The sequence below is a fragment of the Equus quagga genome, chromosome 12 (assembly GCF_021613505.1).
Source record: "Equus quagga isolate Etosha38 chromosome 12, UCLA_HA_Equagga_1.0, whole genome shotgun sequence".
Taxonomy (NCBI): domain Eukaryota; kingdom Metazoa; phylum Chordata; class Mammalia; order Perissodactyla; family Equidae; genus Equus; species Equus quagga.
In genome coordinates this window covers 60,940,477-61,009,917 of record NC_060278.1, presented here as the reverse complement: position 1 = coordinate 61,009,917, position 69,441 = coordinate 60,940,477, and the positions used below count along the sequence as shown (strand labels likewise).

Below are 69,441 nucleotides of genomic sequence, written 5' to 3'. Positions count from 1 at the left end.
TGCATAAACAAACCTTGTGACTTTTACTAATTTACTACCTCAAGCCTAAACTCTCCTCAAATTCCTCACTAATTACATACCCCAAACCTAAGTGTCTTTGTCCTGTCAACTCCACATAAACTTGTTGTTTCTTTATATAAAAGATATAAAAGCAGCCTGCTTTACCCATCTTGGGGAGCGTCACTTTTCTATGATCTCCCGTGCACAGGCATTAAATTGATTTTTCTCCTGTTAATATGGTCTTGTGTCAATATTACTGTTATTCATCTGGTCATAAGAACTCAAGAGAGGCAAAGGAGGGGGTCTCCCCTCCTGACATCAGTTTTACAGGTGTGCATGCATGCACACACCCCCATTCTCCATCTCCCCCTTCTATCCGTCCCTCCCCGTCTTGTTCCCGCCCATCCCCCTGGACTGACTGTGTTTTTCCTCACTCCTCTCCTTCTCCCCAGGTCTGTTCCTGGCTGTCCCTTCAGTGATCTGAGCTCCCTTCTTGGCATCTGTGGGAATGAGATCCTGAACAGCCCAGCAGGATGCTGCTAAGTGGCACGGCAGAGTTGGCCTCTGAAGCCACAGAAACTTCACTCTGAATTCCACCCCGTCTGCCTGCCCAAGTCATGGAAGCTTTCCACGCCTCGGTTCCTTCACCTGTAAAATGGTTTGTGGAGATGCGGGATTAGTACCTATCTGGATTTCAGCTCAAGATAAGCCCACAGGATGACAGCTGATGTCCCCAGAGCTCATCTCTTCTCTCCCACTGCCTTGTCTGTCCAGGTCTTCAGTCTGAGACCAAGAACAGGTCACTCATTCAGTCCTGATGTCCCCCAGTCCTGGCATCAACTAGCTGGACCCAGGTACCAGCCTCCCTTGCCCGCCCCCCTGCATGCCCGCGGGCCTCCTCTGCCAGGGCAGCAGCCTGCCACAGCCGGCCCGAGCAGGACGGGGTTGGGAACATCTCCAGCCCCTGGCAGGGCCCAGTGTCAGTTTCAGGCCCTTCTGGGGTAGAAGGAGGTGTGGGGTGGGGCTGCCAAAGTCAACACAGCCCGTCCCCACAGGCGGGGCCTGGTTTGGCACCTGTGGACCTCGTTCCCAGCCCACATGCCCGGGTCCTGGCCTCTCCTGGGGTCGGCTGGGATTTCTCTCCCCCCAGTTCTCAGAGTACAAAGCTTCTCTGTCTCCATCATGCAGTCTGCTCATCGCTCTCCAGGACCACGGACCTGCCAGCCGCTCCCTTCCCCAAACCCCAGACAAGCCCCTGGAGTATTTGTTCTCTGCACAAACACCTGAGACAGAAACTACCCAACCCCACGATTCACGGCCACATTAGCGTGACTTTACCATTCCAGCTAAAAGCCCTGACTGTTCACTATAGGAACTTCCAAAAAGACCTGTGAACTCTGCAACAGTTTGCTCCCTAAAATTTTCACCTAAAATGCTCAGCTTGCTCTTTCCACGAATCCTTGACTTGCACAGTGATCCTCACCCCATTACGTCAAGGCCCCTCACTGTGAAAGTCCCATCTGGAACCAAATTTCCAGCTCCCCATCCATTCCGACCTTGCCCACCCTGACCCAGGGGCTGCCCAACCTTATCCACATGGCGGCTCTTCACTGAGGGGAACGGCAAACGGGGCTTGTTACCAGGAGGTCGTGCTGGTGATGTTTGGGGAGTGGGCATTCGACACTTTCTACTCATCTTCTCCCCAAAATGAGCCGCTCTGGTCTCTGCAGGTGCAGCCCCAATGAGACCCCAAACCTGGCCACCACCCCTGAACAGCATGTCTTCTCAATTCCTCGGGCCAAGCCCAGCTCCCCGCCCTACAGCAGCCACTGCCTGCCTAGGCCAGGCCCACCCAGGTCTCCTCACCTGTGGACAGAAGGGATGGGATGGGGGGAAGGGAGTGGATTTAACTAACAAATGGGTGAGGGTTGCAATTGGGGGTGGGCAGAACCCCACCCCTCCAGACTCTCTCCCTCAAATGAACGGGAAGGGGGCAACCCTCCCCCCCCCACCCCGTCCAACAGCCTGATTTGTTTTGCAAAATTTGAGGGTGTTCTACACCCAGGCCCCAGGGAAGACGCAGGAGCAGGTGGAGACAAGGCCACTCCACACCCGGCTCCCCCCTCCCCACAGTGTGCGTCCCTTCTTCACTCTACTTCCAAATCTTCTCCAGGTCTCCTGGCCCCCAGACACTCTGCACCCCAAACCCCTAAGCCCTTCCCCTGGGACCTGTGTGCTCAGGTAAGAGAACCTGGCAAAGAGCAGCCAGCCCTTCCCCCAAACAGACGGGGCAGCAAACACCCGAGGCCCGCCCTCCCGGGGACCACAACAGCTGCATTTTGAGCCTGAGGCTGGAGCAATTCAGAAAGAAGCCCCGCCTCGCTCAGGGCCCAGACGTGCCCCCGGGGTGGGGGTGGGGGGGGCAGCGGGAAGTTGCCAGTGCCCTTTGCCCACAAGGGGCAGGCCCAGCGGGAGCCACCCGCCGCCTCACCCAGCACTGCCCGCCCACCCCGGGCGGGGACCTCCTTCCTCCCCCCCAGGGCTCCCTCCCGGGCCGGCCGGGTCCCAGGGCTGCTGCACAAAGAGCCCTTTGTCTGGCTGGAAACAATGCCTCTCCCCTGTATGGCAACACGGCTGTGTCTCATAATCAAGCTTTCAGAGGCTGGATCAAAGGGCACTCCAGCACAGAGTTGTGCTCGGAGCTGCTGACAACCTGTCATCCACCCTTAATCCTCACCTGTCCCCAGCCCACTGAGAGCACCTTTCTCCCCGGGGCAGGGCCTGTGTGCACCCTGGAGTGGAAGGGAGCTGGGGGGGACCAAGGAGGGCAGGGTGGGTCTCTCCCGCTGGCACCTTGGGCTCAGGTTACAGCCCCTGCCAGCAGAGCACTGGGTGTGGACGTGCAAAGAGGCACTACCTGGGGAGAAGGAGAGGGTGGTGCCTGGTTTGGCCCGGGGCCACCCCCATCTCCCAGATCCCCTGTCAGGCAGGCGGGTGGGTGGGGGCAACCCCTCAGACCCGCCAGAGCCTCTCGTCCCCATCTGCTTGGGCGCTGGGTGAGTCTCTGCCCAGAGACACAGGGCTTGGCCCCTGTTGTGCCCGCAGCTCTGCAGCCCCTGGCCTGTCACCTCCCTCCCCACCTTTGCCCACCTCCCAGGTCCTGTCTCTGCTCCCGCAAGGGCCACCTCGCCTTGTGGCCCTCCCCACCGGTCCCTGCGTCTCTCACAGGGGAACCAGGGACGGTATCCAGGGGGCCTTCCCTCCTCCGTCACCCTGTGTCCACCCCCTCAACTCACAAACTCCCTCTTTGCCTCCACCAGCAGACCCTTCGTATCTCTGTTTTGGAATCCAACAAAGACAAGCTCTAGACCATGTGGAGATTAAAACCAGCCCCTCCCTCGAGGCTGGAGCCCCCTCTCCGGGGCCAGCGCTGCAGTCAGAGCAGAAAATCACACGATCGCTGCTGGAAGAGGCGTTGGGCCAGTTCCTCCCGGATCACATGCGAGTTCTGCGCAGCTACCCCATCGTTCCTGGGAGATCATAGATTTTCTTGGTATTTCAAAATAATGTAAGCCTCACTGATCTGGCCCGGTCTACATCATTTTACAGATGGGGAAACTGAGGTTCAGAGAGGGGAACTCACCCAGCGGGCTTCGTGGTACAGCTGAGGCCACAAGTTATGGCATCACGACCATGATGTGGGTCCCTGCCTTTCCTCCAGAAGAGCCCTCCCAGCAGCCCCACCTCAGGGGTTTGTGACCTTTCACGAGGTCAAGGTTAATTCAAACATCTGGGAGACACATGGTCAAGCAGAGATGGACCAGATAAGAGCTGACCGAGGAGCCTATGAATAAATACATGGGTTCAACCTGCAGGGTGCAGGGCACTAAGATAGCAACAGGCTGCCTCCACAATGCACGACACCGTGCAGACCTGTGCTCGCGAGGAGGGGGCCCAGAGGAGCCTCGTGCCACCCCCGCCAGGCTGGCTGTGGGCAGGAGTTCAGGACCTCCGCTCCAGGACCAGGGGACTCGTTGAGCGTTCTGGGTGAGCCCCAGCTGAGGTACGAGAGGGACCTCACGGGTAGGTCAAGGACCGCAGACCACGTGTGACCTGGGCCCTGGTATGAGGCCTGGGCTCTGTGGAGACAGGCAGGAGGAAGGGGTCCCGTTCCAGAGACAGGACTCACGTCCCCACCTGCTCCTCACACAGCAACCAGACGTTCAAACCCTCCAGCGGCCCCTCCCACTGGGAGTCAGAGCTGACGTCCTCCAGGGCCCCAGAGATCTGCCTGCGCCTCAGACCCCCTCCTGGCCCCTGATGTCCTCTTCGTTCCGCTTGCAATCCTGCTCCTTGGCCCCTGGCCCCACAGCCGCTCTGCCTGAGTCTCTCCCCACGACAGGCCCCGCTCAGGTCTCAGACCTCAGGCCTCTGCTCAGCCATTCCCTTAACCCAGAGACCACCTGGGCGAGCCCACCCAGGAGCCAGCCTTGCCCCGGCTCCATCCCCAGCCCTTCCCCCTGCTTTGTTTTCCTTCAGGGAACCGATCAGCCCCTGACATAATTATTTGACTTACTGTTGATTATATTTTTTATTTTATGTATATAATCTATTATATGGTGTAATATAGCTTAGTACAAAAATATTTCATATATCATTTATATATTTTTTAAATAGAATTATCATAAATGATTTTGTTAATTACATTTTCATTATTATCTATAACGTTGTTAACTCTATTTTCATTGTTGGTCTGTGGCTGAAGCGGCACAGGAAGGAGAATGCTAGACAAACCCCAACACAGCCCATTTCCCCACGTGGAGAATGGGAGGGACGAAGCTGCGTCTCTCAGATCCCAGGGTGGGACGGGCTGTGCTGGGCGGGCGTTGAGGTGGGGCCGAGGGGCAGTTTGGGGCGAGGCAGGGCGTGTGGGAGGCTGGCAGGAGGACCTTGGTGGGGCCCTGTGCAGAGGACTTCAAATTCCCAAGTGAGATGGGGCCGGGGTGAGGGCAGCCCCCAGGCGCGATGTCGCCTCCTCCAGCGTCTTTTCTGACGACGCACACCAATCACCTGCTGACAAGCGTCCCATTTTAATTCCCCATGTGGACACCCTGCTGATTTCTGGTCCCGTGCCTGACCTCCTGTGAGAACAAGGCCCCACAAGGGCAGGGGCCGGGCCTGCCTTGTTCGCCATTGCATCGGTCCCAGGGCAGCACGTGGCCGCAGCCTCGACTCAGTGAAGCAGGTTGAGTGCAGCCCCGTGTTACACCTGTGAAACCAGAGCACAGAGACGTGAAGTCACTCCCCCAAGGTCGAACAGACAGGGAGTGGAGGAGCCAGGATTCATCCCTCCACCTGTGCTTCCCACTTATCGTGCCTGCCTCTCCCATCCCGTCCCCACACTGCAGCCACCGTGACATCTTCAAAATGAAGTCAGATTCCTCTGATTCAACTTCCCATTCTGCATATGGTCATCTCATCAAACCCAGGCCAGTGCGGCTGCCTTCACTGCCTCTGCCAATCTTCATTTTCTCCCACCCTCACCCGCACCCCAGGGCCTTTGCACCTGTTTGCTTCTCTCTAGAAAGGTTTTCCCATGGCTCCTTCTGATAGTCTCCTTACAAAGGCCATCCTGACCACTCTTTAAAGCTGCCCAGTCCCTCCAGGGTCACCCTCCTCAGTGTCCTCCTTGCCATTTCCTCCACTGCGCTGACCACTCACTGTGATTATTGGTTTATGGTCTGTCGCCAAGCACCTGGAGCATAGGCCCCATGAGAGCAGAGACCACGGACGTTGCTGTGGCTCTGGTGCCAGACCTGTGCCAGGCACAAAGTCGACACGCACACGAGATTTGTTAACTGAATGAAAGCATGGAGGGACGCATTTGGGAAGAAGGCCCAATGGCAGCGAAGATACGAGATTAGAAAGGCAGGGTGGCGGCCGAGAGCCGTCCCACCGGGCAAGAGCGAGGCGGGCAGGAGGGCACGACCCCAAGGCTCCAGGCTGCACTGGGGAACCCGACTTGGGGGAGAGGGTTGGTTCCTGAAACTGGCAAGCCGGGAGAGCTTAACCCAGGGCATCGCACTCGCTTATCGACTTTCTCTGAAGCTGTTATCACTCTGGACTTCAAACAGCTGCCTCTTATCTTGGCCCAGCCCAGGCCGTTATCAGGTTCCAGAATAACAGCTTTCCAGGCTGCTAGGAGCCCAGTGCCAGGCCTCCAGCCTGGCGTGGGGAGGCTGTGGTGCCCGCCATCCCTTTACTCTTCAAGGCCGCGCTCCTGGCACCTAGGGGCCTTCACCACAGTTGGGAGAGACAGGAGGCAGGTGGCTCCTCCGGGAAGCCACCTTGGGCACGGTTAGAGCTCAGAATTTAGCCCAGGGGTCCAGCCGTTCTCACTAACCTGTGAGAGCAGGTGCTAGGCCTCATCTTACAACCTGAGTCAGGGGTTCAAGCTTTACGATGGGCCCCCTGGAACCCCAAAATGCCCCAGGCGTCAGACCCCTCTGAGAAGGTCCCACTCTGCAACACCCTTCCATGCAGAAGAGAAGTCGGCCGGGGAGAAGCAGCCCGAGGGGGCTTGGTCCGCCTGTCCAGAGGGATCACCTCTCCCCCGCCCGGAGACAAGTCACCTTCAGGACTTCGAAGGCACATGGACAAAGGAGAGACGGGGTCACCGCCACACAGACCAGGCCCTCAGGATTCTGCATGCTCACCATCTGAACAGACTCCCCGCTGAGCTCAGACAAAGTCCAGGAGGCCAGGCTGACATCTGCTTGCCTCGCTCCACACCAGGTGGTGCCTTGGCCCAGGCCCTGACTCTGCCACACCCTGGGGCAGGGGAGGGGAGGGCACAGGAGGGGGCTCAGCACCACGTGCTCTGAAGGACTGGTGCCCACTGCCCTCCACTAAGTGTAGGAACCGGTATGGGTTTGGGGCATGGGAAGCTTCCTGAGGCATCTGTAAGAGCTGGCTGGACCCCTCACTTCCGTGCACCGTTATACCCTGAGCAGGAGGATGGAAAAAAGCACACCTGGCAGTAGAATTAGGAACATGACGTCCGTGCCTGGACAGAACAGTTTACCAGTAAATAGAGGCCAGCGTGATGGGAGTAGAGAGGGAAACAGAGCCAGGCTCAAGATGCAGCTGGAGAGAGAGGCAAGTGTCAGACCACATGTGGCTGCCGAGCTGGGTTATGGAGCGTGGACTTGACCCGGGGACCAAGAGAAGCTGTCAAAGCTGCAGGTAGGGGTCGCCAGCACAGATCCGCAGGTCTGAAAGGTCCTCCGGCCGCAGTGCGTGGGGAGGGCACAGAGCTGCAGGAGAGAGGCAAGCACCTTGAAAGAACCCACAAGTGTCCGTGTATTTTCTCCATAGGAAGCTACTCAAAACCAAACTCCTAGCCTCAGTGGCAGCCCACAGAAGTGTTTAAACTGCCTTTGAGAAAAAGGGGTCTTCACACTCCAAAAGGCTGGGCAGGCCCCAGCTACGGGATAAAATGCAAACCTCTCGTGTGGTCCTGCACCACCTTCCGTGACGTGGCTTGGCCCCGGGCTCCAAGCCTGACCCCCCCAAGTCCTCATGCAACCCCCTCCCCTGGGGACCATGGTGCCCGGTGCCTCCACACATGGCACGGGCTGCCGCTCTGTCCAGGCTGCCCTCCCCTTCTTGGGTCTCGTTCCACAACCTGAGCAGTGCCTCACACAGGGCAAGCTCCCCATCAACGCGTGTTTGTTTTACACACAGCAGAGTTCATTGCTCCCATCCCGTGAAGCACACACCTCTGACACAGCAGGCAGGTCAACAGTATACACTAAGCTGTTTACCTGCACCTCCGCCCAGACCGCGCTCCCGGAGGGCTGGGACCAGGTCTTTGCCGTCCTGCCGTCCTCACGGCCCGGCACCTGGTAAGTACCCAGTGGTTGTGGAGTGAATGAGTGACATCTCTCTGAACACTCCCCTGTTGCCTTTGAGTGGCCAGAGCACAGTTATGCTCCTTTCCATGCCCCCACCACACTCTTCTGTAGCCAGGGCTCAATCCAGGGTCCGCAGATGAACCAGGTCCAAATTCTGGTTGCACCATCTCGTGCTGGCCGGGGTGCCCCCGCGGCTGCAGTTTCCACTTGGAAAGTGAGGGCAAGAATGGCACATATGCCAGTAGGAAATGCGAGAACACGACCAGGGAATTCAGGGCAAGAGTTGGTACAACTGGAATCAGGGGTCCCTGTGATTCTGGCCTCACCCATGCCCTGGGTGTTGCCCCCTCCCGGGATCCTCAAGCCAGCCCTTTAGCCCCTCAAAGGCCTTGGCTCTTACGGGACCAGAGGCCCTAGGTGTGGTGAGAAGAAGATCCCAGGTGAAGGCAACATCCTTTGAAAGTTATAAACCAAAGGATGAGAAAAGCAAAAACAAAAGCAAAAGGACTCTGGCTGGTGACTGCCCTGGAGGGGCCCGGCTGCCAGGGAGTGCCATGTGCACAGGCATGGCGGGGCCGAGTCTCGGTGGCCAGGTTCTGGGCGGCTTGTCTGGCCCAGGCTGGATGGGCACCTCTGCCCTCCCGGGGCTCACCCTCTGGTGCTGCTCTCCAGTTAGGGGTGGGAGCCCTTGTCCTCAGGAACCCAGGCTGGCCAACCAGCAATGCTCGCCTTCTCTGGGCCTCGTAATTCTTACTTGTCAGCTGGGATAGTGATCTCGACCTCGGAGACTCTCGATGAATAAGTTAGATAACGTGAAGGTGACCCTAGAACGTATCCAAGCTGGGACACAGCTGAGCCTGAATGGGCACTGTTAAGGATTATTCTGGAACAGGAGGCATAGCCCAGCACTGCCCCAGGCATGCCAGAGGTGCGCTCCCCCCCCACCTCCGGCCCCGTGTGATAGCTGCAGGTGACACTGTGTCAAATTCAAAGAGCTTTACTTCCTCCCGTGCTCATAACAGAGAGAATCCCTACGTCACAGGTGGAGAGATCAAGGCACAGAGAGGTTAAGTCATGTGCCCGAGACGCCCAGCTGTGATGCTCGAAGTGGACACCCTACGCAGAGTCGGTGCGCCTGTGTTCTAGCGCTGTCTGGCCTCTGTCAAAGCTACACCCCTTCCCTCGGTTTGGAGCCACCCCACATGGGCTCCCAAGTCAATATGCTGTAGCGGGCTCCACTCTGAGGTGCCCTCACTGGCATTTCTTCCCTCTCCTGGAAGACATCGCAGTTCGTCCGCCCCGAGCCCATTCCGTGGGTAATCCTGTCCATTCACTCACCCTCAGCTACTAGCCAAGAGCCCCAACCTCGGGCTCAGTCCAGCGTTCTCTGCTGAGCTGCAAACCAGCACATTCAGGGGTTCCTGGGCACTGCTGGGGCCCCTGGTCCTGAACCAGCGCACACTGGGAGGGGCTGGGTGACCTCTGGCGGGTCCAGGGTACTCAGGGCAGGTTATCCAGACCAGAGGCAGAGGTGAATGGACATGCCAACAGGGTCCTCTCTGCAGAGCTTCTCATAGCTACTGAGCAGCTACGCAGGGGAGACCGTCTTCTGACCTACCTGTGTCAGCATGTCCCCGCTGGGTTCTTCAGAAGCAGATGCTGAGTCAGAGTTTGGGATGCAAGCTGTTTTCCGTGAGCAGAAGGGCAGGAAGCAGGACCAGGTGAAGGGAACAGGGGAACGGCAGTGTGGCCCAGTGAGGCCTCAGCCAAGCTGGCAGGGAGCTCGGGGATGAGCACCCCTCTCGGGTCGTCCCATGTGGGGCCAAGGCACTCAGGTCTTCATACCCCTACCGCCGTCATTTACAGACGTGGATGCCCAAGAAGGGGCGAGCCGGGTGGCGTGGCCCCTGCAGCCGAGTCTGACCCTGAAGGAGCTCACAGCTGGAAGCTGGCTGTTGACCACACCCCCCACCCCACGGCGGAGCAGCAAGCCCTTCCTGGAAGGGAGATTGGAGCCTTGCATCTCCCTGTCCACACAGCCTGCTCCTTCTGTCGCTCAGGTCCACTTCTCCATACCTGTCTAGGCAGCAACTCCTCCGGGATCCTCTGGACCTTTCTTCCTGATGGGATACCTAGGAGGGGAGGTTGGCGGGACACAGGCAATCCTGGCTGCCGTTGGTCTCAGGGCTGCAAGAGCCATCCTTGTACCAAGTTCACACCATCCCCTGAGGTCCTTGCCAGGGCGCTAAATGCCGTATCTCAGGAGAGCTCAAAACATCAGTGAATTCTTCCTGTCCGCTCTACGTCCCAGCCCCCTAGTCAAGCATCCTCAGATCCAGGCACACCCCTGGGGCTGGCAGTATTTGCTGACTGGTTCTCGTGGCTCATTTGGAACGTAGTCCTTTCTCTGTCGTTAGGCCCAGCACCTCCCCAGCTGGGTTTCATGGCGACCTGAAGGCCTAGTGGCCAGAATAGGCGGTGGGGCAGGTCCTGATGGGGTGCAAGTCGTCCTGCCAGGGAGAGGCCTCTATGTCGTTGCCTTCAAGCCGGGGAGGCCGTGCTAGCTCTTAAGATGGGGGAGGGGGCGCATCTGCAGATTCAGAGGAGCCCGGCCTGTTGCAATCTTTGAGGACCTTCACTCGATGTCTCCAACCACAGATGCCTCCGTCCCACGTGTCAGGGGCCCAGAGTTCTCTAACCAGGGCTCTGACTTTGTTCTAACAGACTAGCCGTGGTTGAATATCTCACCGGCTTTGAAATCCAGCTGCTCTCACTATTCAGTCCCAGGCCTGGCCTTCATTTCCTGGGCTCTCCCTGCAGCTCATGAGTGTCTCTGTGCCCACCCCAACAGGCCACTGACTGTCACCCCTGACTTTCCATTGCCAGCTCCCCCTCCGCTGTTCCCTATTTTCTTACAGCACCAGCAGCCCAGCAGCAGCCTTTCCAGCATCTTCTCCTGATGGACGCCATGTCCCCAACATCTGTGAGACTCCTGGTTTGTCGCACCCTCCAGGGCGTTCTCTCCCGGGCACACCATCCCAATTTCCCGCCAGTGGGAGTTTTAATGATGCCACGTGTCCCAAGGGTTCTCTGTGCTCTGCCTACCACAGCGATGGGGTCCTCACTGCCAGGCGGGCAGGCAGAACCCCAGCTGCCAAGCTGTGCCTCACCACCTGCTTTCCTGGACCACTCCCAACTGGCGCGCTGGGTCTCTGGAAGCAGACGCCGACACAGAGCCCGAGTGTGAGAACGTATGAGGGTCAACACTTCTGAAGGAAGGTGAAAAGCAGGACTGGGCAGAGAGCAGGCATCGCACTGCCGTACAGGCCTGTGGGAGCCGGGACCAGCCCAAGGGAGCTCCGGAGGGAGGGCCGCCTGTCGGAGTTGTCCCACACGGCTCACGATGGCAGGGGTTCATACCCCAACTCACTCAGTCGCTGGATCTGGATCCAGGCTGCCCCAGGAAGGGTGTGACCTCGGGCTCTCTGAAACCGAGGCTGACCCAGACGGAGCTGGCAGCTGGGAGCTTCGGTGACCTCACTCCCCACATCCGGGCAGCAGGATCTGCCCTGAAGGGTGATGAGGCAATGCCTCTCTGTGTGACAATGGCACAGTTTACCATTCATTCATTCAACAAACATTGGCTGCTAGGCACTGTTCTGGGTTCTGCAGACACAGGCGGTGTGGAGACAAGCCGTTCTCTCTCTCTCTCTCTCTTTCTCTCGTGGAGATTTAACACACTTCTCCCCGTAATAGCGCGGCCTCGACGATTATTTCTTTAAACAGCTTTAGGGAGATATAACTACGTACCATACAATGCACCTATTTAAAGTATAGAATTCAATGGGTTTTAGTGTAGTCATCTAGTTGCGCAAACATCACCACAATCAATTTGAGAACATTTTCATCACCCCAAAAAGACACCCTATATAAATTAGCAGTCACTCCACTTTTTCCCCCAACTACTGCACCCTCATCCTAGGCAACCAGTAATCTACTTCCAGTCCCTATAGATTTGCCTATTCTGGACGGGTCACATAAACGGAATTATGCACTGTGTGGTCTTTCATTTAGCTTAGTGCTTTCAAGGTTCCTGATGTCGTAGCATGAATGAACACTCCACTCATTGTCATGGTTGAATAATAACCCAGTGTGTGGATAGAGCACATTCTGTTGATCAGTTGAAGGATTGCTGCCTGCTAACGAAGGACGCTGCTACGACCACTCGTGTACGAGTTTTTGCGTGGACATATGTGTTCAGACTCTTGCCTGGTCGTGGAATTGCAGAGTCGTGTGATAACTCTATGTTTAACATTTGGGGGAACTGCCAGACTCTTTTCCAAGGTGGCTGCACCATTTGACAATCCCACAAGCAGGGTAGGAGAGTTCCAGTTTCTCCACATCCTTGCCAACACTTGTTGTTGTCTGTCTACTTGATAATGGGCACCCATTGGGTGTAAATTTTTGTCTCGTTGTGGTTTTGATTCACGTTTCCCTGATGGCTAATGATGTGAGCATCTTTTCCTGTGCTTATTGGCAGCCTCAGTAAGTTTAGCTTGGAATTAAAATGGTCCAGTTCAGGGATTTTCACACTTGCTTGAGCCTTAGAACTCTTTCTTCAGATCAGAGTTTACAGGAAAATCTAACACACAAAACAAAGAAACCCGGAGCTGGGGGTCCCTGTGAGTGAAGCGGGGAGAGGGACCCACAGCTGGAGCCGCTCTGCCCCACATCTCCCCAGAGCCTGCCTTCAAGAGCGAGGCCCCTGACACTATGAGAACTTGGGAAAGCATAGTTTGAACCCACTAATTAGGACAACATCACAAGATAACTGATAAGACCAGGTGGTAAACAGTGGAGCATCTTAAGTGGAGCTTATGAGAGACACCGACCCTGAGCTCACGCTGCCGAGCCCCACGAGAGTTCCTGACCCAAAGAAACTGACAGACAACAAACGCTTATTGTTGCTTTAAATCTCTAAGTTTTAGAGTAATTTGTTGTGTAGCAATAGAAAACAAATGCACGAGAATAGAGTACTATGAAAAAAGAACATTTATAGAACATAAAAGAGCTCTTGGAAATTCCATGCACAAAAGTGGAAATAATAAATTCAGTAGATAGTTGGAAATAAAGTTGAGGAAATGTTCCAGAAAGAAGAGCTAAAAGATGATGAGATGGAAAATGGGAGAGAAAACATTACCCCTGGAGCATCAAGCTCATGAAAAATAGCAGTTCTTGTTAGAAAGAAGAGAGAAAACAGGGGTCAGAAAATCCTTACTGAAATAGTCCAAGAAAATTTCCCCAAACTGAACTGAAATACACTTCAGTTACCAAGTTCAAAGGGCACAGCAAGTGCCCACAACAATGTCTGAAAATAGAAATACACTAAGGCACATCGTGGTCAACTTTCAGAACACCGAGGATAAAGAGACCCTACGAGCCTGTGTGAATACACAGACAGAGGGACCTGTCCTAACGATCAGAAATGAAAATGGCTTCAGACCCTCGTTGGTGGAGCATAGCTCCCAGTAGCTTCCTCAGAAAGAATATGTGGAAGGTAACTCTTTTGAGATTATTAATAACTGAAAATGTGTGTTCCACTCTCCCGCTTGGTCAATAGTTTGGGTAGGTATGGAATTCCAAGTAGGAAATATTTTTCCTTCAAAAGAACCTTCTTAAAACATTTTGGCTACCCCGTGGAGACTGTCTGCAGAGGGCAAAGGAGGGACACCCGGAGACGAGCTGAGGGGTTAATGTGGTAAGTAGCCCAGGTGGGAGAAGGTCGTGGCTGAGACTAGGGTACAACGGGGAAGATAGAATTGGATAGAGAGAATTAGAATGCTTTTGAAATTTGATAGAACTTCCCGAAGGGTTAAATATGAGGTAGGAGGGATGCAGGAGGGTCAAGGATAACACCTTGATTTTGGGGCCCTGCAACCAGATGGGAGGGCCGGTTACTGAGACGAGAAGCAACACTGTGTCCACTGAGCCTCTGGCCAGAAGGTAGAGAGGGTCTGGTGGGGGGTGGGAAGAGAATGGGAGTTCAGATCAAGGGAGACGCAGCCCCTTGCACCGTGGAGATGAGCACACGGGAGGCACAGTGACCACAGGGACCAAGGGTAACAGCACTGTGTGTTCACCCACATTGGGAGCTGGCAATGAGGACTGGTTGGCTCCCAAGACTTTGATTGGCCCCTTGACATCCAGTCTTTGCCTACACAACCCATGTCCCCATCTCAGGAAATTGCTCACTCTCTAGTGGGAATTCTTCTAAAACACCACCTGCCTTCCAGTGACCCACGCTCATCGGCCCTTGATTTATCTTCTGGGCGACCTCAGTGCAAGGTCCCCACTTCTGAGCTTCCTCACTGCAAGCATTTCATGTTTTCTCCTGGTGATACCAAGACAAGAACAAGTCCACAAGCCACCAGTGAGAAGGATAAGTTCTGCAAGGGGTCCAATGACCGAGTCCAGATTTTTCTAACCATGCCATTTTGTTCTTCAAGGTGCCCTTGCCACCTCCAAGGCCTTCATAGGGTCCCTCGAGTGGTCTACTACCAGAGAACCTTCCTGGATACCACCTCTTTCTTCCATGTTCATGTGTCCCTTTCTCCAGAAGGACCTAATTTTTCCCTTCTTTGAACTCCTCAGAGTTCCATTCATTCATTCATTCATTTCCTGTTGGTTTTTTAAATTAAGGTTTATTGAACAACCACTATGCTCCAGAACCTGAGATTTAATAGTGAGCAATAAAGAGAAATAAAAACTTCTCTTATGGCACTTATCTCAGACTGTGTTATATTATAGTCGATCATACAGTTATTTGTTCATTCAACAAACTTTTACCCACTAATCACCAGGCACTGTACTAAGTGCTGAGCACACAATGTGCCCAAGACACACTCCCTGATTACTTTTGGTGGAGGAGAGATGACCAACCAACAATGTGGTAAGGGCTTGGATGGATGGATGGATGGGTAGATGGGTGGACGGATAGGTGGATGGATGCATGGATCGATGGATGGATAAATGGATGGATGAATGGATGGATGGATGGATAGACAAATAAATGGACGGATGGGTGGATAGATGGGTGGATGCATGGATCGATGGATGGATAAATGGATGGATGAATGGATGGACGGATGGATAGACAAATAAATGGATGGATGGGTGGATAGATGGGTGGATGGATGCATGGATCGATGGATGGATAAATGGATGGATGAATGGATGGATGGATGGATAGACAAATAAATGGACGGATGGGTGGATAGATGGGTGGATGGATGCATGGATCAAGGGAGAGAGCAGAAACTGAGAGGTAAGTGGGAACAGGCTGTTAAGGAATTTATTTTCCTGGCTTAGCTTCACCAGACTCTAAGCTCCTAAGGACAGAACTCACACTTGATTCAGCTTTGTCTTACACAGACATGATGCTCCACAGGTGTTCATTGAATTAATATACACTTGTCCCCTAGTCGTAGCCAGATGTATCAGGGTCTCCCCTTCAACCCTGCGCTGCCCTTACCCTAGCTGTGGCCGATCAGACACTTGGGGCTCCACTCTTCCTTCAGAATGATGGGGCTCCTCTTAAAGCCCCATCCCAGGCCCTCCGCCCCTCCACAAATTAACCCCTGTAGTTTCAGCGGAGCCTGTCTCTCCCCATAAAGGAGTGGGGGGAAGGAAATCAGAAAAGGCCACTTAATTAGCTCTTCACCCACCTTCATTCCCCCATGAAATGTTTCCAGTGAGGACCACAGGGCCCCCCAGGCCACCCCACTACTCTCGTTAATCTGCCCTCACGGGGAGCTGTCTCCTAGGATAACCCCGACCAGAGCAGAGCTGGGACACGCCGGTAAGCACGGTGTCACCAGCCCCACCCTCTGCAGCTACGGTTGCTGTTGGTGCTGCGGGAGATGACAACCCAGCTGAGTGCTGTGTTGGGTTCGTGACTCGAGTCTGTTTGCAGAGCGCTGTCACCCAGCTCAGCCAGCCAACGGAGCTGACATTCTGCTCCATTCTCTGGCCCCAGGCCCACACCACCACACCCGCCCACACACAAGAGAGGCCAGCTCAGGTTACAGCGTGTGTCTATGGTTACCAAGGAGGAGAGAATGGGGTGGGAGGGCCTCGCCCCATCCCCCAGGTGGCTTGGGTGCCTGAGGAACACAGCAGGCCCTGTCTGAGGTCTCTGGGAGAGTAGTTAGGGCACAGCGGTCTTGGTTGTCATAGGTACCAGCCTCTTGGGGCAGCCTCACTTCCCTTCTCCCAAGATTCACTGTCTGGTGCCTCATCAAGCCACTCTGGGCTTGTCCATACTTGTCCTGTGTGCCCAAGTCTGGCCTCGGTGCCAGCCTAGCCTTCCCTACCTTGACCCCCACAGGCCTGGGAAGAGAGTTTGCCATGATAGCAGCAATAGCGGTGACCGTTTGTGATCCGGGCCTGGGCCCCTTGCTGCATTGCCATCCTCGGAGCAGAGGCATTGACACCAGTGTGGATTCCTCCATTTCTTGTGCCTCACATCTAACTCATCAACGAGTCCTTTCGGCTCTACCGCCAAAATATAATCCTAGTCTGCTCAATTCTCCCCATCTCCGCTGCTCCGCCCTCGTCCCCGGCACGGTCATCTCCACCCTGGACCGTGGCAATGGCCTCCACTCTTGCTCCCAACCATGTTTTCTACTCAGCCACCAGAGTCAGCTTTTCAAAGTGTAAATCAGATTGGGTTACTCCCCAATTTAAAGCTATGGCCTCCCGCCTGCCCAGAACGACACGCCCACTCTTCACTCGGGCCTCCAAGACGCCGTGCATTCTGAGCCCTCCAAGTCCACTTTTCAGTCTAAGCTGGCAGCACGAGTGTTCACCCGCTTTAGCACATAGCTTTCCGTTTCTCAGCAACACCCGTCTTGCTCTTGTCTCCAGGCCCGCCTGTTGTTTCCTCTTCCTGTGGCTCCCGTCTTCTCCCCAGACGTGCTTAGCTCAGATCTCACCTATTCAGAGGCCTTCTCCCAACACACTATCTGAAATAGATGCCCTTCCCAATCTGCCAGCCTCTCCAGCACGTCGTCCTGTCATCTGGTCTTCAGAGCACTTACCGTCACCTGAAATTATTCAGTTCTTTCTTTCTTTGTCTAGTGTCTGCTCCTTGCCAGCTCGAATCCCAGTACTGAGGGCACAGGTCTTTTCTGCCTGTTCACACGCACGCCTCCAGCACCTCAAACGAGAGATGCTCAAGAGAAACATGTCTGAGAAGTGAGTGAAGCTAACAATTTTTTAAAATTTTTGTTTTGTTTTTTTGGTGAGGAAGATTGGCCCTGAGCTAACATCTGTTGACAATCTTCCTCTTTTTTTTTTCACCCCAAAGCCCCAGCACATCGTTGTATATCCTAGTTGTCAGTCAGTCTAGCTCTATGCCGGACACCGTCACAGCATGGCTTGACGAGAGGTGTGCAGATCTACACCCCGGATCTGAATGGGGGAACCCCGGGTCACCGAATCGGGGCATGCGAACTGAACCACTCGGCCGTAGGGCCGGCCCCCAATGCTAACAATTTAGGTATCTTCTCCACTCTTACACCAAACTCCAGGCAGACCAGGTTTTTGTAAAATACTTGTAACAGTAAGACACGGATGAAATATTATTCAGCAATAAAGAGGAATGAAGTACATGCAACCACATGGACGGACCTTGAAAACGTTATGCCAAACGAAAGAAGCCCCTCACGAAAGACCATGGATGATATGATTTTGTCTATTTGAAGTGTTGGAATAGGCAAATCCACAGAGAATGAAAGATGCCAGGAACTGGGGGAGAGAGGAAGGGGGAGTGACTGCTAATGGGGGCCAGGCTTCTTTTCGGAGTGAAGAAGATGTTCTGGAATTGGATAGTGATGATGTAGCACAATCCTGTGAATACACTAAAAACACTGCATTGAACACTTCAAAAGGGTGAATTTTATGGTAAGTAAATTAAGTCTCAATAAAGGTGTCATTTTTAAAAAGCTGTACAGGGTTATTATATGACTCAAACAGTGCCAAAAGAGTAAAAAGAAGGAATGAAAAGTCTTGAATCTCACCCCTAGAGATAAAAACTGACAGCCTAGCGGTGTGTTCTCTGTGCACACAGACGGACAGACAGTCACTCACAAGCTTTTTTGAGATGAAACGTCTGAAGACCATGACACACTCCCTCAGGAAGCTGAGCTGACGTCAGGCCCAGAGGTGGCCCAGAAGCGTGCTCAGCTCAGGGTTACGTCGGGGTGGGGCTGTGACGATGGCAAGATGCTCTCCGGTTTAAACACCCACCAGCAATTCTAACGTACTGAAGAGTCACCGGGAAGCTGACATAAATGGCATCACATTATGGATGCTCTGCTGTCACCCGCTTTCTTCAACCTTTTTCGCTGGATGCTGCGCCCCGGCAGCTCCCCATGGTAATGCGTGGAGCCGCACTCCAACCTTTCAATAACAGCATTACAGTCCACCGTGTGGATGCTGCGTGACTGACTTAACAGTCCCCTTGGGGACGTCATCTCTTCTAGGAAGGCTTTGGGGCTGCCCATGCCGGTGTGGGCGGCCTCCACCATCTCTCCAAGATCCCCGTGGATTGCCCCCTGGGGGATAGACCCCAGTGACCGTGGGGACCCTTCAAGGCGGGGCCTGTGTACAGCTGCCTTTGCCTCCTCACCAGAACTCCAGGGCCCCAGCAGAGAGCATATGCTACTAGGTGAGTACTTATTAAATGAATTAATCAATAAAGCGAGTAGTTAAAGAGTGAATCTGGCCCTGGAGCAGCTCTCAAAGAGCCTCTGAGGCTGTGAGTAATAAGCCATCTTCTCTCTTCACCTGGGTAATCTTAGAATTTATGAAGCATTTTCCTGTGCATCACCTCCTTCTTTTTGCTTTTGTAAACATCCATTGAATGTCAGTGGCTACGAAGGCGTGATCCGCCCCCGTCTCGCATTGACTGAACAGGGTCTGGCTTCCCCCGGCCTCAGCGTGAGCCCTGGACCGTCTCCGAGACTGTGCTCACCCCAGGGGGCCTAAAGAGTTGAGGTGGGTCTTCCCTGAAGGGGGGCCGCCATCATGTTGTAAAGTGAGTCCTGAGTGTCTAGACCCCACCTATCAGGCCCCAGAAACTGAGGAAGCCCATATTTTAAAATCCTGGCCTTACGGTATTTTAGCGTCCCCATGCCGAGCCCCCCTGTCACTGCAGCCCCTCCAGTATGACAATGTGGGCCCGCAGCGCAGGGCTGGGTTGGGAGCCCCCGTCTGCTCTCGAGTGGTCCTTCCTGAGGACGGCCTGGAGACACGCTCTTCCGGCAGCAGACCGGCGCTGGTCCACCGTTAAAAACTGTCACAGCCACCTCACAGCATCGTGTTGTGTCTGTTGATATGACAACAACAAACAGGGCTTAGAATTTGTGGATCCTTTCTTTTCTTTTCATTTTTCTAGTAATTTACTTTTATCATGTTTTGCAACAGTATTAGATTGGGAAGTCCATTCAAAACTAAACAAACGGGTCCTTCAGCCCTCGTCGTCGGAGAGGCTCTGGTCTGGGGGACCCGGCTGGTGCCCAGGCTCCCCAGCTGGGCTGACAGCTCGGCCTTAGGCAGTTACGGAATCTCTGAGACTCTTCCGTTTCCTCAGAAGAAAAGGGGTCATGACAGCACTTGCCCCATAGGCTGTTGGGAGTATTAGCTGAGATACTGTAAGGGCAATGCTCACACCCAGAATAGTGAGCAATGACCCTCCCTCCCTTCTGCTGGCCCCAGGAGGATGTTTTCCGAGAGAGGAGCACGCAGTGGCAGACAGAGACGGGGCAATAATGGCTGCAGACGAGTCAGTGCAGGGCTCTCCAGGGTCAGGGAACAGGCGGGCCGGGGCTCCTTGCAGAGGGAGCAGAGCTGGGCGGAGCAGCTCAGCCTCCCGGGGCCCGGTGGGCGGAGGACTGCCTGACTCAGGTAGACCCAGAGCTCCTCCAGGGCAGACGCCCCGCTCAGGCGGCTCCTTAGGCTGGTCCCTCATTCGCCACTCAGCTTCCTGGGGTCCCCTGTGGGAGGCCCGCAGCCTGCTGGGTGACTCCAGGCCCCCGGGGTGTCCGAGGTGCCGGGAGTCCGGGAGGCGCAGGAGAGAGAGCCGCAGGGCCGGACAGCAGTGGCCGTGGGCCGTGGACTTGGCAGAGCTGAGACCCGTGGGCTGAGAACCAGGGCTGTCAGGGCAGCAGCCAGCCGCCTCCCCGGGTCTGGACACAGGCCCCCTGGACCTGCACACTGTGGGCTGCGGGAGGCGGCAGTGGGCCGCGGGCCATGGACTCGGGGGAGACAAGCTGGGGACAGAAGTAGAAACAAGGGACTAGGAAACTCTGTGGGTCCTGGACAATGTGACAGGATCAAACCCCTGACGATCCCCGGATGGAGGGACCCTCCACTCGGGGTGGTGAGGAACCCCCAGCCCCAGGCTCCCAGAGCCCAGTCTCAGCGTCCACTTAGAGGAAATGGGGGAAGTTTGCCCCAAAGCCCTGTGGAGGAAACCATCACCACGGTGTACTCAGGTCTTTGACAAAAGGCAGGTGAAGACGGAGCGCAGGTAAGGGCGTCCCGGGACATTCAGGCCCGTGTGCGGGGGCTGCAAGGCCCTGGCGTAGGCACCCCGAGCATGATGCAGGCAGCCAGCTGACCAGGAGCTCTCATCTGGGGGCCCATGGGCCCTCCGCCTTGCACAGTAGGACCCCCTGAAGTAGCCCCCGGTGGTCTTAGGGTTGAGCCTCCGTGTGCTGACCTCCCCATCCTGAGGGGCTGAGCAGGGATGGGAAGGTGGGCGGGTGAGGGTTCAGCCTGGCAGGAAAGGCAGGGTGTCCTGTTTGATGCCCGGACTGTTCCGGTGGAGAGATGGCAGGATGGTTTGTGGGGGAAATGAGAGGGCCCAGGTGTAGGAGCTGGAGGAGAGGAGTGGAGGCGTGTTGAAGGGGATGGAGAGGGCGCTGACGGACAGCCCCAGCGGGGGGTTCCAGCCAAATCAGCAAAGGGCTGGGCATGCGGTAGGCGGTCAGCACACACAGTACTGGGTGACTGGGTGTCCAGTCATCACTGTTGAGAGACGCAGAAGAGATGAGTGGAAAACACATCTTGGCCTGTTAATCCCCTGCAGAGAAGGAAACTTCTCCTGACGAGAGCCACACCTACCCAGGTCCCTGACCCTGCCTAGACCCGAGGGCTGCTGGTGCCCCGGGGGCTGGACACCCCACATCTCTCTTCCTTTGGGACACATGTCCTGCCCCCTGATTCTCCATTGGACAGGACTCAGCTCACCCCTTCCGTCCTCCCCTCGCCTCATCCCCCAGCCTGCCCTCACCCCTCGTGCCTTCCGCAGGTGTAAACAAGTTCCCTCTCACTTGTTCAATGACCCAGTTGTGGGGTGAAGCCCAGAGAGGGGCAGAGCCTGCCCGGTCACAAGGCAGGACTGAGCCCAGCTCCAGTGCAGCCACTGCACCCAGGGCCCCACGCCACGGTGGGGTCTCTTGTCAAGGGAGCAAGTGGCTCGAGCATGGATCGTACAGCCAGTATGACTCTGTCTCTCCCCAGACTTCAGTTTCCCTCTGGGAAATGCCCACTGAGGACCAAGAGCCTTCAGTCCTCCTGCCCCTGGCGACTTGGATGAAGCGCTCCCCGGCGAGGGGGCCCTCCTGGAGGCATCACATCCTCTTGGAGTTGGCTGAGAATCCCTGGCCCACGGCGGGAAGAGCCTGGCACCAGCGCTGCCCTGGAAGGAGCGGCACTTGCTCCCCAAGGGCCTGACCACCTGCCAGCCCTGCTGCCCGCACCCTGCCCCCTAGCGCTCTCCCAACCTGCCCTACAGGTGTGTCTGGCTCCCGGCCAGCGGGGCCGGTGCCCAGCTCATTTACGGGAAGGAAGGATGTAAACAGAGGACAAGGGGCGGGTGGAGGACAAAGGCGACCTGGGCCTTTGTTTGTATCTCACTCGGTCGGAGGCTGCTCACCTCACACCCCAGGGGGGCTGGCACCAGGGACCTGAGGACCTGCCCACCCAGGGGCAGCACCAGGGCCCCAGGCCGCCCCCTGTGCCCTCCACGATTCCCCCTCCTGGGGCTGCCCTTGGCCCACCCATCCTCCCTCAGCCCTGTCTGGGCCCCAAGCAAGGCCCTGCCGCTCAGCCCACGGCCAGAACCTGGCTGAGGACGCGCTGAGTCATTGGCCAGAGTTTGCCACGTGGCTGCTCCGGGGGTGGGATGCACCTTAGTTTCATTTTCCTACTTCAAGGAGCTGAGGGAGAAAGAGGGTGAAGGCTGAGGACACGCGAGAGGGCCTCAGCGCCCGTCAGCTGGGAGCCTGCTGCACCGAGGAGGGTCACACCACCAGCCTCTCAGGGCTGGTCCATCTGAGGTGCTTGTGGGGGCCTGGGCCACTCAGAACATTCAAAAACCCCACGCAGCCCACAAACACTGGCCCACGGCACACTGTGTTCCAGGGCTTTTCCAGCGCCCGGGGCACATGAGTGAACAAAACAGAGACCCCGGCCTGTGCACCTTCACCACCACTCTGGTGGGTGAGAGCCAGGCAGTGAGGGCAACGTGTGAATAGATTGTACTCCAGAGAGGAGTCAGTGTCCAGGGGGAAGATGAGGCCGAGAGGGTTGGGGAGTTTGCGAGGGCCTCCCCGAGGAGAGGTAATTTGCATAGAGACTGAAGGCATCCAAGGGGGATCCTGACAGACCTCAGGGGGAGCAGGGGAAGCAGGCCGCAGACGGCCCCACCACCAGGGCCTCCGAGGGGCTCCAGGTGAATGCATCAGAGGAGCCTGGGAGGTTCTGAGCAGAGGAGGGTCACGAACTGAGCCAGGATTGACCAGGACTGCCCCGGCTGCTGGGTTAGGAACGTACATGTATATTATTACATATTGTATATTATTGTCTCTGTTATAGTATGTCTAGCATTAATATATTATTATTAAATGTTAGCTATTAGTTTAGAACTTTATTCAAATTGTGGTATAATATACATAGCATAAAATTCACCGTTTTCACCGTTTTTCAGTGTACAGTTCCAGGTCACCAAGTACATTCACACTGTTGTGCAACCATCACCATTACCCATCTCCAGAACTTTCTCGTCTTCCCAAACGAGAACTGTGTCCCCATTCAACAGCTGCTCACCCCCTCCCCCTCCAGCCCCGGCCCCCTCCCATCCATGTTCTGTCTGTGAGAACCCGACTGCTCCAGGACCGCGGATAAGCGGAATTGTTCCGTGTTTATCCTTTCGTGTCCAGCTTATTTCGCTTATAGTTAAGGGGAGCTCCTTTAGGAGAAACGTTAGAATTGATGCTATCTTAGGAGGCCTGCAGCAGTGGCAATGGCCCAGGGCGGGAGAGAGGACTTCTCACTTGGCCCGTCTTCCAAGGACAAGCCCAGAGCTGGCTCTGCTGAGCGGGAAACTCAGGGAAGGTGCTGGGAGCAGGAGGAGGCAGTGAAGGAGGTGGGACAGGGTTGAGCCAAGAATCCTCGAGTGTGACCGCCCGTCGGGGACACTGTTCTCCCAGGGCCCTGGGTGTGGGGCTGTCGTCCACTCTGTGAAGGCCTGACAGGCAGCGAGTGGCTCAGTGTCCAGGTGACGCCTCAGGAAGGGTCCTGGCTCCCCTGCAAGCCCCTGCTGCTGTCCCCGCCATGTCTGACAGGGCAGTGCCCGGGCAAATGCAGCCAAGGGCCTTGGACCTGCTGCAGACCCAGCAACGTCCACGAAACCAAGTGGAAACCATGACGGGATGTCCCGCCTCTCCAGGGTCTGAGTCAATAGGGGGGATGATGCTTAGGGCAGGGTCCGAGCAGAGGGAAGACTGAGGCTGGGAAGTCCCTGGGGATGAGGCTTCTGGGATGGGAACAAAGGAAGGCGTTTCCCCGCACGGAAGGGGTGGCCCCTCTCCCCTGAGGTCTGAGGTCCTGGCAGAGTCCAGGCCTGAGGTCAGAGGGGGCAGACTCCTGGCGCTGGGACCTCCAGGTCCAAAGAACCGGAGATGCCGGGACCTACGGTCTTGTCTGAGGAACTTTCGCTGGCTGCCCGGTCTTTTCTGAGTGACTGTGCTGTGTGCCCCGGTTGCTCCGAGCCAAGGGGCCTCCTGCTCCAGCTGCAGTTCCAATTCCCCTGTGCGGCCCAGCCCTGCAGGGTGATGGGTTATGGTTTCTGACTCAGATTAGCTCTAAGCAACAGCCAGGCCTCACCCAGGGGTGCAGTTCACGGGCTGGCCTCCCTTAATCCGCAGATTATCAACTCTTGAGAGAAGAGATCAGCTCTGTTCTGTTCCCCTGTAGACACGACCATCAGCTCTAATGTGTTCTGTTTGCTTGTTTTTTTCAGGAAGATTAGCCCTGAGCTAACATCTGTTGCCGAGCCTCCTCTTTTTCCTGAGGAAGACTGGCCCTGAGCTAACATCCATGCCCATCTTCCTCTACTTTATATGTGGGACGCCTGCCACAGCACGGCTTGCCAAGCAGAACCATGCCCGCACCTGGGATCCGAACCGGGGAACCTCAGGCCGCTGAAGCGGAACGTGCACACTTAACTGCTGCGCCACTCTGATGTGTTTTATTGAACTTTCATCTTTCTCTCATGGTGTTCCTTTAAAGATATATATAAAAAAGATAAATATATTCTATTCTATTCCACAGATACATATTACACATGAAGATATACAATCATATATATGTAACGTATATACAATGTGTGTATAAATGTATCTATAATGTATGTAAATATAACTTACCTTTGTATATTTATTTTTTAATCTAGAATCTTCTGATACTCCTTGAGAAAAAAAAATCCGTTTTCTAATACATAATTTGTATTTAAATTGCTAGAGGACCATTTACCAATTCCTACAGCCAGTACATCTATTTCTGAAAACAGAGTGGTTACATGAGAGCCACAGGTGTCTCGGAAAGTAGTTCCTTTTTGTTGATTTACCTTTTTGCAGGGGAAGATTGGCCCTACGCTAACACCTGTTGCCAATCTTCCTCCTTTCTTTTTCTTCCCCCCAAAGCCCCAGAACACAGTCGTGTATGGTTGTAAGTTCTGGTTCTTCTACGTGAGCCGCCGACACAGCATGGCTACTGACAGACCAGCGGTGTGGAACCGAGCCCGGGCCACCGAAGCCGAGGGCACCAAACCCCAACTGCTAGGCCATCAGGGCTGGCTCAGTAATTCCTTTTAAAAATGCACAGCAATCATAAAAAATCTTCTTTTGAAAAAAGACACAATTCAAGTATGAATGGAGTCAACAGGGAAGGAAAAGCGGTCCAGCTGAGTTCTTTGCTCAGCAACACTCCCCTCGGGGGACCAACATCTCCTAAGGAGAGGATTCCGTTTTTTCCCGGTCAAGAACTTTCTGCTCCCAGTGGTCAGTACTAATTTCACTGTTTTATTTCCATTCTGGGGTGGGAAGTGCTTTGGTGTCAAGGATAATCTACAGACTGACAAGGGAACAGATGGCACGCTAAGATCTTCAGTGGTAAAAAGTGTTTTTAACATGCGTATCCTACGTCTTGGTTTACATGCAAATATATACGTTTTGAACAATGCCGGCAGAATAAAAAGCCACCGACACTTATGCAAAATGCAAAGTGAGGTTTACCGGCGGGAAACCTTCCATGGACACAGTTTCACGGTACCCGTGAGCAGTGATGCAGATAACAGCAGGGCCTCCACGTCGGGCCAGGTGCCCCCTGCCCTGCAGACGTGTGGCCCAAGCCGGCCTTTGAGGCTCTTCGCCTGGCCGCCAGCCCTCGGGGCTGGTTAACCATTTGCTCTGCTCCCCGGGTGAGGTAATCTGACCTCCCTGGGGAGAGGCGACAGCCTGCGGGGGAAACCAGCCGAGCCTGCACTGCAGGGCTGACGTCACCCCGACCCCAGGCTGAGGGGGAGGGGGCTCTCCTGAGCTAAGGGCACATTCCTGGCTGAAGTCACACACACACACACACACACACACACACACACACACATACCCGGGCTGTCGGTGGAAACCCCCGGCCAGACCCAAGGCCCTAATGCAGCAGGAATAACCCGGACTAAAGGAGAGAGAACCCAAGAGCCCTTCCACCCAGTCTGAGGGGCGCTCGGTGGGGTGGGGGTTGGAGGGGGTGGGGGGGGGGGGTGGGGGTTGTGCAGCAGGGGAAGTGACTCAGCAGAACGGGGGAAACCCTGAGCCAGGAGTCTGCAGACCCTTAGTCCTGGCTCTGCCGTGCCACAGCCATGCCCACTGGGTGACCCCTACCTCACTCCCCAAATAAGGACAGACCCTAAGCCCCTGGGTCCCCTCCCTCTGCTTCCAAGTCCATGTGCCAGGTACACGGACGATCCTGTTTGATCTTCTGAACTTCCCCAGGATGTGGATATGAGTCTGAGCCACATTTCAGAGACAGGAAAGGTGACGCATGGAACCGGAAGTGCCCACGCCAGGGCTAGCCAGCAGCCAAGGCTGCCTGAGGCGCCCACCAGGCGGGCTGGCTCCAGCACTCTGAACCACAGTGCCATCTTGCCTGGTGCCCCCGTTGTCCCGCAACCTGGCGTCCCACACCCTGCCCTCCGTCTCCCTCAGGGGCCTTTTCAGACCAATTGCTTGCAAACCCCAGTTCCTGTCTGTTCTGAGAGGAAGGCCTGTGCTGAGCTGCTGGACAGTTTCCCTGTCCAGCCCGAGAGGACAACGAAGAAAAGCCCATCAGTAGCAACGATGCCAACCTGTTACCCGCTGGTCAGAGTAAAGGTCCTGGGCCGTGCCAGAGGTTACCAATTAGGAGGTCGAAGGTGATAACTAAGGGCCATTAATTTCTTTATGAAGTTTGAGGTGGGGACATTCATTTATTCAACAAATTGTTTGTTGACTGTCCTCTATGCGATGGGCATTGTGAACAAAATGCGCAAAATGCCACCCCCTCGTGGGGCTTACATGTTCATGGGGGACAAAGAGAGTTAACCAACAAGTAGATAAAGCCATATACGTGTGTCTGACGTGATAAATATAAAGGAGAAAAAGCCAACAGGAGAGGGGAGGGGGGCGTTCCAGCAGGGTGGGGTGGAGAGGGGGAGCAATTTAATCAAGGAGATGGGGGCTTCACAGAGGAGGTGCTATTTAAGCAAAGACATACGCAAAGGAGGTGAACGATTAGAGCATTTGAGTATGAGGAGGGGCACTCCAGGCAGGGAGAAGAGGCTGTTCAAAAGCCCTGGGGCAGCGGCGTGTCCAGCACAGCAAGGAGGGCTGTGTCTGAGGCACAGCAGTGAGAGGGACCATCAGTGAGGTGGGGGAGCCGAGACTGAGGGGGGCACATCGCACTGGGATGACCTCAGGTTTCCCTCTGGATGAGAAGGGAGCCTCAGAGGGTTGTGAGCAAGGGTTACCTGACCACAAGGGTGGAAGCAGGAAGAGCCATTACGAGACTTATGTTAAGATAGGAGACCAGGTCTGAGGCAGTGGAGGTGGAAGACGGGTGGGATTCTGGGTATATTCTGAATGTAAAGGCAAAAGGACTTGCTGCTGGATGGAAGGCAAAGTGTGAGAGAAAGAGAGACGTTGAGGGTGGTGCCAAGGTTTTTGGGTCGAGCAACTGGAAGGAGGGTTTGCATTTACTGTGGGAGAAGCATTTAGAGGGAGGCCAGGAGTGGGGTCGAGCAGATGGAGTCGGAGTTGCAGACAGAGGAGTCCTGGAAGCAGCTGCACGTGCCAGCCGGGAGGTTGGTGGAGCGTCCGCGCAAGGACAGGGTTCAATGTGATGGGGCTGCGCGAGAGCAAGTGATGGCAGAAGGGAGGCCAGGCACCAGACATCCAAGGTCGGGGGGCAGGAGGCAGCGGGAAGGAGTCCCAGAAGGATGGTCCCTGAGGTGGTGTCCTGGCAGCCAAGTGGAGAAGCGTCTGGAGGAGGACACGATCAGTGGTGTCACGTCTACCGCTGGACCAGAGGAGAAACGAGGCTGCGACTTGACTGTCGGACTCAATACAACGAAGGTCATCGCGACGGTTGACGAGAGCGTTGTCAGAGAGGAGGAGCAGAGCCGACGGTGGGTTGAGGAGACCACAGCACACGGCTCTTTGCCTGAAGGGGAGCGGCTGGAAGGGCATGTCGGTCGGGCGCTGGCAGACTGGAGGGGACGTGGTGCAGGAGCCGAGGGCTTGGCTCAGCCAGGGCAGACGGTTCCAGAAACGACAGGACGGGGGCAGCGGGCGCAGGCTCGGACACTGGTCAGCAGGTGGGCGCAGTGGCGAGAGGTGACGGAAGTCCGTTCTGATGGCTTCCGTTTTCTCCGTGAGATGGGAGGCAAGGTCAGCCGAGGGTGAGGATCGGGGAGGGAGGGAGGTTTGACAAGAGATGGAGAGAGTCGACTGGGGTGAGGGGGTGTGACTGTCCCGGAGAAGTCGTCGCTGTGGGGAGCTGTCCTGTATACGGCAGGGTACTTGCGCTCCTGGCCTCCACCCACGGGGCGCCAGTGCTTCTCCCCAGCTGTGACCATCATACGGTTTCCAGACATCGCCAAACGTCCCTGGGGTGGGGGCGGGGGGGCCGCAAAACTGACCCCTGCTGAGAGCCACAGCTACAGACCCAGAACCATCGGTGTGGCTGTGGAGCGGCACCGTGCTGACTCAGAGTGGGCTAAGAGCTGGATTTAATCAAGGTTGTGGTCTTGCCAAGCGAGGAGGACAAAGTCAAAGGAGTAGGAGAGGTGAAGGTTTCTGAGAGGGAGCGAGTATGACCGATCATGGGATTCAGTCTGGACAAAGAGAGAAGACAGATTATCCAGGGGTGAGGCGCAGAGAAGACGGACCAGTGAACCGGAGAGCCGGGTGGGGCTGCAGGGGCGCTGGGGCTGGAAGCCTACAAGGGATGGTGGCAAAAATGGGAGGTGGTGGTCAAAGCGTGGCCTGACTATTGGAGGTCCAATTACTGATAATGAGACAGTCTAGGGCTTGGCCATGGGGACCGGTAGCTGAGTGAATGTGGAGGACGGGACCACTGGAGTTTTAACAAAGGGTTTGACAGTCCTTGACGTCATCTTTAGACTGTGTTTCCCGACGTGCTCTTGATTTGCTCTTTGCCTGGAGGCAACTTCTTTTTCTTTTTTTTTTTTAAGATTTTATTTTTCGTTTTTCTCCCAAAGCCTCCTGGTACATACTTGTGGATTTTCAGTTGTGGGTCCTTCTGGTTGTGGCATGTGGGATGCTGCCTCAGCATGGCCTGATGAGTGGTACTATGTCCGTGCCCAGGATCCGAACCGGTGAAACCCTGGGCTGCCAAGGCAGAGTGCACGAACTTAACCACTTGGCCACGGGGCCGGCCCCTGGAGGCAGCTTCTTAATTTGAGCATCGTTTGCCAGCTGAAGAGGTCAGGGATGAGAAATATTTTTGAAACTACCAAGTCCTGAGTCCTCTCTACGGAAGAGGTCATTGTTCACGGTCTTGTTTGCTTTCATTTGACTACGGATGCCGAGAAGAAGCCAGGAGCACCTTCCACACTCTGCCTCAAAGTCTCCGCGGCTGAACCTCCCAGCTCTTCAGGCTCGTTTTCAATTTTCCGTGTCCCTGCAGGCAACACTGTTGCTAAACTTCCCGCCACTATGTAACGAAGGCGCCCTTTCCTCCAGCTTCCAATCACACTTCCCCCACTGGTCCTCCTGCCCTTGCAGACAGCCCCCCGAGGACCGTCAGGCCTCCACTCTCCTTAAGACCCTGCAGACTTTCATGAACAGTCTGCTCAATGTTCTTCCAGCTTCTGCCCACCCCCTGGTCCTGCAGCCGCCTCCACGTGGTTCAGGGTTGAGGTCTGTCTGCTTTCACAGCAGCCAGTTCTGTCCCACTTCTCTATTGCTGCGAAGAAATCACCCCAGAACTCAGTGACTTCAAGCAACAGCAGTGACTTTCTCGTTATCTCTCACGGCTCTCCGGGTTGGCTGGGCTCTGCTGGGCGTTCTCACTCAGGGTGTCTCCTGCGGCCGCGGTCAGACGGAACACTTCCTTGCTTGCGTGTCCGGCACTGGAAGCGGGCTGTAGTCTGGGACCTCGGACGGGGCTGGTGGACAGAACACCTACCCGTGGCCTCCCCATGCAGCTTGGGTTTTCTCAAGCATGGTGGCTGGGTTCTAAGAGCAAGCATACAAGAGAACAAGCCAAGCAGAAGCTGTCGTGCCTTTTGCGATGGCCTCAGAAGACAGTCGCCTCCTCTGCATTCCGTTCATCGGCGTTACTGAGGACAGCTTATATCAGGAGGGGGGAACTAGCCTCCCACTTAACTGAGAATTGGGGGACCCTTAGTGGGAGCGGTGGGCGTCTCCCTCCCGTCCACAGCCGGTCCTCCATCGGTGCTTTGACTGCATCCTGCTGCAGCCCTGATCCATCAGCCATCCTTCATCCTCTCCTTTCCCTGAAGGACCAAGGCCACGTGCCATCAGCGATCAGGAGCTGAGACTTGGGCCTCTGGAGTCAGGCTGCTTGGGTTCAGAGCCTGGTCCTGCCGCCTGCTTGGCTCTGTGATTCCAGGCAACCGCTTAACCTCTCCAAGCTTCACTTTCCCACTTGTAAAATGTGGACAAGGCTAATCCCAGCCTCACGCAGGGTTGTTGTGAGGTTTAAGTCAGATTGTCCACAAGCTCAGCACCTGGATTTAGGAGGGAATACCTGCTCCTCGTTCCTGATGTTTCTTTGGGAGGGTGACCTTCCTGGCCCTTCTGTGTCCCTCCCTCGCTTCTCTCCTGACAGGATGGCGGGAACTTGGTGGGTTGAGGAGCGTGAACAGCGTCCATGAGGCCCAGATCCTTCCTCCCTCCTTCTCTCTAGAGTGAGGCGACGTGAGCTCTGTTCTGCTTCTCTGTGTCTCGTTTTTCGGGGTCGGGCCTCGGTGTGGTGAGGGTGGAGGAGAGCTCGTCTGTCTAGTTGTGAGCTCTGTGTTTCTGCCCACGGACCAAATCCACATGCTCTAGTGTCAGGTTTATCAGGAATATATGCGATATTTCGCTCTTCCATCTACCTCACTCTTCTGTAAAACATGAGTTTTATTTCTTAGAATTTGGGTGGCAGGGGGGCCAGCCTGTTGGCGTAGTGGTTAAGTTTGCGCACTCTGCTTCAGTGGCCTAGTGTTTGAGGGTTCAGATCCTGGGTGTGGACCTACACACGGCTCATCAGCCATGCTGTGGCGGAGTCCCACGTACAAAATAGAGGAGCATGGACGTAGATGTTAGCTCACCGATGATATTCCTCAGGCAAAAAGAGGAAGATTGGCAACAGACGTTAGTTCAGGGCCAATCTTCCTCACCAAAAAAAAAAAAAAAAAAAGAATTTGGGTGGGAAACCCCAACCTGTAGCATGTACGGAAAATGCTGCATATAGTTATCCACTGGGTTTTCCTTTTTGATTTGTAAGCATGCCCAAGGTTTCTATCTTAAAAACTAAGACGTGTCACTATCTGCGTACATACTTACGTCCAGCTTCTCAGAGAGCAGTCTGTCTTGTTGAAGACATGCACTCAGCGCCCCTTTCTGTCTTGCCCACAGCCCCCCGAGTCCCAGCACATGGCGCAGCATCCAGCTCCTGGAAGACGCCCCAGAAACGCTGCTTGAATGAGTGAGCCCGTCCCGTCTTCACTTCCTCGTGTTGCTTCTCTCTTACCCACTATCATCTCAACGGCCCCAGTGAGACCCCTGATCACTCGTCTTTCCAAACCGTGAGCACTTTGCTAATAAAATGTTTTTGGCTTCCCCTGACATTTGACACTGTTGACCAGGCCCACCTCGAAGGTGCCACTCCTCGGGTCCGAGACTCCACCCTCTGGTTTGTGATTCCTTCCCACCTTGCTGACCTCACCTGCCCGTCTGCCAGCCCTCCCCCCTCCCCCCGGCCCACTGCACATGCAGAGGCTCCATCCTTGGGCTGTTTCCTCTCTATTTTCTACACATTTTCCCTGAGTGATGTCCAAACACTTCCTTGGCTCTCATATATATGCTTGATGACCCCCAAAACCTATATTTTTGGCCCAAATCTCCCTCCTGAACACCTGCTTACAGAACATCTCAAGACCCTCCAATCAAACAAGCCCCCCGAGCCGGCTCTTTCTCCTGAAGAAAGGCAGCCCCACCTTCCACCGCGGAAGTCAGAGCCTTCGTGTGCTGCTGACTCTGCCTTCCCGCTTCTCCTCACTAGAGACCCCATGTCAGCCCTCCCTGGGTGTCCTGACCCCTTACGGCAGCCTGGTCCCATCTCCCCTGTCATCACTGTCATTCAGGTCCTCAGCCCTCTAAGTGGGCCCTATAGCAGCCTTCTGGCTGGTGTCCTCGTCTTCCATATTATCCTGGCAATCTACTTTTGATGCTGCCCTCAGTGGGATGTTTCCAAAAGAAATATGACTCTGTCACCTGTCACAGACACCGTAACCCCCTCAGTGGCCACCATCACCCGCAGGATCTGACAAAGCATTTCGTGACCTACGAATGTCCCCACCTCGTTTTCCACCCCTGCCTGGAATGCTCTGCTCCAGTCCTTCCCAATTTCTTACCATTCTCTGTATAAACAGGACCAGTGCCTGTGTTTTCACCTTTGCGCACAATGTTCTTTCTGCCTGGGTGACCCCATCTCTGCACCCTGCTGAGTTCCCACCCATCGTCCCAGAACACACCACACCTGGCCCCAGAGTCTGTGCTCTGCTCTGTGATTTCAGTGTCACCGTCAGAGCTTTCATCACACCAGTAATCCCAGCATGGGGTAAACGTCGGCTCAGCCATGACTTCATGAGGGGAGAGTCCTGGTCTCAGCCTCCCTTATATCATCAATGCCTGGCACAGAGCAGATTCCTCAGTGAATCACCATTTTTAATGGAGGCGTAGTATTCTGGATTATAAATAGATGAGTCATATTTAGTTCACTGATCCTGAAGATTAGACACGTTGCTTGTTTCACGTTTTTTGAATTGCTAATGTTTATTTTTCAAAATGGAAAAAGCATTTGTCTTCTTTTTTATTTTAAGAGCAATGCAGGTTTATTGTTAAAGAAAGTTCAGGCAACACAGAAAGACATAAAAACATAAATAAAAATCATGCATAACCCCACCATCCAAAGACGACCTTTGTTCTCAGGCCGGTGTGTATCTTTCCAGACTGTGTCTATGCAGACACACGCCTGGAGTTACCTCTACGTTTAAAAACCAAAACTGAGACCTCCTGCCCGCGTTGTTTTGTAACTAGCCGTCCTCACTTAGTTTATCGTGAACAATGTTCCATGTCATTAAATATTCATATGCCATTTTTTTGTTGAGTTCATAATAGTTTACATCAATGTGAGATTTCAGTTGTACATTATTTCTTGTCTGTCACCACATAGGTGCTCCCTTCACCCCCTGTGCTCACCCCCACCCCCTTTCTCCTGGTAGCCACTGCACTGTTCTCTTTGTATATGTGTTTGTTTAGATTCCCCGTATGAGTGAAGTCATATGGTGTTTGTCTTTCCCTGTCTGGTTTACTTTGCTTAACATAATACCCTCCAGGTCCATCCATGTTGTTGTGAATGGGATGATTTTGCCTTTTTTATGGCTGAGTCGTATTCCACTGTGTATATATACCACATCTTCTTTTTGCAGTTGTCAGTCGATGGGCACTTGGATTGCCTCCACGTCTTGGCTATTGTGGATAGGGCTGCGATGAACATAGGGATGCATCATGTGTCATTTTTAATGATTGCATAGTGTCCCATTGTCTGTATGAGACAATTTATTGACAAATCCCCTCTCTTTGGACATTTAGATTGTTATCACGCTACCATGAGTCTTGTAGATACATCTTTGTACACTTATCTGATTATTTGCTTAAAATGCATTCCTTGAAGTTAGATGGTTGGTTTGGACATGTGCACACTTCTCACGCTCAGGCCCAGCTGTTGTCCAGGAGGCCTGAACGATGCTGTCCTTGTGCCAGCCCATGAGCAGGGCCAGCCACCCCCACCCTGGCAGCACTGCTGTTTCCTCCTTGTCTACCCGGGATCGGAGAGAGATGCTTTGCATGTCTCTTCTCTTTGAGATAGTGTTAAGTGGCTTTGAGGCCAGCAGCTCCCCAGATGATCACATGGGAGGTGCATAATTGTTAAAAAAAAATAACAAATATTTTTTACTTGTTCCCAGTATTTTATTATTTTCAAAAAAAATTCTGCAATGATTGTCTTTGTACCAATCTGACAGTGCAACTGGAAGATAAGTCACTAGAAACGAAGTTCAGCATTGAAGGAGCGAGTTCTGGGCACCAGGGGAGGATCCATTGATAGGCAAAATTATGCGCATGTGTGCACACGGGGTGGGGACGGAAAAGGGATTTTTATTTTCTTAAGACTATCAAAGAGGTCTAGAATGCCCTAAAAGAACCCATAAGCACAGTGTGTGATGGACGGAAACTTCATACAGACAAAGAGCGAGTGGAGGTTGTTTCCACTGGGGATGTAGAAAGTCGAAAAGGGTGTCTCTCCCACGCTAATAACAAAAACAAGTCGGATAAACCACAAAGTCACAACTTTTCATGAATCCATCAGACAGCTGGGGTCACAGGGCAACCAAGTGAGCTAGAACCCAAGGAAAGCAGGAGAGATGCAAAGATGGGACAGGCTCGCCCGAGGCAGAGCAAGCAGGGAAGAGAGAGTGGGTGGGCGCCATGCCGGGATGAAACAAATTTTGCTAATAATTGCATTTTTAACAAATCGCTGAAGGCTGGCTGAGGGCCAGCATGACAGAATAGAGTCCTGGGACCTGCACATTCCTGGGGCATCAGGGTTCACTTGCAGACATGCAGGGGGTCAGACCGGAGGCCGGAGAGAGCAACCATCAGTGGTAGGAGGGGGCGCCTGCTGCTTAGGGAAAGCGTGGAGCCCCCAGACCCTTCCCCAGAAGGAGTAGAAAAAGGAAGTGGGGGAAAGAGAGGAGGACCTTCAGCTGCTGGGGGAGGTACCCCAAGTTGTTGCCCCCAGGAGGAGAAGGGGAAAAGAAAACACTTTTTATCCCTGTGGAGGGTCAGGAAACAGTCATGGACCCGGGATCTTGTTATAGCTGTGGTTCTGGAGGCTGGGAATTTGTCCTCTCAGGGGACATTTGGCGATGTCTGGAGACGTCTCTGGTTGTCACAACTGGGAGGCGGGGGTGTGCTATGGGCATCGGTGAGTAGAGGCCAGAGAGGCTGCTGACCATCCTGCAATGCCCGGGATGGCCCCCATCACAAAGAATTATCCAGCCCAGAATGTGAGAGAAACCCCGCCTTACGGGGCTCCCAGGGCTGCAGGAGAGGCAGGAAGCCCCTCCCCACACAAGACCTGCGCCAGACACGAGGCCGTTTGGCTGCCACAGGAAGGACAGGCAGAATCATTGAAAAATTCCCACCCTTGAGACCCAGGCACGCAGGGCCTGCCTAACATGAAGGCTGGACAGGACAACAGAACCCCCCGACCCCCAACCCGAGCCACCAGGCTAGCAAGCACCCAGTAACTGGCACCAGCAGTCTGCCACTGGGGGAGGGAGGAGAGCATGGAGAGAAAGCCCTTCTGCAGGCGGGTGCACAGGGAGGGCCGAGAGCTGAGGGTGGACCAGGAATGTTGAGAAAACCCGTCACCAGGCACAGGGCAATGCTGGAGAAACACGAAGCCAGCGGCACACGGAGGAACCAACCACGGCAGCAGCAAAGCTGAAACTGAGGCAGGCTCCCCACCAGGGTGGCTCAGGCCCCCTACACATACACGCACACACATGCACACACACATGAATGCATGCGCACGCACGCACAGGCACGCACGCACACACACACGCAGGGCCTAGCAGAAAAGGCAGCCCCATGGCCAGCCATTTGTACTATTTATCTCAGTCTCTCCTGTTCCACATAGATGTCCAGCATTTAATAAACAATTATGAGAAACGAAAAAGTCAAAGAAAGAGCATCCTACTTTCAGGAAAGAAAGTAAGGAATAGAAGCAGATTCCTAGGTAACCAGCTGTTAAAGGCTCTAGTAGAAAAGGTGGAGGACATATGGGATCAGACGGGGAATTTCAACACAGAGACGAGAACTGGGGGTCAAATGCCAGAAATGAAACAGACACGGAGATGAAGAATGGTTTCAATGGGCTTGTGAAGACTCAGCATGGCAGAGGAAGGAAAGAATAAATTAAAAAACACCATGTTTTGCTATGAATCTTTGGAGTTGTCTTAATCTCTCAGAGTCAAAGGTTTCTCACCAAATTGAAAGGAGTAATCCTTGCCCCTGAGTGATTGAAAGGAAGAAACACCCTGGAGACATTTTTTTAAAGTGCTAGAGAGATGTAAATAACAGCACCCAGAAACTTTTTCTAATCCCATTGATACCAAAATTTTTTTTTTCAAAATGGGAAATAGTTTAATTTTTTTTCATAGTAGTATATACTCCATCTAATTATTTTTCAGAAAATATGAAGTTATTTTCTGCGATGCCACCCAGAGATAACCACTTATATTTTACAAAAGTGGGATCATTTGATACTCAGAGAATACAAACTTGTTGTTTTCACTTAATACTATATCATGGGCAATCCTACATGTCAATCAATGGGGCTCCGCAGCATCCTTTTAATGGCTGCCTACTATTTGAATAAATATCTCTATTGTAGTTAATTTCGCCAATCCTCTTTTGATTGACACTTAGGTTGCTCCCATTTGTCTGCAATTATAACATCACCACAATGAGAGACCTTGTACGTATACATCTGTGCACCTGTCCAATTATTTTCTTTGGAAAAATTCGCAGACATGAAATTGCTGTGTACAAAGGTATGCAGGCTTTTGAAGACTTTTAAACAGTTTGTCAAATTGTTCTTCAGAAGGCATGTCCTAATTCACACCTGCACCAACGGTTTACGTCGAGTTCAAGTTTCTCCAAATCCTCACCAGCTCTAGATATCAGGGGCGTTCTTTCTATTCGTTGCCAATTTGATATATGAAAGGTGACATCGCCCACGGCCTTCAGCTGCTCGCATTTCAGAGGATGACGGGGAAGGGAGTTGACGCCCCCATCTGCATTCTCCACAGACAGTCTAGCTTTCTGAACTCCAGCGTTTGCCCAGCCTGGAGCATCCCCGTCTTGGCTAGAGACCAGCTGGGGAATCAAGCTGGTGGTATAGACTGTAAATCCCAGCATGCCTTGCAAACACACAGGTAGATGGAGATGAAGCTGGAACAAAGGATGCTGGGATTTTCCCCACGGTGTCACAGCCTGGGTCACCGAGGCTGGCAAGTGTGGAGGTGGGCAGGTGAGACTGAGTCATGTGGGACACTGGGTGTGGTTTCCTGGATCCGCTCCAGAGTTGACACGAAGGTTCCAGTAACGGGCGGCTGCGCTGGGCTAATTGCTGCCGAGGCTGCCCCAGCCCAGCCCTGCACGTAGCAGCAGGAGGAGGACGAGGGGATGAGGAGGGGGAGGCGACGCTCCCCAGTGAGGGCCACCAGGAGTGTCCCTGGACACGCGCGAGCAGGCCGTCTGCTCCCAGCATCAGGGAGCCCCGGAGGAGTACTCTGAGCAGCTCCAGCCGCTCCGGGCGCGTCTGCGTGTCCCCAGGGCACCTCCCAGGCCGCACACCCAGTGGTGGGATACCAGGCCCCTCTGCCCGCTCAGAGCCTCTCAGAGCCGAGGCAGTTGTGGGGGCGAGGAGAGAGTGTCAGGGAGCCAGGGGTCGAGTCCTGGTTTCCTAAACTTTCTGGCTCTGAACACTCGAGCTGTTCGCAACCTCTCGAAAGCCCAATTCCTCATCTCCGAAGCGAGGACTCCTCCCACCCTGAGACCTGTTGGGAGGTTATATCGACGTCCTGGGAATTTCTTGGGCGCCAGCCTGGGCTTGCTGCAGACCCTGGGTGACCTGTTCCCTACCAGGTCCCCTGCCCCCAGCGTGGAGCCGCGCACACTTCCGAGAGAGTGAATGAGTGACACAGGTGAAGCACTAAGTTGGTACCTAGGAAGTGCTTGCTAAGGGGTCAGCCATCGACACTAAGCTCAGGTTCTGCACCGGCAGGCTGTGTCACCTTGAGAAAGTCACCTTCCTTCTCTGAGCTCAGTTTCCTCGCCTGTAAAATGGGGCTTGCTCACCTGGATCTAGGGCTCTGTTCGGCAAATCGCTGGTAGACGGTTACGACGTGGGGACTCATTCAGGGTGCTGCTCTCCCTGAAAAGAGGTGGGCTCGGGGACGAAATGTGTGGCAAGCTATTGCACAGAGGACCAAGGTGCTGCCAGCCCCCGTCTCCCTCAGCACGGAGAGAGGACCTGGCCAGGACGAGGCTGCTGGGCCCAGAAGCCATGCCCAGCCCAGAAGGTCGTGCACCGACACTCCAGTGCCCATGAGCGTCCGTGACATGCCATGCACTGAACGGGGCCTAAAATGGTCTTGGAGGCGAGAGAATTTGATGCTTCCTAGTAAACGTTGGCGGGCTCTGGTCCCCCTCCCATAGTAGAAGGGGCTGGCTGGGTTTCCATTCTGGTGAACGTCACTAACCTGCCACCCCATTGTCTATTTACTTATCGACGTCTTCAATAAGCCATCATGTTGCCGGGTGGAGGGGGCACAAAATGAGTTTCCAGCTGGGAGCCGACAAAGACGTCTCCAACCAGGGGTTGAAGCTGTCATTCCTCTGGGGCCACACAGGCGACGTGTGGTGGCGCTGACGGTGAACTTGAGACCGTATAGGGAACCTCATAATTCTGCTTCTGCACGTCGGGGTCCAGGGGAGAGCTGCTCAGCCCTGCCAGAGCTTCTGGTTCTCTAAGAGGAACCACAAATTCAAGTCATTCTGTGAAAACTCTCCTCATTTTGAAAAGTTGGCTTGGCAACTTATTTACGTCTGTGTGGTCGCTGCAGACGCGTCTGGAGTAGGCGGCGCGGCGGGCGGTCCTGCAGAGCTGAGAGGCCGTGTGGCACGGGCCGCCCTCGCGGGTGCGCGGCTGGGCAGTCACTCGGAGGACCACGCTTGGAAGGGCCCCGCCCGGTTTAATGATCTGGAATTTTTAATAATTTTTAACGAGGGCCTGAGTTTTCGTTTTGCACTGGGCTCTGCAAATTAGGCGACTGGTCCTGACTGGAGGGACGGCCTGAGCACCCCCTGAAGGGAGAAAGGGCAGCCAGGAGGTCAGGGAAACGCTTCAAAGAGGGGGTCAGTGGAGCCTGAGGGAGGAGGCGTGCGGTGTAAACAAGGCTTGGAGCAGCTGAGCCTGGGTTTAATCCCCCGAGGTGTGACTGTGACGTGTGTGCGCGTGTGGCTGCGAGACTTCGGTGCGTGCGAGAATGTGTGTGGGCTGTGAGCGTAGATCTGTGCCAGTGGGTGCAAGTGTGCCCAAGTGCGTGTGGATGAGTGTGTGTGAGAGCACAGCACGCGTGGGTGTGTGCGTAGAGGGAGATGGCGGCCAGGTGGGGAGAGTCACAGGGCCGTTTAGCAAATATTCCTGGGGCTCCTCTGAGCTGGACGAGGCGCCCTCAGCTCAGGGAGGGAGAGACGTGTGTGCAGCTGGCCGGAGTGAAGGGCAGATGCACCAGACCCCTGAGTAAAATGACCCCCTGCCCTGTTCCCCGGGGACAGAGGAGCCAGAGTCGCCGGCCCTCCCTGGGTGGAGGGCGGGCTCGGGGGAGAATCCGGGAACTGAAGCACGACCTGGCAGGCACACCCAACCCCCGGCAGGCAGGGTGACCTCCCTCTGACCTGCCCCGCAGCACACGATCCCACAGCAGCAGATAAGAGGTGAGCAGCAGCTCCAGGCGGGATCCAAGCGGCCCCGGCCACACCCGAGGAGAGGCCCCCCGCCCCCACACCCCAGGGCCAGATGGGGCCGTCTGCAGGGGGAGTCTATCCAGAGGGGCCAGAGGCTCAGCCTGTGGGAATAGGGGACAGGGGCTGACACTCTACAGAGAGGGCGCCAACCAGGGATGAGAGAGGCCGGCCCAAGCATCTGTGCCGGGCTCTGCGGTGTCCTGAGTGGTGAGGAGGTGGACAGGCGCGTGCAGGCAAAGACATCCTGAGGAAGAAACATGTCCTTCGGGGCCAGCAGAGGACCCCTCCCTTCCGGCCTCTCCCCAGGGCTGCTCTGGGTCTCCCCAGGTCCCCTTGCAGAGCCAGCGTGTGGCACTGCCCCCTGGGCTCGCACCTGGAGGCCGGGGTCCTGGGCTCCAGTCCCCTCTCACCTGGCCGGTGACCTTGGGCCAGCACTGGCCTCGTCAGGGACATGGGGACGCCCAGTCTCCTCCAAGGGCTGTGTTGCGGAGCAAGCGAGATAGTGCGATGAGGAAAGCACCCCATAAAGGAAAATGTTGGGACAAAGGTCAGCCTGTCCTGCCGGGCAGGCAGCTGCCTCCCAGCCCTGTGGCAGAGGATGAGGGGCTGGCCCCAGGTCCCCGCTCTGCTCCCCACGGGCCCTCCATGTGTGCATCACTGCTGGAGTCTCCTTCTTAGAGCCGAAGAAAACGGGGACCAAGGAGAGGTGGCAGGGACACCCTGGGCTCCTAGCTTGTCCTCTGCTCCGAGGCTGGAACGTTAGGCAGCAAGGGTGGCCCCTCAACAGGGTGTGAAGGCCCCCAGACGCGGCAGGTACCGAGCATGTATGAGTGTTCAAGAAGTGAGGATGTGATTAGGCTAAGCTGCCGAAGGAGGTGGCCGATGGGGCCCAGCCAGCAGGGCAGCCGCTCCCCGCCCATCCCTTTCCCTCCCCGGCCGCTTGCTCACCTTCCGCAGGGAAGCTGGAGCCCAGGTGGCTCCTGAAGATTCTGGGCTCTTTCTTGACCCCCCTGCTCTCTCCAACCCACTCCCCACTCTTCCTTCCACTGTGCCTGGCTTCTCCAGAGCAAGCCCCACTTCCACACACACGCATGCACGCAAGCACACACGCATGCACGCATGCACATGCACACACGCATGCCTGTCTTTTCTAAGATCCCTTCCTTACCCACATCCCTCCAGCTTATAACCTGGTATTTCTAAGACATCTAAGCAGCATTTCAAACTCACGAAATGGATTTTTAACACACTCCCTGGAACGTGAAGCCTCAAACTTAAGAACTTTCTGATGAAAGGTGTTCTTCCTAAGGAGACCAGGATACAGCTCCCACCAGCAAAACATCCTCCCTAAAACCTGGACGCGCTATCACTGTGGAGTCAGTGGCGCCGTTCTGGAATCTGCTGGGCTTTCGGTCATAAGAGCCCGAGCCAGGACAGAGCCACCAGGGAGGCTGCAGGACAGCCCGAGGGGACAGCCTGAGTGACCCGGGCAGAGCCACTGGCCCTCCCGAGCCTCACTTTCTGCATCTGTAAAATGAACACAAGTCTCCTTCTCCGCTTGGGCTTAAGCGGGTGGAGTGGCGTCCCCCTGAAGAACAGGTGCCGCACGTCTGTCCCGCCCCCTCGTTCTCAAGGACTTGTCTCGGTCTTGCTGGTTTTTCTCCACAAGATCGTACCTCTGAGCTCGTGTCAGAAAGCGAAAGATAGACTTCACGTAACAGATATTCAGCTGGCAGCCAGCTTGGCTGGGACTTGACTCCAGCCTTCTTAGGGAGCACCGGGTCCAACCCCAGCCTCACAGCGAGAGCTCCGACTCGGCCAAGGTCACCGAGCGGCTGTGTGGTGGCGGCAGGACGGCCTGCACTTGGCTGGCCCAGCTCGTGTCCTTGCTTGCACGGAGTCACGGACGCTGTCTCTGTCGTGACCCTCCTCGCTGCTCCCTCTGCCCTCCTCCCAGCCCCCACCAGGCTGGGACTCCAGGCCTCCTGCCTCGGTTTCCCCTCTAGCCCCGTACACCCCCTGCCCTACTCCCCTCCCTGACCCACGACCTTCTCCCTTCTGGAGGCCCAAATCTCAGAGCACAGGTAGCTAAGACAAGGTTAGAAAAAGCCCAGAAGGCACTTTATTGGAGGTCTCTGCCTCCGTTCCCAGGAGAAAGGAGCCAGGAGCCCCCACTGAGGGTCCCAGCCTCACCCCGCCCCTCACCGGCCCCACGAGAGCCTGGGACAGTCAGTCTGGCCACCAGAGCTCAGTGGGAGAGGGATGGGGAGGGGAATATCTTAGAAAAAATAGCTCTCTATGTACATCCAACGTATTTATAGCACATAAATTAGGGAGTGTTCCGACCCCCGCCCGCGGAGTCCAGGTGCTGGGGGAAGCCAGTCCAAAAGAAGGTGCGGGGGACCCATGCTGTCCCCTCTCCCTGCGCCCCTCCAGCCTGCTCGGCCTCCTTGGCTCAGTCTACACATCTGCAGGAGGAAGGTCTCCACAGCGGAGTCTTGATAGAGTCAGAGGCACCCAGACTCTGAGACGAAAGCAGCTGCCTCCAGCGCCCAGCCAGCAAAGTCCTTCAAACCCAGGGCTTGTAATTCCGAGAGGAGGGCTGAGAGGAGAGGCCGCAGGCCCGAATACGGGGCCAGGCTGTCAGGGTCCATGAGCCTCGGCTGCTTTGCAAAGCGCTGGGCGGCGAGTCTGACGGTGGAGGCCCGGGGTCCTTGTGGGAGGGGCGGCAGGCCTCATGTCCGTGCGTGCATCCCGGCTCTGGTTGGGACCCTCAGTTCCGACTCCCGACGACCTCTTCCTCCTTCCAGCCGCTGGAGTTCTTGCCGAACTTGTAGACGAGCCGCCGGCCGTCCACCCGCTCCAGGATCTCCCGCTTGTAATAGTACCTGGGGGAGGGGGGCGGTCAGAGGGGCTCAGGCAGGAGGGCCAGTTTCCTCAGGTGACCTGCCCCCACGGGGCCCCAGCTCGGCTGACCCGAGCCTGACCCTCTCGGGAAGCTCCCTCTTCTGCCCAGCCCTGGGGAGGAGCTGACTTGGTTCCATTGCGCTGCAACCTGGTCTTGGGTCCAGAGGACCCGGTTTTGCCCTCGCCTTCACGTGTCCGGCTGGCCGAGTCCTGGGGCTCTCAGCAAACCACATGATTTAGGGCTTGGAGGGAACTTCAGGGGGATCCAGCTCACCCTTGATGCATGTACATAGGGGAAAACCGAGGCCCAGAGACAAGCAGCTTAATGCTTCTGTAGGGGAGGAGCCGGCCTCAGTGTGGGCCTCGGCTACTGCTCGGCCCCTCTCCCTTAGGACGGGCCTGCAGACCACGCCAGGAACGCTGTTGTCAGATGGGGTGACACGGGCACCACGTGCCAGCCTCCCAATCTCCCCGTCTCATTTCACCCAGGCCAGTGTCCTCGTGCCGCCGGCCTCAGAGCTGGCGGAGGCCGTGGTCCCTGGGCCCCGCCGCCCTCACCTCATGGCCCTGCTCAGCTTCTCGTAGGTCATGCTGCTGTTTCTCTTCTTCTGGCCCCACAGCTGGGCCACGGCCTCGGAGCGCAGGAACTTGAAGACGCCTTCCCGCCGGTTCTCCCACTTCATGAGGCCTTCGTTGAGCTCCGGGTGGATGAGGATGTCCCGGATGAACTCCCACAGGTGGGTGCCTCGGGGGGCTGCAAGGACACTTCCATCAGCCTGCGGTCCCAGCGCCCCCTGCCCCCGGGCCCGCTGCCCTCCCGTCCCAGCGCCCCGCCCACTAATGCCCATGTGCTGGGGGTGGCTGAGCCCCTCCCCAGCTGCCCGCTGGACAGAAGCCCCAGGAAGACCATATCCCACCCAGCCCCACCGTTTCGCTGGCTCAGATATCAATCAAATGTCAGGCTGGGGTACGAGAGCCCTTGAGACACCCCATGGCCTCAAGGAGCTCCCAGTCCTGTGGGGGCCACGGTCACAAAGCAAATGCACTGATGGGTGGGGAGAGCTCTGCAAGGACAGGACACAGAGTGGCCCCAGCCCGGGGGACAAGGGGACAGCATCCTGGGGAAATACTCCCGACACTAGAAGGAAGCAGCCAGGCAGAGTGTGGGGAGCCTGCGTGCATACAGCACAGAGGTGGGGAAGTGACGGGGCCACCCACCCGGGGGCTACAGCAGCTGGTGCACCCTTGAGGCCCAAGGCCCATGTTCTCAGACTGGGGGACGGAAAGGCCTCCCCTTGCCGGCCCGGTGTCCAGGGGCCGAGGTTCCTCGCCTGAGCCCACCAAGGCTCTCTGGGCCCTGCCAGCCCCCACCAGCTGCCTCCTCACACCACCGGGCTGTCCCAGCGGGTGGGACGTGGGCATGTGCAGAGAGAGCTGGAGCAGGTGGCAGGACCCTTGGGCTCAGCCCCTCTTGCCTTCCTGCGGGAGCCTCAGTTTCCCCTCCTCTGCAGCACAGCCCAACCCTGGCCCCGAGCAGCTGTGAGGATGGCCGAGGAGCTCGGGGACAGCCAGCCGGCACAGGAGAAGAGCCCCCGGCCCCCGGCCCCTCTCCGCAGAGCTTACCGTGCTTGCTCTTCTTGCTCTCCAGGCAGTCCCGGGAATCTTTGCTCAGCTTGCGGGGCCGGCCCCGTTTCCGCTTCCCGTGCTTAGGGTCCCCCTTCTTGTAGTCAGGAAAGGGCTCTAGGGTGGGAGGAGGGCGGTCAGGATGGGGGCGTGAGGGGCAGTCCCTCCACAGGAAGACCCTGCGGGAGAGCGGGATGGGGGGAAGGGCAGGCCAGGGCACTGCCTGAGGGGCCACCCTGGGGACGGGGGCTCCCTCCACTCACCGCTGGAGAAGAGCTTGCTGTCGGTGGGATCCAGGTCCACGTCGCTTCCACCGGAGTCTGAGGAGTGGGAGCTCTGGGAAGCCCCTGTCCCTAGGGCAGGGAGGGCAGCGTGAGTCCCTCTCCAGCCACTTACCCTCTGCGGGACACGCTGCCTGCCCAGCAGGCTCCTGTCCCTCCCAGAGAGCCTGGATTCGAGTGTGGGTTGCCGAGGGCTCAGGGACACTTGGGGGAAGGGAGGCTGTGACCAAGGGCTCACCTGCGGTGGAGACGTCAGAGTTGCCTGGGGAGGGGGCTCCCGCCCCGTAGCTGCCAGGGTAGTAGGGGCTGGCCTGCGGGCAGTCGTCCAGCATCTCCTGGCCGAAGGGGCTTCCCTGGTCTGGAAGAGGAGGGAAGAGCTCAGACAGGGCTCAGAGGAGGGCGGGACAGGGGGCCACCCAGCTGCGGGATGACCTGCTGGTTTTCTAGCTGGGGCCACAGAAATCAGGACAGGGAGGGCACGGATGCGACAGGACGGGCTGGGGAAGGAGTGAGAAACTGGGTTCTCACCGAAGGGGCCCGGGTCTCCCAGGGTCTCCTGGAAGGTTGTGCTGTCCTTCTCCAGCAGCTCAATGATCCAGCTGAGCTCGTCAGGAAAGCTGGAGGCTGCTGAGAAGGAAGGAAGGAGGGTCAGAGCCCAGGCCGAGTCCCACCCCTCACCCCTCACCCCTTAGGGGCTGTCTCGCTGGCTGCGTCCACTGGCCTGGGGCTCCGGGTCCTTCCCACGGCCTGCTGACCTCAGCTGGGGGTACGGGCTGACCACTAGACCAGCCTCCGTGACCGAGAAGGAGCCGGCAAGAGGCAGACCTCCCCACCAGTGGCCTGGACTCACTGAGGTCCCACAGCTGGGAATAGAGCTGGTCCCCCAGAGGCCCAAAGACCAGACGCAGCTCCTCAGGGGCGCAGCTGCAGAGCGCGGCCCCGTCCATGTTGCACCGCGAGAAGTCGATGGCGCTGGCGTCGTACTTGTTCTTCTCGACCTGGTAGCTGATCCAGTCCAGCACCTGGGCCTTTGACCACAACTGGGGCTGCTTCCCCGACCAGCTGGCCTTCTCTACAAGGGGCCGGCACGGCAACAGTCAGCTCCGGCCACCAGCAGACCCTCACAGCCCCCTTCCAGCGCCCGTTTGGGATTCTGTGCACGTCCCCCCTCACCTCTCAGAGAAGCCCCCTCAAGAGCAGGGGTAGGAGGTGGTGGTCTGGACACCCTTCCCGCACCTCACTTAGACAATCCAGCCCCCACGCCCCCGACACCTCCGCCTCTTACAGGTCCACCCGGCCGCTGGCCCTGGAATTTGCTCGGGAGACCCTCATCCCTGGCTGGTCCCCCATTTACCTAACAGGCTCTTGGATAGATGTCTCCCCCTCCCCAATCACCCCATTCCACTCTGCTGGGACCCACCTGTGCCCTCCAGTGGCATCTGGGGGTTGCTCAGGGTCAGCACCAGGTCATCGGCCCCAAAGGTGGCAGCAGCGGGCACAGAGGCCAGAGTGGGGTCCTCCGAGCTGTACATAGTGCTGAAGTAGTTGCTGAAAACGTTGCTGATCTCACAGGTCGCAGCCATGAGGCTCCCTGGGGAGAGAGGGCCAGGCTGGTGAGGGGCCGGGTCCTCCCCACCTCCAGCCGTCCTGCTCTAGCCGAGCCTGGGGCCAGAGTAGCCCCAAGGGGCGGGAAGGTCAGCGCTTCCTGGGATACCTTCTCTCCAGGATCTCCGAGCCCGGTGGGGGCCCAAGGCTCAGCCCACCTGGCCCTTGGGTGGGACTGGCAGAGTCGTGGCCACACTGTCCCCCTAGGGACACTCTCACTGCCCGACACTCCTGCCTGGGCACTCTGCACCACGTTGCCACAGCAGCCAGCTTAGAGCTGCAAGTCCATGGGACCCCTACCCGATTTCCCGAGGCCCAGGCTGGGGAAGACGGCAGGTGGAGGTCCTACCGGAGTGGCGGGTACGGGCCTGGAAGGCAGCCAGGCGGACGGGATTAAGGGACAACAGGCAGGAGAGAAATCCACGAGGCACAGAGTTCCACAGGTAGGCGCCGGCCCGTCCCCCACCGCCCTAAATAGAGGCAGCCGGAGCCCCTCCCAGCCCAGCCTTTATAGCGCACCTGCGTCACCTGAGCTGGCGGCTCATTGGACGAGGGGATTTCCTGGCCTTTAGAATGGGCTCCTGGCCCCGGGTGATTTGCATATTTTGTGCCACTTGGCCTGGATCCGAGCAGGCGGTGCTGGGAAATCAGGCCCGGCTGGTTTAATGATTGTCAGAGTCTGTCACCCCGCACCCTCTGGGGTTGGGCACAGGGCACTGGCCTGGGCGGGCGGCGGGAGAGTCGCCGGGGTGGGCATCTGTACTTTCGGCCACCCTCTGGCTCAGGAAATTCCTTACAGGGGCCAGGCCAGGGATGGGCTGGGGAGGGGAGGGGCGGGTGGGGGCCCTGAACCGCTGGCGGAACTGGGTCACCAAGGGTGCTAGCCCCCAGCAGCCTGGAGATCTGAGGCCAAGGGGCCTGGTAGGGAGAGAAGTACGGAGACGTGGAGATTTTTCCCGCCACGCCCAGGATTCAGGCTGGAAGGCTTTCCAGACATGGCAATGTTCACGGGCTACTGGTGGTGGTGGGGTGGCCCGCCACTCGCTGGCATCCACTGTGCCGGCAGGGTCTGGCATATTCTCTGCCTGCTCAGGCCCATCCACCTCGGGGTTGCTGGAGAGACCTCACTCTGCCTGGACCTCTTCCCTCCGCCTCTGACCGACCCTCGGTGCCCCGGCTGCTGGAGGTGCTGGAATCCACATGCGTGCGTTTATCTTCCATCTCCTCTCCCTCTCCCCTTACCCGCCCAGGTCACTAGAACCGGCCTGCCACCCTCTAGTGGTCAGAGGCCTGAATACGGGGTCACGCCATTCAAAGGAAAAGGGAAGGCTCAGTATGAACTGACTGTTTATAGGCGCTTTCAACCTCCTCTCCATTTAAACCTCACAAAGACCCTGGAACGGACATGTGGCTCTCTCCACTGTGTAGACAGAAAATTGCTGCTCGGAAGGGCTGGACAAACCGCCAAGGCCACGCGGAGCCAGCTAAGTGGTGGGGCCGAGATTTAAACCCACCTGCTGGTGCTCTTTCCCTCCCCAGCGTCTCCTGGCGTCGGGGTCCTATGCTGGCCTCTGCGCCCCGAGCCCTCGCCTTCCCTCTGTGCAGAGCGAGTCCGTCATGTCTGTGGTCATGAACTCAGCCCAGAACACCAGGCTCCGGGGCCAATCGACCTGCTGGAGACCCTGGGCTGGGCAGGGCAGCACACAGGAGTGGGGAGGCAGGAGATACCCCACCCCCGCAATTATGTGGTCTTGGGGGAGACGTGGATTCCCCATCTGTAAAAACAGGTTCTTTGGACTTAACCATCCCTAAGATCTCTTCCAGACCTGGTGTCTTATGCACCTAAGAGGTCGGATTGGAGTGTCTCTTTCCCACCTTTCTGGGTGGTCCGTGGCCAAGCTTGGCCTCAGAGGGCAAACAGACACGGTGACCCCACTGCCGGAGCCACCTGCTTCTTTAACTCTCAGCTCAAGGACCAAGAAGCTCATCTCGGGGAATCGCCATCTCACCCTCCTTGTCTCTGAATCCACTGGGTGCCCAGGAGAGGGGGTTACGGCCCAGGGCCCCCTCCACTGGGCCAGGGGTGGCCAAGAGCCCAGTTGGCCCTTCAGGGGGCCTCCCCCAACGAGCCCGAGGCGGGCACACCCTCTGCCCAGTCCTCACCCTGGAATGTGGGAGAACCGGCTTCAGCCCCAGGACTGCTCACGTGCTCCCTGGCCCCAGAGAACACCCGAGGCTGAGGCTCGGGGCAGGATGAGAAGGGAGTAGAGGAACAAGGAGGGCAGCAGTGCCCTTGCCTTCATGGGGCTTCACGGGAGGAAGGGGGTTGAGACTGGGAGTTCCTATAGGCTGCCATCTACCTCCATCAGCAGAAGGCCCCGTAGGGAGGGATGTCACAGAAGCTAAGTGCGAGAGACTGACATTTGAGGTCAGTGCCTTGGAGGGGAGGGGAGGGGGGTGGGAGGAAGGTTGCAGAATAGTGGTCAGAGGATCAGAGGAGCCGTGGAACAGGGCCTTCCCAACCCCTGCCAAGGGCAACAGCCCACTGCCCGTCCCCACAGAGCTGGCCCAAACAGCACACGGCCTCTTCTTCAGGATGGAGAACAGCACAAGCATGGCCCCCCAGCCTACGAGAGGACAGGCACACCCAGCAGGACTTTGTCAGGTGGAAAGGTGGGGAGCGGGGCAGGGAACGCCACCCAGGACACACACGTCGTGGGACTTGAGGGCTCACGGGTCGTGGAGTCAGAGTGGCGTCGAGGAGGAGCCCCAGCCTTCTGCCTCCACGGTGACCGTTCACTGCTCTGGGCTCCTCAATGCTGCGGGTTTTTGTACAGAACAAGGAAAGACATCCCCTGGTCGCAAGCGGGGGTGGCATCTGGATGGCCCCAAAACAGTCCTTGCCGATGACGTATTGTCAGGAACGGCCCCAAAAAAACTAGAGAAACAGGTTGCTATCCAAACGCCAGGGCCCAGAGGGACTCTGAACCCTGGGCCTCCAAATCTGCTGGGGACGCCCGGCGTGCGGGGACCAGGCCGTCGCCCGCCGCCCCCCGCACCACGGCACCCTGCTTCTGCCGAGACTGAGAGCGAATCCATCCGTGGGGCTCTGCTCCACTGGGAAGGGAAGGGCCTGTCCTGGGAACCCTGAGGCCAAGGGCAGAGCTACGTGGGGACCGGCTCAGGACAACGCTGTGTATAGGAAAGGCAACTTAAGCATACGTATTAAGTACGTCCTTGCAGCCCTCCCCTCATCCCACACCCACCACCTAAGCTGCTGACACCTTAGACCCCACGTTGAACCCAGGAGCTCAGAGCTTCATGCCGAGTTCTGAACACACTCATCGCCATGCCATTAAAATAGTTGTCTGGGGCCAGAGGCGAGGCCCTAGGGACAGTGAAAAGGACAGAGAAAGGACTCTAAAACACACGTTTGGGTTCTGGCAGTGGAAAAGATGAGCAGGAATGAGGTTGCAGATGGAGAAGTCACCTGCTTCATACAGAACTGGGAGGCAATTCATTTGTGCCTTTTTCCTGCAATGGCCACGCTATGGCCACGCCGCCCTGTATGATTTCCTGCACCTGTGCAGGAGCCCTCCTTTGGCCTGGGAGTGCCCTAAAGACAGGCAGACACTCATCGTCTGGGCGCCCCCCAGAGACCTTCTCAGGACACCTGCCCGCAGAGGGGACACCCGGAGAAGAAATCTCACAGTCGCTCAATCCATCACTCCCACTCAGATACTTTTCACTTAAAAATATTTATTAAAATGAAGAATGAGCCTGAAAAAAGTATTATCAGAAAGCATCCCTTTGCATATTACTTCCAGAATCAGCAAAAGAAGGAAAAGAATGAAAGAAATCCGCTCTGCCTTCCCCGGAGACTCCAGCAGGAGGAGGGAGAGGACTGGTGGCCCGCTGTGGAGAGCCACGGGAGGGCCCGGTCTCAGGACTTGGGGGCCAGAGAGGCGCCCGCCAGGCAGAGGCCCCCGGTCGCAGATGCCAAGCCCAGAGAACAGAGGATCAGAGGAGACACAGGCTTCGGGAGGGTGAATTCGGCTGGAGAGCTGGGGTTCGGGCATGACGACCCTGGAAGCTGGCAGCGTCTAGGAGGCGGCAGCCACGCCCACGAGCTGCTAACTGTCCTTGGGCGCCAGGATCTGCTGGATGTAGTTGACAACGTTGCTGTGGAGCTGGGAGGCGGTGGCCGCAAAGGTCTCCTTGGCAAGGGCCTGGGCCACCTCGCTGCCACCCATCATGGCACGGTACAGCGGAAGGGTGTATTTCTGTTTCCCCTGCAAGAAACACAAGCGCGCAGCCTCAGCGGCCTGTTCGGCGGGTCTGTGCCGCCCCCTGGCACCAAGGACAGCAGTCACGGCAGGTCCAAAAGGGATATGGGGTCAGCACTGGAATGAGGGGCTTCCCAGACTGAGCACTCTTGTTCTGGCATCTTCTTGGGGCCAAAGATCCGTGCAGACAGACCTCAGCATCCCCCTCGATCCGTGATGGCAAAGGATGTGTACGCTCAACAACATGAAGGGGACCCAAACCTGGAGAGAGCTGCAAGTGCTCAGCCCCCAAGTCAGCAGCGGGGGGCGAGGGCTGCAGCGCATGATACCGGGGCCGTGCACGCTCCCACGGCAGCCAGGCCAAGCAAAGACACGGGGCAAAGGCATGGAAGTGTGCGACACATCAGAGTCCCTGCAGACAAGGGGACGTCTTCAGAGGCTCAGGACACCCCGCAGGGCCGCAGCACACAGACGGGGGAGACTGAGCATGGCTTCTGTGCAGCCCGCTCCTCCCGCTCTGCGGTCTGAGGACGGCCACCTTCAGGGCCCCAGCCCGGCCCCAGCAGTGTGACTCTCACGGCTGCCCCAGGACCCGGCTGGCACCTGAGCCTCCCAAGGCTCCTCTCCCCAGGACCAGCCCCCCGACGCAGGACCCCGCTTCCCAGTTTGGGGATCGCTCCCACCAGCTGTTCTCCCTCCGGCTTCACCAGCTGAGCTGCAGGGGGCTCCCTGAGTCCACAGGCTTCTTCCCCACCGGGCTGCGCCCCCACCAGCCACGCTGAGAACAAGGCTGCTGGGAGGATCCGCCGAGGCCCCTCCCCCGGCCTCAGCTCCAGGGCTAGTCCAGCCCAGAGGCCCACCGTGTGCCCCAGAGGTCGCCCACCATGTGTCCCAGGGGTCACCCACCTGGCTCTGCAGGAATTCCTTCACCTTCCAGAAATCCTCCTGGTGGTCGTTCTTAAGGACGATCTGGCCCCACCGGAGCCTCAGCTCTGCATTCCGGGAGTCGGAGACCTTTGGGTACGTCTCTCCGAGTTTCTTCACGTTCCCTGGAAACAAGAGATGGGTCACTGATGATGCAGAGCCATGTGTCTGAGGCCAGACTTACCCCAGAGGTGAGGGGCCCCACTCTCGGACTCTGCACATCTGCCCGCAGCCCTCCCCAGGTCCCAGGAACCACCTCAAGGCGTCCCGACCACCCGCTTCCGCTCCCGTCGCTCCTTCACGCTCCTGACAGTAAAGGCCTCTTCTCCCATTGCCCTTAATTTCTAAGGCTCTTCCACCAAACTCCCCTTAACGTTATCACAGACCTTCTGCAATCATCCTATTTGCCTTTCGCGACCAAAGCACACAAACCCCCAGTACATCCTGCCCCACTTTTTCTCCTTCCCCGACCCTGCTAACGCTCATCCAGGCTTTAACCTTTTTTCAGAACGACACCCTGGTGGACAGCCTTTCTGGCTGAGCAGCAACAAGGCCTCAGTGGTTCAGAGCTTCCGCCACCTGGGTCCGAATCCCAGCCCCGCCACGGACTGGCCGTGGGCCCACCTCCATTACCTGCGATCCCAGTCACAGCACCGACCCCACAGAGCGGCGACAAGGATGAAATGACTGGACAGATGCACAGAGCTCAGAAGAACTGCCCGCACGCCCCGAGGACGCACTGAACACTAGGCTTTCTGTTCTGTCCCCAGGGCGCTTGTGTGGATGACCCCCATCCTTCTGTGGCTGCTCTGCCCACTGCCACCCTCCCTCACTCCTGGCAGTCCCCGGGGCAGGTGCCACAGCGGCTTTTCCCGAGTCTCCTCCGGCCGCTGACATACAGCTCTGCGCACAGGAACTGTGATCACCCGTAGAAGAAAGCAGCCCCTTTCCTTACCGGGAGGGAGGGGGGACTTCTGGAGGATCTGATCCAGGAAGTAAACCAGCTGGTAGGTCTTCCAGGTAGAGATGGCCACAGCCTCAATGGCCTTCATGTCCAGCTCCTCGGCCACCCACAGCTGGGCCAGCTCTTCGGCGGGCTTCATGAGTGAGTCCCCAGGAGAGAGATCAGGGAGGTAGGGGGGCCAGCCAGGGGTATTCAGCCATCGATCAAACTCAAAGCCTGTTTGGGAGAAGAGAGAAGACACCATCAGGACCCTCAGGCAGCGTCGCGGGCAGCCTGCCCAAGCAGCTCCCAGAGACCTCGGGCTCCTGCCTGCCTCTCTCTGTCCATATGGGACACCACTCTCCCACGCAGCCACCTGCTCCCAGGGGCCCAGCAGCAATGACTCCTAGAGATGGTCAGAGTTAGACTGGACTGCCCCCTTTTCTACTGTGAGAATGTTTTTAGCTCCACATCAACACGGTGCTGTCAGAGCCGGTGGACGGATGCTCTCCGAGCTTCATTCAAGGTCACGTCCTCCCCAGATGACCAGCATAGCACAGGGCTGAAGCCACTGGCCTCCAGGACCAGGTTCCGGGGCTCCTACCCCAGCTCTGCCATCACCCAGCTGGGAGGTTCCAGCACGTACTTCACGTCTCTGCACCTCAGTTTTACCTGTAGAATGGGGGTGAGGGGCCCCGCCTGGGCGGGCAGCTGTGAGGCTCAAACGCACAAGAAGAACTCAGCATGCTGCCTGGTGCACAGTGGGCACTCAGCAATTATTATCCACCATCAGTTACAGAGCCTCCTGACCTTGGAGGGCGGCCTCCAACCGGAGGGCGGGTGCAACGGGGCCGGAGCAGCCCTGGCCGTCAGGGAGGCTGGCTTTACCCAACCATTGATGGAAACCACTGAGGCAGCTCCCAGCACTGTGGCAGTGTCTCCTGGGCTGTCGCATCCACGACAGGACCTTTTCCACTCTCCCTCACGAGCAGTGCCTCCCGAGCCGAAATCAGGGCAGCCACCGGGACTGTCCTTCCTTTAGAAGGCAACTCCACCCTCTTATGGCTGCTGCCGCTGTCACTGCCTGGGCGTTTCAGCTAGGGCAGCAGAGTTATAGGTCTCCCTGTGCGTGTCCAGGAGCGAGCAAGGAAAGCAGGAGGAGGAGGAGCTGAGAGAAGCGGCTGTGCAACAAGGCCCGGCACCCTGGTTTGTTCCCCAAAGTGCCAGGACCGGGTGACCTCGAAGCCATCTTTTTGCACCCCACCTGGTCTTTGCAAAAGTAAACCAGAGAGAATTCTCGCCATCGCCTAGAAGCCTGTGGGCAGGTTCCTCGCTCACCTGGAATGGAATCCACCTTCCTTTTCTTCAGCTCAGGGAAATATTCCAAGAAGAATTCCAGAAAGTCATCAGCTAGGATGCTTTGGAATTTAAATTCGTTGACATAGGCCTGTGAGGAGGGAGGGACTTTCAGTTACTCGGGGTCCCGTGGCTGGGGGGGGGGGGGACCCCGTTTCTCAGGGCGTCCACCCTCCGACATGGCCCGGCTGCCTGACTGGTCACTCCTCCTTCCCGCCCATCTCTGGCCTGCCCATACCTTGAGAAAGTTGTCAAACTGTGCCTGGTCGCCCACCAAGTGGGCCAGGTACGAGACAAAGCAGAAGCCTTTCTCGTAGGGGGTCTCATTGTAGGTGTCATCCGGGTCGACACCTGCAGAGGAGGCAGACAGGACCTGACGCTGGTGACCCCTCGCCACCTGGTCCTGCTCGGGCCCCCCGTTCAGAGGAGAACGGGAGACATCAGAGCTCAGCGTGCCCAGGGCCGGCAAGGCCAGGGATGTTTCCAGACCCATCCCGGCCTCTCCGGGGCCCTTCAAAGGCGACCCTAAAGGACCATTAACTGTGGCCTCGATAGGAAGACACAGACCCCAGCCTCCCGTGGGGTCTGGCCAGCTCCCTCGTTCCTGGAAATGCTTTGCCTGGGCACTTCCATCGACTCAGGATGGAGGGCTCTGCGCCTCTTCAGCCCTGCTGGCCTCCTACACTCACGTCCCCTCCCAGAAGAAGGGGCTGTTTCTACGAATGCTCTGGGACTAAAATAAACGGATTACCAGTCTACAAGAAGCTCATTTTCATAGTCAGTGGCACCAGGGAATGGGAGCTTCAGTTGCACAGAAAGCTTTTCGGTTAGTCACACGCGAGCTAAAGAGCAATGTTAGCAAACACACGCACGCGCCCTTGGACAAGTCACTTAACTTGTTGGGCGCTCAGTCACATCCTCTGTAAAGGAAGGCTAACACTTGAGCTACAAAACCCACAGGTCTGACTTGACGACAGAAAAGGAGTGGTAAAGAGTCTCATAAAGCGACATGGACCTGTACGAATGCAAAGCGACAGGGAAGTCATTAGGAACCGCACAGAGCCGGACAGAACTCGTCTCCGCCGGATCGGCTGCGGCCCCCGCTGCCCAGGGGCCGGGGAACGGCTGCCAGGAGCCCCGAGGGCTCCTCCCGCTGGTCACCACGGCGCTCGCCAGCGTGGGCTCCAAGCTGGCTAGGGGAGGGGTGGGAACAGGAGCCGCGGACCTGGTTCGATCTTCACCCGGAGCTTGTTGAGCGGGTTCTCCTCGCCGCTGACGTCCATGTGCTGCCGAAGCAGAGCCCGCCCAGTGGCGGCTTCCAGGCAGGTGTAAGCAGCCCCTGGGGCAGAAAGAAACCACAGGACCAGAAAGCTTGTCACCACCTCCCAGCACGGTTCCTGGCAGGACAGGCTGTGCTGCCCCCTCGCGGCCACAAGAAGAACGATGCCAGACACCTGAAGCTGACCACTGCCACCCCCTGGGGACCCGTCACCTGCCCTCCCACCAGAGACCCTGACTCTGTAGCCCCAGCTCTCATGGCTCTGGGCTACGAGGCACTTGGCTGGCTCGGGCTGTCGGGCTCTGCCGTACGTGAGGACTGGGGTCCCACCTTTTCCTCTGACAGTTACCTCCCCAGCCATGTATTTCTATTTTTAGAGATAGGAATGTGATCTTCTATGAAAACAGGGTATCTTCATCTGTCTGTTCCCGTCAGACAAGAGAAACTGTCACCCACAGCTGTTCCAGGGGTCACTGAGTCTCCTCCTGGCTCTAAGGTGGCAGGGAACAGTGGAGGGGAGGGCACCAGGTCTCAAGCAGCAGCTCTGCCCCTTCCGATGCTGCAACTCTGCACACCTGACTTAACCTCTCCTGGCCTGTTCTTCCGTCTGCACCCTGGGATGACAACACGGGCCTGCGGGACTCTTGGTGGCTGTTCAGGACATTCACAACTAGGCTCCTGCTTGATACACTCGGGAGGAAAGTGGAAATCTGAACAAACTTTCTGGGAGGCAACGGATGACATGAGCTAAAAAGCCTTTAACATGTTCAGGTCCAAAAACGATGTTTCTAGGAATTTGTCCTTATTGAAATCATCTGAGAGATGTATTAACATTCATACATAAAGACATTTGTCAAAATGTTATTTCATCGGAAAATTGGAAACAACCTATTGATTGAATAAATTACGAAACATCCATACTATGCAGCTGCAGAAGAAAATTCAATGACTTGGGAAAATGCGTAACTTGATTAAGGTGAAAAAAAAGGCAGCTGGAAAACCATGTGCGGTCTGATGACTCGCACACGCAGAAAAACGTCTGAAAGGACATCCATTGATTATCTCCAAACAGCGAGATTATGGATAATTTGTGTGTGTGCCCTCCATTTATACCAAAATAGATTTCGATCAGAGAAATAATAAAAATAAGAAATGTTATATTTTTAAAAGCACGTGATGCATGGTGGGTTTTCAATAACGAGAGGGTTGAGAAAGCCTTTTGAAAGCACACCTGGGCTCGACTCGAGGTTGTGCCTTCCTTTGCTAGGTGGCCCGGGCACACTTGCCCACCCTCTGAGTCACAGTGAACTCATATACAAAATGGAAATAATAATGATACCTGTTTTGTGGGGCTACCGTGAAATTGTCAAATGATGAGTGCTTTCTCGGGTGCCTGCGACAGAGCGGGTGTGCAGGTGTGCAGTGGGAGGCAAGGGCTATAACACTCTCATGATTCACGCAGGAAATCAACGAGCTCTCTGCGTGGACGACCCTGGGCAGCTGACCCCCTGAGGCTGGGCCCGGCTGTAGGGAGAGCAGAGCACCAAGTGTGGGCTCTGCTTGGAGGAGGGGTCCTTTCCCTGTCAGTTCCCCTCGGGGTTCAGTCAGTGAGATCCCTCCCTGACTGCCCTGGCAGATTCAGCGACCTGCAGTGAAGCGGGAAGCATTTACTTAAACAGCCTTTGTCCAGAGTTAGTCCTCTATGGCCTTTCACTGGAGCTTTCTGCATGACTGCCACCGCCCTTCACGCCCACTTGTATTCAGAAACCCCCAAGGGAGGCAACAGTGGCCTCACAGGCTAAGGAAGCGGGTACAGGGTCCTGCGGAGCAGGCAGGCAGAGAGCCGGCTTACCAAATAGCACAGTGGAGATCCTCCTCTGGGCATACATGGTGAAGCCTTCATTGAGCCAGAACTCACCCCAGTTGGCATTGGTGACCAGGTTCCCAAACCAACTGTGGGAGATCTCATGGATGATGACATCGGCCAAGGAGCGGTCCCCTGCTAGCAGGCAGGGGGTGACAAAGGTCAGACAAGGGTTCTCCATTCCTCCGAACGGAAAGGATGGTGGCATGAAGAGCAGGTCGTACCTGCCAAGAAGGCGAGAGGTCATGGAACGGCTGCCCAGGGTGGACTCTTGATCCCTTCCCAGCCATGACTCTCCCAGCCTCCTTCCAGCCCCAAGAGATGCCGCCACTGAACAGGCACCGTACGTCCCTGGGCCAGCACCCCAAGTGACACCCAGCCTCCTCAGTCCCGCTGCCCTGTGGCCCCCCAGCTTGCTGGGACTTCCGTCTCCCAGGGGCCTCTTGCTGTCACGGAGACAGCTCTCCAAAACCTTCTGCTCTTGGTACATTTTCAGCTCTATCACACTGAGCCCACAGGTGGCCCACTTGGGGTCACAAAGACCTTAAGAAGCCTTTGGTCTAAGGTTTAAAGTCTGAAGATGTCAAAGAAGAAAACGGAGCATGGGGCTGCTTCCAGGAAAGATAAGTCAGCAAAGTCCCCTGCCAGCGTTTCTTCAAACTCAGCAACTGCGGGGCACGCGTCCCTCACTCCAACAGCCCCCCCACCGACCCACGGTCCCTCCTCCCCAGCAGGGAGCGAGGCCTCGCTGATACTCCTCCTCTCCCTCTGCGCCCTCACGTCTGGGGCTGGGGCACTTGGCTCCAGGAGACAGAAGGACGAGAAGCAGCACCAGAGGGGGGACAGCGGGAAAGCGGGGTCTCCGCTGGACAAGAGACACCAGAGTCAAGGGCATACCACACCTGCCCCAAACGTAGGGTCCAAAAAGTTTCTCCCCTGTTGCCAGAAATTCTTCTATGAGCCCGTTGTACTCCTCCTTGGCGGCCTCGATCAGGCAGGGCTCGGCCCACACCCGGCTCCTGGAGACGAGGACACAGAGAGAGCAGAGTGCCGCTTAGGGACCATGGTGGTGACTGATCGTGAAAGCCCCTGCAGAAAGCTGGCCCCCGTCTCGTATCTGAGCCAAATACATGTGACAGTGTGGCAGCCACAGAGCCAGGAGATGCAAGATCAGGTCACATGCACAGACCCCAGAGACTGCTCATCACCTGGAGACACTGCACCCACGACAGACAGTCCCAGGGAGGGCCCGGGGAGGCGGGGACTGCCCCTGGGCAGGCAACGGGCTCAGACCCACAGGGCTACAATTTTATGACTATGACATAGACTGCAATGTGGCAAAAGTTATCCAACCCTCTGAACCTCAGTTTCCTCATCTGTAAAATGAGTGGTGGGGATGACATCACACAGCACAGAAAGCCCCTCATCCAGTGGCTTATAGAGTAAAGACGGTTTCCTGCTCCCGGCTCTCAGAAGAGATTCTCATAATAGAATCTCTGCAATGGAAAGACACTTTAGAGATAAGCCTATTAACGGGAACGTGTTAACTGCCTCCGGTGGGTAACGGGGCGTGGCTCTGAGGGAGAAGGTCTGTGCTGGGGAGAAGCATCCTGATCTGCTGGCTTTTAGATGGTCCAGCAAGACCAAAACCAGACCTACACACAAAGAAGACTAATACGGCAGAAGGCGTGGACATACAGGTGCTCAATGCATCATCCTTTCCATTTTCTGTAGGAATTTTTCATGATAAAAAGATGGGGAAACAGAGGTGAAAAGTGGGTAGAAGTTAAGCAGATCCAACCCAACGAAGGTCAAGGCCGAGAGGGACGTGACCGGCCCAGGCCGATGGCTGAACTCCAGGGTGACCGGACCCCGAACCCAAGGATCCCGTAGCCAAGAGCACCTGCTGCTCCGCGGAGCCGCTCTCCCACCCGGACACGCTGAGTCGACAGCGGCGCAGCGGCGGGTTCGAGGCAAGGAGGAGGGAGGGCTTCTTCCCACCCCTGCAGAACCTCAGGAGCCGCTCCAGGAGGAGTGGGACAGAGACACAGCGCCGGGCGCTTCCCAAGCAGCAGATGCAAAGGCCTGGCCGGGAAAACTGCTCATGCAGGTGCGATGGCTGAGCGTCTGGGCCCTCCTGAGAGCTCACACTCAGATCAAGGCGGGGGGTGGGGGGGAGCACAGGTGGGAGGGGCCCACAAGGCTCAGAGGCTCAGGTCACGAGGGCCTCAGGGGCTTCATCACACAGCTGGACCTGCAGAGCTTCAGGGTGTTCAAAGCCAACGAGTGACGTATGTTATCAGACTGACGGAGATCAGAAGAGCTCACTCGGACAGCCGAGCACAGAAAACACGTTAACCTACAAAAGTGCGTGAGCTTCCCAAGCAAAACACACAGGAGGGAAGAGTGGGTCCAGGACGGAAGCCGGGGCCACCACACACGAGGCGCTGGGCAGAGAAGAGTGCACAAAGGACCCCAGAACCAGGACAGTCGTGTCACGAAGCCAGAGGAAGGTCAACAGAGGCCGATGATGAAGAGCAGGATGCTAAGACGAGGGCCGGAAAGTACCCCGTGTGTCGTTCGTGTTGAGGCCAACGGGCTCTCTCACAACAGGGGTGTCAACGCATGATGGGGACTGGATCCCAGCCCAGTGCACAGGGCGCGCATGTCCCCTCCTCTGTAAGGAACGCGGCCGAAGGGAAGGCGGGAGCTGGGGGAGACTGTGGATCCAGTGCGTCTGGGGTTCAAGCTTATTTTCTGCTTTGTTTTGGAGAGCCTGGAACGGGGCTGGGGCTGGAAGGAGGTGGGGCTGCGATCTGAAGGGAGGGGTGGGCGAGGGAGCAAAGAGCCGAGGATACAGGGAGGGAGTGAATCTCGGCCCGGACTGGCTTTAAACAGAAGGAAGGACCCTTGTCAGAGTCCAGAGGGCCGAGGGAAGGATGAGAGCCCATGAGGATGGCTTTGTCCCTGGAGGACGGGACGCTGACGTAATCCTATCTGACTGACGGATCCAATATTCTCAGTGAGGGAGGAGATGAGGTCATCCTCCTGGAGTGAGGCTCAGAAAGATACACAAAAGGACAGCTGAGTGACACTGAAAGCACAGCTGGGGCTGAAGACTACGTTTGTTACAGTTTTCTTGAAAACCACCCAAACATCTATTTCAACTTTTCTTTAATTCCAACTTTTCACCAAAAACCCAGCACTGTGTAGCGGTACCAGTGCAGTTTCGTTATTTTCTCCATCTCTTGAAGACCCATAGAAGAGGGGGAGGGGAATTGCAGGACCCAGAGCTGCGTGTCACAGCAGCAGGACACACACAGCAAGGTGGCCTGGGGTGTTGAGGCAGATGTGATCAACACACGCCTGGGCCAAGGAGAGAAGTCGGGCCAGAGAGCTGACTGCCCAGGAGGAGAGGCTCAGCATGCCAAACGGAAGCCTCCAGGAGCTGGAGGAGCAGAAACAGTGGGAGCAAGGCCACCAGAGGGCTGGAAGGTCAGCAGGGTGGGGTCAGAGAATGAGCGAGCTCAAGGTGTCTGAGATTTCCAACTCAGTACAGTTCACAATAACCCTAAGTCCAGCCCTCGGGCCTTGAGTGTGGCCCGGAGTGTGGGAACCCAGGGTGTTAGATGTGTCATCACGCAGAGAAAAAAGTCACCAAAGATGACGCGACAGGGTACCCGGCTGAGAAAGGACCATGGCACAGGAGTCAGTCTTCAAGGAATGAGTCTGTGAACTGTCCCCTCCCCAGAGTGGGCATCATAATTAACAACGTCCTTCCACCCACGGCACCTCAGCTTGCTACAGCCAGAAGGTGCAGGTGGGGCTGGATAGCGGACATCCAGGATATTTCCACTAGTACTGAGATTTCTGTCAGAAGAAACCAGGATGCTCTCAGTCAGGCTGGAATCTCATCGCCAGGATTGCAGTGCACGGAGCACCGGATCTGCAATAGAAATACTTGGACGGGAATTCCAGCTCTGCCAACCATGCGACTTTGCACAAGCCATTTCACGAAACCCTCACTATGCTTACATGTGAGATGGAGACAGCACTGATGCCCTCACTGAGTCTGTCAAGGATCAGAAGACAGTATGCATCAGAGGGACTGCTGCGAGATACCCATTACTCTCTTCTGCCCAGGATTTCCTGCTGGGGTCACAGGCACTGGGACTGGAGCCACACTCTGCTAGGGACCCTCCCAGTCAACAAACCCCGACAAGACCCTAAGATGTGACCCAGGAGGCCAGGACTGTCCATCTGACGGCGGAAGGAATACACCAGCACCACCAGTTAAATGGATCCTGTCACCTGGACTGAAGTACCGTGTTGTCATTTAACTACATCATTCTCTTTTCTTTTTTCTTTTTTCTTTTTTTGCTTTTTCTCCCTAAATACCCCCAGTACATAGTCGTGGATTTTTTAGTTGTGGGTCCTTCTAGTTGTGGCATGTGGGACGCCGCCTCAGCACGGCCTGGTGAGCAGTGCCATGTCCATGCCCAGGATCCGAACCAGCGAAACCCCAGGCTGCCGAAGCAGAGCACGTGAACTTAACCAATTGGCCACAGGGCCGGCCCCTGACTACATCATTCTCCAGTGTATTCAGAACACAGGTTCTCTCATCTCCCACTCCTAGTGCATCTCTCACTAACCCACCGTAGTCAGTTCTCTCCAGGGACATTCTATACTTATCTATTTTCCTGTCAACTGCAAAGCGGGCCCTCGTTTGGTTACCCGCTACCCTCTCCGCCAGGAAGGCAGCGCTCCATGAAAGGAGGCACTGGTCTAGCAGGACTGCCCTCGTTTGGAGAGGGCGTGCTGGCAGCAGATGCCGATGGGATCCCAGCCACTCCCTCTGATAGCGAGGAAGCAAGATTCATCGTCCTGGCAGTGCCACTGAGCCTGGTTAGGGGGTCTGAGGCTTGTAACTAGTCCTGGCAAGGACACCACCACCTCCAGGAATGGAGAGCAGGGCCAGAGAGGAAGCACACGGCGGAGCCAGGAAAAGGGTCACGGCGCCACTGTGCATGCAGCCTCTGATCCTCTCGTGTCAGGATTAAGCCATCCTGGCAGATCATATGACAGCCAGCAAGAACCCAGCTAACTGCATGCTCTCTCTGTCACACAGGTTCAGATTTATGCATCTGGAGCAGACAAAAAAAGGAGCTCCCATTGTCCTCCCTACAGAAAAACAATGGGATCAAAGGCGTACTTTCCAGGAATTAAGCACGAGAGAAAATAGGGAGATTTAGTAAAAAAGATAAAAAAGTGAGTATAGTTGCCAGAAGGGAATTTAGACTTAAAGATACTAATAAAGATAAGTCCTCTACAACCGCTGCCTAAGCTGCAGTGTCACCCTGCAAGGTGGCCCAGGACCGAGGGGGTCGGGTCGCATTCCCGACAGCAGGGCTAGAACTGGAGGGAGGGAGGGAGAGAGGCAAGGAGGGAGAGAGCACAGCCACCAGCTGCAGGAAGACGCAGAGAGGGTCCGAGACCACCCCCAGGACCACCCCCCCCAGCAGGTCCTCCAGTCAGAGGCCTCCTGCCTCAGTGGTCAAGCCATCCTTGTCTGCAGGGTCTCGGTCTCCTACCTGGGTCCAACTTCAGCAGAAACCAGGTCTCCAACGGCCAAGGCTATCAGATAGGAGGGGATGGGGTGACTCATCTGGAAGAAGAACTTATTTGGACCTCTCTTCTCCCAGGTGTCAGCGCTCATCACGGCTGTGAAGCCATCTGGGACCTGCCAACAGGGAAAGCTCAGGAGGTCTCCCCTGGAGAGACTCTCCCTCTGAGTAGCTGGGAGAACAGCATGGCCAGCAGCCTGCGTGGTGGTGATCACGACCTGGAGCCCATCTTGGGGAGCACCAGGGTTCCAAGAAACCAAACTTGTGCTAAATGGATGGGATTTAGCACAAATAAGATTTCTTTAGGTGGAGGAATTTTTCAAAGGTGCCACTGGAGGGAGGTAATTATTTACCAGTAGAACGTGACCTGAGAGATCTGAAACTGTCTTTCCAACCCCAACGCAGGTACCCTCGGCCCTACCCTCTTACCTCAATAAGAGCTGAATATTTAGATTTCACTGCAGGGGTGTCGAAGCAAGGGAAGAAGGCCCGGTTTAGGACAGCCTGACCCTGGGTATAGAGGAAGGGCTTCTTCTTTCCTGCCGTCTGCTCAGGAGCCAACCAGCAAACCTAAAAGAACAGAACATTTCAGAACCAACACCCCACAGAGGAGTTCAGCAAACCCAAAAGAACGGAACATTTCAGAACTGACACCCCGCACAGGAGCTCAGCCCAGCCACAGAAAAGGAGTCGGCCAGCAGGAAGAATTTTAGAGAATCCTTAGATCTTGCTGCTGGCCAGTTTGGCTCCGTCTAGGAAGTTCTCTCCTACTGTGTGTTTAATCCATCTGGGAGCCATGCCAAGGCATGGCAGCCACTTCACAGGGCAGAGACACCTCAATGGGTCCCTTCCTCTCTGAACCCCATGGGTCGTTTCAAGAAGTCCAGACCCGGCCTCTGACCCTGTCATCCCATCTTCCTCCTCCGTGTCCTCCCTGGGGTAGTTTCTCACCAAAAAATAAATACGGAAGCAGTTGTATTTGAATTTGTGATTAATATCACTCGCCTGGAAGGAGTCCATGATGAATACATATTCTCCACCCCCAGAATTTACCCTTTCGGAATAAATGTATTTTACATTATAGGCACTGGCTATGATTCTAATTTGTTTTCTGTTAGCCCCGCAGCAATGGCAAATCTGAATAATTATTATAAACCCAATTTTTGCCAACAGCAAAAAGAAGTTCACTTATAAGGGATGTGACTGTGCAGGTATGTCAGCATCAAATGCCGTTTGGAATTTAGAGAAGGACTGGATGATTCCAGGAAGGTTTCACAGGGGGAGAAAACTTGCTGGTTGAGCCCTCAAAAGCAGGTAGGACTCAGCTGGCTGGAAGGAATGCCAAGGACCTTCTCAAGGAGCTGGACAGCAGCATGAGGAAGGGCCTGGACAGAGGTGGGCTCTGGGAAGTGGTGGCGGCTTCCTCGTACAGGGGCAGGAGGCACACCTGTGCAGGTGTAACGAAGGGCTTTGAACACAGAGGTAGTTGAGACCTATTTCTAAGAGGCATAAGGAAGTCACATTGGGATGTTGGCTTTTTCTTTGCTTGAGTTTTCGTTTGTGTATGAAAAATTTAGCGAGTCTCCTTCCAGAGAGTACAATGCATATGGGGCAGGAGGGGAGAGCAACTCACGGTGGAGAAACCCGGTGAGCGCTGCCTCAGCCAGGTGATCAAGGGCAACGTCAACAGTCAGAAATCAGGCTGACGGTATGTACCCTCAACATGACGCAACAAAATGGCACTTTCTCTCTGCGAACTTTTGCTCAATTTTGCTGTGAAACTAAAACTGCTCTAAAAAATAGTCCTAAAAAAACTCCCCAATAACCCCAGTCTACTCATGAGAAAAACATCAAAACAAATTCCAACAGAGGGGCATCCTACTCCTCAAAACTGTCAAGGTCATCAAAAACACAGAAAGTCTGAGCAACTGTCACAGCCAAGAGGAGCCGAAGGACAGATGAAAGCTAACTACACTGTGGTATTCTGGATGGGATTCTGGAACAGAAAAAGACGCTAAGTAAAAACTAAAGAAATCTGAAAAAACTATGGACTTTAGTTAATAATAATGTATCGATATTGGCTCATTAATTGTAACAAATGTATCATACTTGTAAAATGCTAGTAACAGGGGAAACAGCGTGCATGTGGAGAGGTATATGGAAACTCTGTACTAACTGCTCAATTTTTGTTAGCCTAGACTGTTTTATTAAAAAATAAACACTTTTGGGGCCAGTTCCATGGCCGAGTGCTTAAGTTCACACGCTCCACTGCGGCAGCCCAGGAATCGGATCCCGGGCAGGGCTCGTCAGGCCACGTTGAGGCGTCGTCCCACATCCCACAACTAGAAGGACCTGTAACTAAGATATACAACTGTGTACAGGAGGGCTTTGGGGAGATAAAGCAGAAAAAAAAGAAAAAAAGATTGGCAACAGTTGTTAGCCCAGGTGCCAATCCTTAAAAAAAAAAAAAAAAGAAGATTGGCAACAGTTGTTAGCCTAGGTGCCAATCTTTAAAAAAAGAAACACTATTAATGAAAAAAATGTAATGAATTGATAATAAGAGCTGACACAGAGCCCTCACGAGGGATCAGGCACTGTATCAGGCACTGAGATAAAGACAGCTCATCTAGCTTCCTTCAAGCACACAGAGGAGTGCCTGGCACATCTTAATAAATACTGGCCATCATCCCCTCCATCATAATTCCTTACTCATCATCTTTGCTTGAGTTTTTGCTTTTTAATGACGTGAAGGAGATTGAAGGAGTCTAGCAGTACATACACTATAGAATCTGAAGTCAGGGAGAGGTTGTTACCCTTGGCGATTAGAGTGACAGCCCTGAATGGATGGTGGCAATGAGAAAAAGGAATAAATACAAGAGCCATTACTGTGGACCTCCTCAGTGCCAAGTGTGGATCTCTGCCATTATGTCTGAAGTGAAAGCTACTTAGTTTTCATATTCAATATGAGGTGCCACTTTCAGTAGGCAAATTAAGGAAGTGATTCATTTTTCCAGTTATCTTATTTAATTTCTAGTTCCTGCCCCAAACCAGGAACCAGAATACAGCAGAGCAGCTAGACACATTCCCAGCAGTTGCATCATCCCTACAGGGCGCTAGGATTTTCCTTCCCTTAGAGGTCAGTGCCTACGGCTTTGGACTTTCATTTTTTAAAACGAGTTCAATCATAAGGTTCATTTATTCCCGGAATGGCGAACAATGAAAACAGAACTGCCCTTTGAGCCAGTTCTAAGAGCAGAACAGGAACTGCCGGCCTGAAAAGCAGCCTTCAAATGTGGGTGCACAGCACCTGGGAAACTGGGCCCAACCCTGTCCGGGAAATGACAAGCGATGCAGCCTAAGGCCCCTCCACCAATGACTTTCTGGCTCTCACAGAGACAGGCCACATAACCTTCATCCTCTTATTTCTCATATTTGCAACCCCAACTTAAGATTTAAGAGGCAATCAACAGTGAGAAGGTCAGGTGACTCTAAAACCCAGGACACTCTAATTCCAGTTCCCACTCTCCCTCAAATTCTCTTCTCAGTCAAATCCGGGACTTCACAGAGGAAACAACAGCAGTTTTCTGGGTTCAGAGTTGTTTCCGCCCGCGGCACCGGCAGGGCACCTAGAGCAAAGTCCCAGTCAGCATCGCGCTGACTAACCGGCACCGTCCCGGCCCCACTGTCCGGGCCCCACTGTCCCGGCCCCGTAAAGCAGTTACCCAGCTGATCACAGGCGCCGAGGCCCAGAGCCCCGCGACGTTACACCCGGCGTGTGGGGCGTTCGTCACCCGGAGAGGCCCCCTCGGGCACAAGTGGACACTGGGAGGGACGAGGGATGCTCTGGACCGGCCAGGCCGCCGGGGAGGAGGGCCGGGGCCCCGGGAGCTGCGTGGCCGCCCCCTCCCCTCTCCTCCCGCCCTCCTCCCCTCCCCTCCCCGGGCCCCCCGGCGCTCACCCCCGGGCCCTCGCGCACGCTGTAGGTGAGCCGCAGCCACAGGTGCTGGCGGGCCCGGCACGGCCGCGGGAGGTCCACGCACAGCGCCTCGCCATAGCGCGCGAAGGGCCGCGTGTAGAAGGGCACGACCTGGCTGGACGGCTCGTCCGGGCGGCCCGGGGCCCGCCACTCCGGCTCCAGCTGCAGCTCCGCCGCCGTGACCCGGAGGCTGGGGTGCGAGTCGAGCCGCAGCTCGGAGGAGCCCCCGGGCTCCAGGCACCGCAGCGTCAGCACCGCCGCGCCGCTCAGCCCGCGGGCCCCCGGCGGACCCAGCTCGGCCCGCAGGTCCAGGTGCAGGTGCAGCAGCTCGAAGGCCCGGAAGCTGGACGCCGAGGCCACGTCCGCCGCCCGCGCCGAGTGCAGGGGCCTCGGGCCCGCGCCGCAGCCGCAGCCGCCGCCGGGAGACCCGTCGCTCGCCATGGTCCCGACGCGCCAATGCGCACGCGCGAGGAAGCCCAGGCCCGGGGAGAGCCGCGCAGACCCCGCCCCGGGGAGGGGCATCAGACCCCGCCCCACCACGCAGACCCCGCCCCCAGGGGGGAGACCCATGCAGGCCCCGCCCCAACACGCAGACCCCGCCTCCAGGGGGGAGACCCATGCAGGCCCCGCCCCAACACGCAGACCCCACCCCCAGGGAGACCAGCGCTGGCCACGCCCCCTCAGGCCCCGCCCCTCTCCCTTGCCTCCCCTCGCCCCCGCCCCCCCGCAGCCTCCTCTTTCTGCAGGTGCCTCAGGACTTTGGAGCAGAGGACTGTGGGATAATTTGGTCCACACTCGCCCAATGGTCCCAGGGGCGCACCCTCCCTCCTGGCCTTTCCCTGTGCCCTCATCTTCCCCGCTGGCCGCAGGATGTAGGCACTGGCCCCTGGATTGGAAGGGTCTGGGTTCCAGTTCTCCCCCAAGAAAGGTGAATCTTTCCGAGCCTCTTTCTGCGCCTGTAAAATAGGAGCAGTGATATCTATCTCACGAGTTAATCGTGAGAACTCAGTCTGGCAACGTGTCTAAACACGTGTGGTGAACAGCCCAGAATTCCATGCAGATTGAGGTCCATCCCCGGGGGCTCCAGGATCTTTCCAGGATCTACACGTATAATAAAAATACAAAGACGTTTGGCTTCCACTAGAGGGTGAAGGGAGCAACGAAAACCATGCACGGACTCTTTCAAAACTGTAGATAAGCTACAGTTTCCAGCCTTTTCAAACCAGTCAGAGAACTGTTGTCCCAGAACAAGCCACTGGCCGAGACACTAAGGAGAGCCAGGCACCCAAAGGCGGAGCGCAGCAGGGTCCCTCACAGGGGTAGCTGCAACCAGACCCCGCAATGGTTCAATCAGGGTAGTTGACGATTCATGAAGGCCGGCAGTGGGCTGCTGAGCTACTGGAGGACCATCGAAATTGGAGGAATTTGCAGCCTCTTGCAGGTTTTTTCTCTACGTCCTTGTAGAAAAGATCAGAAAGAGCCCCAGGGTTGGGGCTGCAAGGTTGTTGTGGGGCAGACCTGGGAGAAGAGAATGGAGCCAAAGCTGGAAGGGAATGAATTCCACTGTGATGCTTCCCCAGAGAACACAGAGCTTCACGTGTGGGAGAAGGGCAGCAGCTGCCGTCATCCTTAGGGCGCTGGTGCCAACTCAGCAGGTGGGGGAAGGGAACAGAAGGGAACTGCATCCCAGGGGAACGTGGCCGACTACAGGCAGGGGAGGGCTCCCCTCCTGAGACCCGGGGACATGATGCCCACCTAAACCACGGCTCAATCAGAACAAACACTCAACACCACCCTCCCCACACCCCCACCAAGCTAACTTCTAGTAACAAGTAAGAGTGCCATGCTGGTGGGAGAGGGACAGGAGAAGAAGGAGAGCATGCAGAGACCTTCCCTCAGGTGCAGTGCGGAGAGATGAGCCAAAGCTGAGGGCAGACGTCACTCTGGCGAACAAGCACCCACCCTAAACCCCAGCATCCCTGAGGAACTTGAAGCCTGTGGTGCACTGAAGGTCACTCAGCAACAGCAAACCTCAAACCCAGACCAGACCCCAACCAGATCAACTCACCCCACCCCCAGTAAAGGTCTAGCAAGAGAAAGGAGTTCCCCTTCCCAGATACAAATTTTATACACCTCAGCGTCCACTATCCTACACTAGACGTCTGGTTTTCAAAAAAATTATGAGGTACACGATAATGCCAGAACTAGACACAAATGTCACCTAGATGTTAGGATAGGGAATTTAAGATAATTATGATTGGTATGTTAAACATTCTAATGGAAAAGGTGAGTAACACATAAGACGGGTAATTTCAGCAGAGAGATGGAAACTATAAAAAAAAATAAAATGAGATGCTCAAAATGCAAAACACAGTCTCGGAGATGAGAAATGCCTTCACGGAGCTCATTGGTAGACTGAACACAGCCGAGAGAGAGTCAGATACGTGAGCAGAAATCACCTGACTTTAATACAAAGGAAAAACAACACGGGGTGGGAACGAAGATAAGACATCCAAGAGCTGCTGGACAATACCAAATATTCTAATTCATGCATCAGTGAAATCCCAGAAAGACCAGAGAGAGTGGAGTATGAAGAAACAGCCAAGAATCGTCCAAAACTAATGACACACATGAAACCACAAAGAAGCAAAGAGACCACCAGGAAAGATAAATGCCAAATAAAACAAATAATTTATGAACACCTTAGCCCATCATATTTTTTTAAAAATCATATTTTAAAAAAATACAAACAGGGGCCGGCCCCGTGGCTGAGTGGTTAAGTTCGCACACTCTGCTTCGGCAGCCCAGGGTTTCGCTGGTTCGAGTCCTGGGCCCGGACAGGGCACAGCTTGTCAAGCCACACTGAGGCAGCGTCCCACATGCCACAACTAGAAGGACCCACAACTAAAAATACACAACTATGTACCTGGGGGTTTTGGGGAGAAAAAAGAAAAAATAAAATCTTGAAAAAAAATACAAACAAAAAATCCTAAACAAAGCCAGGGAATTAAAGATATACAGAGGGACAAAAATAAGAATTACAGCAAACTTCTAGTCAGAAACAATGCAA

At 55.9% G+C, this 69,441-nt stretch overlaps 2 protein-coding genes across 8 annotated transcripts; both read right to left on the bottom strand.

The window, feature by feature from the left end:
- Positions 1-41,797: 41,797 nt before the first annotated feature.
- On the bottom strand, positions 41,798-46,601 carry ELF3 (E74 like ETS transcription factor 3). 7 transcript variants are annotated; one of them, XM_046678236.1, is made up of 9 exons: positions 46,469-46,601; positions 45,935-46,105; positions 45,365-45,586; positions 45,043-45,141; positions 44,753-44,872; positions 44,497-44,586; positions 44,234-44,350; positions 43,169-43,364; positions 41,798-42,591 (listed from the first exon to the last, which is right to left on the bottom strand). In XM_046678236.1, the coding sequence occupies exons 2-9, from the start codon at positions 46,095-46,097 to the stop codon at positions 42,477-42,479; spliced, it is 1,122 nt and encodes a 373-aa protein (XP_046534192.1). In that variant the 5' UTR covers positions 46,098-46,105; positions 46,469-46,601; the 3' UTR covers positions 41,798-42,476. The 7 variants fall into 7 exon arrangements, with proteins under 7 accessions (XP_046534192.1, XP_046534196.1, XP_046534195.1 ...); XM_046678240.1 differs by having other exon boundaries at positions 44,497-44,580; positions 46,229-46,590; XM_046678239.1 differs by having other exon boundaries at positions 45,043-45,138; positions 46,229-46,590.
- Positions 46,602-49,861: 3,260 nt separating this feature from the next.
- RNPEP (arginyl aminopeptidase) lies at positions 49,862-66,833 on the bottom strand. The gene is made up of 11 exons (XM_046679814.1): positions 66,354-66,833; positions 62,825-62,965; positions 62,363-62,511; positions 57,674-57,790; positions 56,760-56,995; positions 54,854-54,967; positions 53,867-53,979; positions 53,611-53,719; positions 52,285-52,509; positions 51,312-51,454; positions 49,862-50,411 (listed from the first exon to the last, which is right to left on the bottom strand). Exons 1-11 carry the CDS (start codon positions 66,810-66,812, stop codon positions 50,253-50,255), a joined length of 1,965 nt encoding a protein of 654 aa, XP_046535770.1. The 5' UTR covers positions 66,813-66,833; the 3' UTR covers positions 49,862-50,252.
- Between the last annotated feature and the right edge of the window lie 2,608 nt (positions 66,834-69,441).

Coding starts and splice junctions, on each gene's coding strand:
- RNPEP (XM_046679814.1), bottom strand. CDS start 66,812: ATGGCGAGCGACGGGTCTCCCGGCGGCGGCTGCGGCTGCGGCGCGGGC. Junction 62,512..62,824: donor AATATTCAGCTCTTATTGAG/GTAAGAGGGTAG, acceptor CCCTGTTGGCAG/GTCCCAGATGGCTTCACAGC. Junction 57,791..62,362: donor TCTGCTGAAGTTGGACCCAG/GTAGGAGACCGA, acceptor CCTCGTCTCCAG/GAGCCGGGTGTGGGCCGAGC.
- ELF3 (XM_046678236.1), bottom strand. CDS start 46,097: ATGGCTGCGACCTGTGAGATCAGCAACGTTTTCAGCAACTACTTCAGC. Junction 44,587..44,752: donor CTCTGACGTCTCCACCGCAG/GTGAGCCCTTGG, acceptor TCCCTGCCCTAG/GGACAGGGGCTTCCCAGAGC. Junction 44,351..44,496: donor CAGCAAGCTCTTCTCCAGCG/GTGAGTGGAGGG, acceptor CTCCCACCCTAG/AGCCCTTTCCTGACTACAAG.